The sequence below is a fragment of the Electrona antarctica genome (assembly GCF_951216825.1).
Source record: "Electrona antarctica genome assembly, chromosome: 13".
NCBI lineage: Eukaryota > Metazoa > Chordata > Actinopteri > Myctophiformes > Myctophidae > Electrona > Electrona antarctica.
Genome location: NC_136794.1, coordinates 40,374,581 through 40,446,669, shown reverse-complemented (window position 1 = coordinate 40,446,669; position 72,089 = coordinate 40,374,581). Strand labels below are relative to the sequence as shown.

At 41.7% G+C, this 72,089-nt stretch overlaps 4 protein-coding genes across 5 annotated transcripts in view; all 4 read left to right on the top strand.

Moving 5' to 3' along the window:
• LOC306935431 (heat shock 70 kDa protein 12A-like) overlaps positions 1 to 1,558 on the top strand; it is a 5,574-nt gene extending 4,016 nt beyond the window's left edge. Inside the window, exons 4-5 of one of the 2 annotated variants that reach the window (XM_079518489.1) lie at positions 175 to 1,235; positions 1,439 to 1,558. In XM_079518489.1, the coding sequence (XP_079374615.1) occupies positions 175 to 1,202 (1,028 nt within the window). In that variant the 3' untranslated portion in view covers positions 1,203 to 1,235; positions 1,439 to 1,558. Of the gene's footprint in view, positions 1 to 174; positions 1,236 to 1,430 lie in introns of both variants that reach the window. The other variant, XM_079518490.1, reaches the window with a different exon arrangement.
• Positions 1,559 to 33,849: 32,291 nt separating this feature from the next.
• Positions 33,850 to 34,593, top strand: LOC306934974 (heat shock 70 kDa protein 12A-like; the record flags this gene model as incomplete). The annotated part of the gene is made up of 1 exon (XM_079517796.1): positions 33,850 to 34,593. One exon carries the CDS (start codon positions 33,850 to 33,852, stop codon positions 34,591 to 34,593), a length of 744 nt encoding a protein of 247 aa, XP_079373922.1.
• A 5,028-nt stretch (positions 34,594 to 39,621) lies between these two features.
• On the top strand, positions 39,622 to 40,431 carry LOC306934973 (2-aminoethanethiol dioxygenase-like; the record flags this gene model as incomplete). Its single annotated transcript, XM_079517795.1, has 1 exon — positions 39,622 to 40,431. The coding sequence occupies one exon, from the start codon at positions 39,622 to 39,624 to the stop codon at positions 40,429 to 40,431; it is 810 nt and encodes a 269-aa protein (XP_079373921.1).
• A 7,010-nt stretch (positions 40,432 to 47,441) lies between these two features.
• LOC306934972 (heat shock 70 kDa protein 12A-like) lies at positions 47,442 to 60,050 on the top strand (the record flags this gene model as incomplete). Its single annotated transcript, XM_079517794.1, has 5 exons — positions 47,442 to 47,714; positions 49,253 to 49,477; positions 49,586 to 49,757; positions 50,680 to 51,372; positions 59,953 to 60,050. Exons 1-5 carry the CDS (start codon positions 47,448 to 47,450, stop codon positions 60,048 to 60,050), a joined length of 1,455 nt encoding a protein of 484 aa, XP_079373920.1. The 5' UTR covers positions 47,442 to 47,447.
• Between the last annotated feature and the right edge of the window lie 12,039 nt (positions 60,051 to 72,089).

Here is a 72,089-nt window from a genome sequence, read left to right as displayed (position 1 = left end):
TATAATACAGAATCAAATGTTTTATGGTCATGATTAACGTGGAGACTGGGTGACAATTGGTTCCAAGCTTAAAATAACCATAAACATTTGGCCGCCACTGCTATGCCCTATATAATTTATTCTGTTGTCCATTCTTGCGCTCATTTTTTAAAGCCTAACATTGTTGTCTTACAGGTGGTACCATTGACATCACGGTGCATGAAGTATTGGATGGAGGAAAACTGAAAGAGCTGCATAAGGCCTCTGGTAATGCTATGGGAGGGGAGAATGTTAACAAAATGTTCAAATGTTGTCTCAAGGAAATATTCTCTGATGATCTCTGGAATGAGTATGAAACAACATATCCCAGTGAGCTTCAAAAGCTGATGTATTACTTCTCTGTTCTTAAATGTGTGGATGATGATGTGGAGATCTCCTGCCCATTTAACTTGGCAGTATTAGCCCAGAAAAGGCAACCAATGGAGAATTACTTTAAGGCAGCACAAGGTGTGTTTTGGGATGAGGGTTCGATCAAAATCTCAAAGGAGAGGCTGAGATCTTTCTTTCATGAAAGTCTGACTGGCTTCACTAAAAATCTCAGAGACATCTTGAAAAAGGATCTCAGCATTGAGTATCTTTTGCTAGTGGGGGGTTATGCCTCTAGTCAGATTCTGCGTACACACATTACCAAGCAGTTTGGTGATCAGTGCAAAGTACTTTGCCCTGTGTTTGCACAGCAGGCAATTATGAAGGGAGCTGTCATGTTTGGAAGAAACCCTGCGGTAGTGGCATCACGAAAAAGTCCTTTTACTTATGGCACTAGTGTCTCTTTGAGGTTTGATGCGTCAAAGCATAAGGCTGAAAAGAAGTTCTCCAACGAGGACGGTGACTGGTGTCGTGATTGTTTCAGAACACTGGTGACAGTAGATGAAGATGTGGGTTGGGATGAAACCAGAGACCACATCTTCCAGCTAACAGATAGAAACCAGACATCATGTAATTTTGGCTTTTATCGCACAGAAAAGAAAAATCCTCAATATGTAGATGAGTGGGGAATAGAAAAACTTAACTCATTTGACATTGAGATGCCAAATACTACACGTGGGCTGGATCGTAAAATCCAGTTGCAAATCAAATTTGGCTTCACAGAAATCACAGCCACGGCCACTGATGTGGATTCCAAGTCAACAAACTCAGTGAAAATTGACTTTTTGACAAAATAAGACTGTAGACAAATAAGAGTAAGAGTATCGCAGGTAGTTTTTTTTTTTTGCTTTCGCCTTTATTTTATATGTTTTATGGAGGGACAGACAGTAGGCCGACAGGAAATGGGGAGAGAGATGGGGGGGAAGACATGCAGTAAAGGCCATCGGGATCGGGAGTCGAACCCACGGCACACTGCCAGACTGGATTACCAGCCAAGGTGCCTGGACCACTGAGCCATGGCCCAGTATTGCAGGTAGTTTTAACCAGAGTGACTTGCAATGTAATTGGCATAAAACCTATTAAGAAATGACAGGAAAAATATTGCAAAGAAAAAGTATTTAATCCCAAGTGATTTATTCTTTCTTCATTATCATTCAAGAGATTGTCGCATTTACTATGAAAACGTGCATTTCCCGTCAGTCAGTCAGTCCATCACCCCACGTCTCCATATATGGTCATGCCTCGTCGTGACATCCCGTGACATCATCAGGGATGGAGATCCCTGATGTCATCAATATTAAGCCCATATATGGAGTCCCCTGATGTCATCAATATTGGCCAGCAACTCTACATCTGACTTCAAACCTCAAACCCTTAGATCTCCATATATGGAGCTGACCTGTTCTGACATTCCATACTGTATGTTGATCCAAAATGTGGTGATTTGATTGGATAATGGGGGCACTCCCTTAATAAAGTACAAACTTTTGTGTATGTTCACATGACCTGATGAAGATCAAATAGATTGTCAACGTTGTCAGATTTCTCAATAAAGAAAGTATTTTTGTACCTGTGGTGTGTGGGCTCCATCAATCATCTGCTGATCCTTCCCCATCAGTTCAATAAGTATCAATTCTATACCTCAATAAACTTTTGTAATAGAAACCCTTTGTTGGCACTTCGCCATAGTCCATCATAATAATCATCTAGAAATGTATTTTTTACAATATCAACCCATAGGCTACATTGTGTTCCCCAAAATGGTTGAACGTTATATTTTACATTACTTATTTAAATTGTGTGTTAAAGAATAATTGCAATATTTAAAAATAAAACATGCACTTTGATTTGGAATATTAGAAAATACATTTACAACGCTGTGAGTCCTGCTGATTGTCTTATCCATGTAATTTAAAAGCTACAGAAGTGTTTCTAACTTTCTATACACATTTGTAAATGATAGCACACAGCATATAGTCTATATCTTAATCACCTTATTTGACCTTAATTCTAAATATATTAAAACAAAGAAAATCCATCAGGATTTCCTCTGTAACTGACCATTTAATATTTGTCTTGATTCTGGTTGCAACATTTTTATTTGAGAGTGGATCGACAGCTGCTTGCTCACAAATTGAACAGGGCTTCTTTTGCTTGGCAAAGTGTACACTTCAGTGTTGCTTGTTCCCTTTGAATGTCTAGTATATCAGAGACTATATATATATATATATATAGTTTTTTTTTGTTGCTTTTCTGCCTTTATTGATAATATCAAGTGAAGATGGACAGGAAAGAGGGAGAGAGTGAAGGGGAGAGACATGCAGCAAAGGTCGTCATGAACGGGACTCAAACATGCGACGCGCTGTCAGGCCAAAGCCTATATGTGGCATGCGCCTGCAGGACCACTTGGCCAGCGGGCGCCCCATCAGAGACAATATTAATACGAAGCACCACAATCACTTGTTCCACCTGGACTCAAAATATCTTTATCTATAACCCTTAAAGGGATAGTTCAGATTATTTTTAACTTAAAGGAGAATTCCATGCTAGAAGGCTTTCTTACCTTTATTTGTAGTTGTTACGTCCCCACCAAAGAGGTCCAGGTGTTATTTTGAGCAAAAGCGCATTATTGGCTATTTCCCCTACCATAAGCCCTCAATGAATTGCATTGAATCACTCACTCCCAATCTTCCGCCGTAGTCTGAAAACCCACCTCTTCAGACTCCACCATGGCCCGTAACACTTGCCCTAGCCTAGCCCCTTAGATAGCACATTATGTAGACTTAGATAGTATTTTAAACAGACTTATAGCTTGTTACGTAGACAGCTCTAGAATTGCACTTTATGTAGTCATAGCACTTTATAGTACTCATGTATAATATATTATATAGTATAGTATGTATAGTTAACATAGATACTCCACTGTTACGTTCTTAGTTTACGCATGATTCATGATAACTACTTTTTATATATGTGATGTATGCCATGCTTTTGTTATTGCTTAATGTAAATCGCTCTGGATTAAGAGCGTCTGCTAAATGCCTAAATTGTAAATTGTAAATTGTAATCAATATTTTTTGTATATATCCTCTCTTCTTAATGTAAATAGTATCCCAAGCGGCACACTTTACTACTTATTTCGATGGAAATAAGCGAATTAGCAACCCAACCCCATTGAGGGCTTATATTAGGGGAAATAGCCAATAATGCACGTTTGCACAAAATAACACCTGGACCTCTTTGGTGGGGACGTAACAACTACAAATAAAGGTAAGAAAGCCTTCTAGCATGGAATTCTCCTTTAAGCTGTATGAAATACTTGCTATTCATATAGTGGTTGCAACTGTATTAATTGATTGCCCGAGTCCCGTGGTGGGAGTTCTGCTCTGGTTTTGGTGAAATATTAAGTAGTTCCGGTCATTTTGTGGGGGTCACAGGGGGCCACGCATTAAAAGTAAAGGAATTCATAAAACTAACGTAATTTGTATTGTTTACCTATTTCTAAAATATTAGTGCAACTTTCATTCATTTTTGACCCCTCTATCTTTTTGTGTCCATATCACTACGCCAAAAAATTGTTCCATGTGATAGAGGGGTCAAAGTTGAACGAAAGTTTCGCTAATATTTTAGAAATAGGTCAACAATAAAGTTAGTTTTGTGAATTAATTTACTTTTACTGTGTGGCCCCAGTGCCCCCCACAAAATGATCAATCAATTAATACAGTTGCAACCACTATTTGGCCCTGGACTTTTTGGCTCATCCCGGCCCACCATAACTTTCAACATAAACGATGGAAATCCGACTGGTATTATTTTACACTATGGTAATAATACCAATCAGAGAATCCTTTATACCAGAGTTGCGTATTATGCGTAAGGTTTTGGAATTGTTGTTTTGGAAATGTTCTCATATATTGTAAGTTCTACGACCAGCTTTTGTTGTGGCACTTGTATTGCAGGTGGTGGGCTTCCGTCATGATGACCTGTATTCTATATAGACTTGAGTTTTGTGCAGACTTTTGTGTTGAGCAGTGGAAGAGACAGCAGAGCTGCAGAGAATGAGAAATAAAAATAAAACCGAAGTGAACTACATGTGTGTGATATTTTCTCTGTATGTATGGCTGGGGAAGCTGGACACCTAACAGTTATGGGCCCAGGCGTGATGGAGGAGGAAGGTGGCAAAGATTAGTCTTTGACGGAAATGAAGGGTAACTCGTGGCCTCGAACTTAGGAGGCCTTGCTATGTTTCACCAGTTTCAATTGAAACGGGCCTCCACCGCCAGGCGTTATTTATGTGAGTGCGAGAGGGAGATGGACAACTCACCGCCCGATGCAAAGTCAGTCAACGTGCCTCTGTAATGCCCAAGGTAAACCAGCCGACACAAAGGCAGGGAGTGAATTAAGCAATATTAGACGAGAGGGGGTGGTTTAACATCATTAATGCACGCTTGCGGTGCTGCAGATTAAGCACACTTTAACCGGCAACTCATGAAAACATTCCAGTGCTTGAAACCCTGCAGCAGTAGAGGACGTGGTCCTCTTCCAGAGGGGACAAATAGTTCTTGCTTCTGGTTGCAGCTTACTTTTTTGTATTAACTTTGTCACTAAACTAAAGCAATGTTGGCACCAGGGAGATCTCCTATTCCTTCACCTGTTCACACTAGTACACAGGATGTTTGTTCTACCCTCCCCCCTGCACCACACCCACTATTTGTAAAGTAGAGTGCAGGCATCAATCACTCAATTAACCTGGCAATCAGACAGATTACCTCTCACATGAACTGGAAATGTTCATATTGACTTCGCAGTCATCTCACAGGGATTCACATGTACGTATATCACTCGTATACAATAACAGGCATAGGCCAAGCAGATAAATATTATAACATAATGTGCATTTGTCACAGTAGGACAGTAGATCTGACATCCCTAGCAGATTATGGAAACCATGATAAGAACAGAATGAGCAGGAATACGCTTGTATCTCATATCATATTGTACATACAGTCAGTCCCTCTGATGCAGTAGTAGTAGACAATCATCATGTCATGTTATCAATATGCTTATGCAGCTATATCACAACAAATCACAACAGCCGTTCATACCAATAACAATTGAATGCCACAGACGAAAAACAGTCTAAGTCCACACTATTTATCCATAATGTATAAATGATAGATAAGGGGTCAGGACAACGAGGCCTTTTCGTGGAGGGGTCAGAATGAAATTTGGACTTAGACTGTTTTTCGTCTGTGGTACTCAATTTTTATAGCGGTGCAGACTTTGTCATCCACTTGAGTTAGCGATTTAATAGTATCCTTTTAATCTTTATAGAGTTTGGTGAATGACGACATTCATTGATTATTAAATTATGCAAGACCATAAAAAGGAACATTAGATCAAAGCTTGTACTGCGCAAACACTATCAAAGCATATAAAGCAGTGCACAAGGTCCATTTCTGGAGGACGAAAAAACACTATCCTACTTTTATCATCTGTCAGACTTTTATCCCACGATTTTGTAACCCATATTTTTCACCCGGGCTCTACACTCCCTCTGCCAACCTGGGGAGAGCAACAAATTGACCTCATGCTTCCTTCAATGCATGAGGAGTTCAAGCCTGACCTTTATAACAGTCAATGACCTGAAATTATGATATTCCTTGCCAACCTCAGGTCATTGACTGTTATAAAGGTCATAGGTCTATTCACAGTTTGAAGTAGGACAATTAATATAATTATACGTTATTACAGTATTCCATAATAAGTCTGTTGTGGCCTTGCATGTTAACATGAACTTGAATCACCTCACTGAGTCGCTGGACAGACTGACAATTCACACACACCTATTTATATATTTTTAAATCAGTCCTAAATAGCTTTACATTCCTACATTCCGGTAATCATTGCAAGCATAACGTGTTTATTTCAGTAGCAGTTTCTCCACCTTTTTAGTAAAACAGACAATACATTTTACAACCCTTATACATGTTACACTTTACAGGATAAACATGTACCAGAAATTCTTTGTGGGGTTTTGAGGGGTGCTATAGCCCCTCCAATGCATGCCTTTTGAAGATTACGTCATATGGCAGGCAAGCCTATGGAATTATTTATGTTTGTTTAGAGCACTTAATGTATTAAAGAGCACTTATAATTAAGGTCTATGGACTTTAATGTTTCTTTTGGACACTAAATGACGATGTAAGACGTCATGTGTACGGTAAGGATGGGACTCTGCTGACTTCAAATGAGGAGGTCGTAGGGCGCTGGAAGGAACACTTTGAGGAACTACTAAACCCAATAACATCAGACCCACCCTCCCTGACAGGAGCAGAGCCTGAGGATGATGGGGGAAGGAAGTCACTGAGGTAGTTAATTGGTTGATGAGATTCGTCCAGAAATGCTGAAGGCCCTGGGTGTTGAGGGGCTGTCTTGGTTGATACAACTTTTCAACATTGCGTGGAAGTCTGGGGCAGTGCCGAGGGAGTGGCAGACCGGGGTGGTGGTCCCACTGTTTAAAAAGGGGGATCAGAGGGTGTGTGCCAATTACAGAGGTGTCACATTACTCAGCCTCCCAGGGAAAGTCTACGCCAATGTGCTCGAAAGGAGGGTCCGGCCGATAGTCGAACCTCAGATTCAGGAGGAGCAATGTGGATTCCGTCCTGGCCGTGGAACAACTGACCAGATCTATACTCTTGCAGGAATCCTGGAGAAGGCCTGGGAGTATGCATATCCGGTCTACATGTGTTTTGTGGATTTGGAGAAGGTATATGACCGGGTCCCCCGGGAGGTCCTGTGGGAGGTGCTGCGGGAGTATGGGGTGAGGGGGACCTTATTGAGGTCCATCCAATCTCTGTACACCCAAAGCGAGAGCTGTGTCTGTGTGCTCAGCAGTAAGTCGGATTCGTTTCCGGTGGGGGTTGGCCTTCGCCAGGGCTGCGCATTGTCACCTATCCTGTTTGTGATTTTCATGGACAGGATCTCGAGGCGAAGTCGTGGTGGAGAGGGTATTCGGCTCGGTGACCTAAGGGTTGCATCACTGCTTTTTGCAGATGATGTGGTCCTGATGGCACCATCGGTCCAAGACCTTCAGCTCTCACTGGACCGTTTCGCAGCCGAGTGTACGGCGGCTGGGATGAGGATCAGCATATCCAAATCTGAGGCCATGCATGGTTCTCAGCAGGAAACCGGTGGATTGTGCAGTCCGGGTAGGGAATGAGGCATTACCCCAGGTGAAGTACCCCAGGTGAAGGAGTTCAAGTATCTCGGGGTCTTGTTCACGAGTGAGGGGAGGACGGAGAAGGAGATCAGCCGGAGAATCGGAGCGGCAGGGGCGGTATTGCAGTCGCTGTACCGCACTGTTGTGACGAAAAGAGAGTTGAGCCAGAAGGCAAAGCTCTCTGTCTACCGAGCAATCTTCGTTCCTACTCTCACCTATGGTCATGAAGTGTGGGTCATGACCGAAAGAAGAAGGTCGCGAATACAAGCGGCCGAAATGAGTTTTCTTCGACGGGTGGCTGGCATCTCCCTTAGAGATAGGGTGAGAAGTTTAGTCAGTTTAGACGAGAGAGACTCAGAGTAGAACCGCTGCTCCTTCGCCTGGAAAGGAGTCAGCTGAGGTGGTTCGGGCATCTGGTTAGGATGCCTCTCGGGCGCCTCCCTAGGGAGGTCCTCGACGCACGTCCCACTGGGAGGAGACCCCGGGGCAGACCAAGGCGCAGTTGGAGGAAATACATCGACTCACTGGCCTTGGAACGTCTCGGAATCCCCCAGGAGGAAGTCACTTATGTTACTCTGGACTCAGTACTCTGTCTGGAGCACTCTGGTGGAGCTGTTGCCCCCGCGACCCGACTACGGATAAGCGGTTGAAGATGGATGGATGGATGGACGTCATGTGACCGATAATACAGTGGGCGCCACTCACTTCACACAAGTGTGATTTATTCTCCTCTGAAAATTTTTTGCTGCATTTAATACAACCATATGGCATGTCACTATGCCTTCACACTGTCATCCGCAGCAATTGGAAACGCAGCAGGGGGGACCTTTATCAATGTGTTCCATTCATAAACTAGCCTACACAGTGAAATCTATGGTGATACAATTATACTCATAACGTGAATGTGTCGTGCCGTCTGGGACTCTCTCTCTCTCTCTCCCCGCACGCAGCCACGCACTGTTAACAGACAGCAGCGCAAAATGTTTACAAGTTTATCGAGATGTAAGTCCCTACTCCCCACACAGTGACAGCACTCCATGTTTACGGCACGCACAGACAGACAGACAGAATATTCTCTAGGCTATAATACACTGCAGTGTTTTTATGTGTTTCCTTAAGCAATTGATTAATGTACTCGTCCTCATTTCGATCAGGGCTTCAGTCTCCTCATTCGACCACGTCTATCCACGGTAACGGGACATCTTTGCGCTGCGTAAAATATGCCTTCTCCGTCTCCAACTGTGTTCAGCTCCTCACCCGCCACATTGTTTGCTTCATTTCCTTTATTTACTGCGGATTGCATTCACACCTGCACAGAATCGTAATCTAGTGCGATTGGAAGCGAAGCGAAACCCCCGTTTTTGCTCGGAGTAGAATGCGGTTCTTTGATACGCATTAGATTTCGAATGAGCTTTCACACCTGCCAAACGAAGTGCACTTTCTGACAATGCGCAGCAGGATTCGTTTTAATCGCAGCAAAGCTCTCTGGTGTGAATGTCACCTATAACTCAAAAATGGATGCTAAGCCCTCAAAATTGACCATTTAAAGATGGCGGCCACCACTATAGGCTACTGAAATATATTACATAGCATCTTTTTGACCAGGTTTTCATATATGGGGAATCCAATTAAATATTCAGATTTCAAATAAAGTGTGAGTAAATTAAAAACTCATATATGTTGTTAAAATTGTCATTTATTGGTGAATATCTTTCAACATTATCCGATAACTTATATGTTCCCAATTATTGTATACATAAATGTGTCATTATATAAAGGTAACCAACTCCATAATACTTGCTCAAAAAGCATATAGCAAGCATGTGGTATTTAACAGATGGCCTAATTCAAATATCAGCCACTAACACACCGGCCGCGTTTTTCGGAAAACCGATGGAGAAACGCCGCTTAAAAATCCGAATTCGCGCCCGGTGTGTGGAGACCTTAACACCTTGCTGCTTCTCTCAGAAGGAGCTGAACCTCACAGAAAGGCTGCTCAGCTGCAGAAAAAAGAACACACACACACACACACACACACACACACACACACACACACACACACACACACACACACACACACACACACACACACACACACACACACACACACACACACACACACACACACACACACACACACACACACACACACACACCCCTGTAATTGCATATCAACCAAACCTCGTAGATATGGGAAGACCATGGTGTGTGGGGGGGGGGGGGGGGGGGTTGTCGCATAACGTTAACCTCTGTTGTACTTTCACAATTAGATCTGATAATCTGATATCATCATGATGTGTGACTGAGTGCCATAATTTACTCCACTGTTTTATTACTGTTAGTTGTGTAAAGAGATAAGAAAGTGGGTGGATGATTTCCATGAAACCATGTGGTTTCAAGAGAATAACCGTCCGATACACAGCTCATCATATTTCCTGTCAGTAGGCTGGGGTGCAAAACCCAAACTCAACTGTACTACACCATGCTATACATATTAGGGATATTAGTGATACCAGTGGTCCTTGAGGGGGTTCCAGGTGGTCCCCAGCTAAATGATAACCAAATGGACCCTTATAGATCTTTAACTCTTGAGAGCATAAAATGAAAAGAATTCTAAGAATTCCTGCCAAATCGCATGGAACTTGCTTGAATTATCCATCATAACATAACACATTTTCTCCTAATATACAAGTCAGTTCAGATAACCAAGCCTGGTTGGAGTGAGGTCTGTTATTTCTGAAATACTAGGACTGGATGTGAGGTCTGTTATTTCTGAAATACTAGGACTGGATGCAGTGGCGTGCACAGACATTTTGAGGGGCAGGTGCTCAAGTGAAAAAAGGGCACCTTGTGCAGCGTGTGGAACCGGCCGGTTGCCTTAAACACATTTCCCGCCAGAGGTCTGTCAAAAGAATGTCCATGGATGCCAGGGACAGATCCTCAGATCCTCTACTTTTTAGAATTTATAGAATATTCTCTGGTGGGGCTATAAGGACACGAAATGTCTCAAAAGAAGAAGTAGAATGTCTGCTTTCATGGAAAAAATAAACTGAGTTGATAACTAACTCTGTTATGTAGATGTCAACACTTGAATACATTGTGTTTCACGTTTCTAGCATGTACCATTGTGAAAATATAAGCGGATAAGCAGCGGATAAGCAGATCGGTGTCACAAATCCACAAAGACAGTGCTGCTTTCACAGCCTAATATTTTCACAATGGTACATACTAGAACCTTTATATATGGCATGGATATGTAGCCCGAGTAGAAGAAAAATAAAAAGCTGTTTCTTTCAAAGAAATGCATATATGTGACCAGATTTGCCATATCTCCAAAACTGGTGGGTCAAACTGAACAACCACTATGTCAATTTGAAGCTATGACAATTTAAGGACTTGTAAGACTTCAGAGTTCACAACGAGCTTGTAGATCGGTTATTCTCACAAGATTTATTTGTGGAACCATTCTGTTGCTTGTCTGGGTGGGGGGTCCCCAGTTCAAATATGATTACTTTGGGGGGTCACAGCCTGAAAAGGTTGAGAACCACTGATATAGACTACCTGAATATTCCTAAAATTCCTAGCCTACCACCTTGATATAAAATAAAAATGTTGTAACTTGTAGTGTGTAACCTTATGTAACTATTCATTGATTCACTCGTATACCAAAATCCATTTGGACAAAAGAAAAAATCACACCTGTGTGTGAAGTGAGGGGCGCACACGCTCACAGCCTCACACGCATTATCTAACGTGTGGATAGTTGATGTCAAGGTGACATATGTTTGCTCAGTAGTTGCTGATGTCTGCTCAGGAGGTTTGAGTGTTTGCTCAGACCGAAAAATGATAGTGTGATGTCACTATATTATTGTTTATTTCATTAGCCCGTTTGACTGTCAAGGGTTCAGCCTCCAGGAAGAAACCCTAAATACAAAGTTAATACACCATTGCACATAAAAACGACTCCAGGGTGTCTAATGAAGTACTGTCACCTCATAGACACATGCAAAACTGGAAAAATACAAAATCTTGTGGCACTCTTTAAACATGTAGCTAGGTGTAATGTTAGAGTCCACAGAAGACATGTAAATATGAAATAAATGCTTAAACATGTAGCTAGGTGTAATGTTAGAGACCACAGAAGACATGTAAATATGAAATAAATGCTTAAACATGTAGCTAGGTGTAATGTTAGAGTCCACACAAATGAACCTTTCAAGCCTGTTTTCTCAACTCGCTGTTTCTCTGCAAGACATTACTCTATAAGCCATATCTCCAAAACTGGTGGGTCAAACTGAACAACCAATGTAAATTTGAAGCTAGGATTCCCTGCTTTCACATGACATGAAGAAACGGAAATTAAAAAAAGGATTAACCCTAACCCAGACACCACCACTGCAATAGAGACACACGGGGACTACAAATTCCACACCCCCAAATGAGACAGCGCCCCCACTTCTGGTCCTTTAGAACGGTGTTCTGCAGCTGCCAATGCAATCCCTATGAGAGGCATCATAAAATACCCTAATTTCACTGGTTCATTACTGAGGCTGTCCCATATGTTTTATTTGTCCCTTTCAATGTCACATACCTGCCATCTCAATATACAACCCACAATGTACTATAATATACTCCCATCAGTTTGTGAAAAGTGAAAACTGTGTGTGTGTGCACACCTACCTGTGTGTGTGTGTCCTGTAGAGGTTGCTTGGCCAGAGAATATGAAGCGAGTTGAACTGTGTTCACGTGCACGAGCCCCGCGCGCACGCACGCACGCACACACGCACACACACACACAGGGTTAAATACATTTCGCTCCTATGCCACTAAAATGTGTAACGCCCTACCAACAGTCATTAAGACATGCAAATCCCTAGACTCCTTCAAAACTGCTCTCAAAGGGCACCTACGGACGGCTGCATTTCAAAACTGTCTCCCGTTAATTCTAAACCCCCACCCACCCCTTTTCCCCCTCACTGTATATTTTCATTTTACCTCCTTTTATGATGAATTCCTGTTCTTTTATATATAGAAGTGTCTATTTGAACACTCTAAATGTTTTGATGAATTGAACAAGGTGGACCCTCTTGTAAACAAGTGTAATGCTTCATTGGGTCGTCCACTCACATTTAACAGTCTTTGTGTTGAGTTGTGCTTGAAATGTACTGTAATTCTGCAAACTGTTAATAAATACTTCAATCAATCAATACATGGCAATACCCCAGGTATTATTGTATGAATAAAAGAGTGATTCATTTAATTAACCCGTTCAGGGCGGGAACCCCTTTTGGTGTTTTAAGCATTGTGCTTTAGCTACTGAAAAATAGCAGATCTACAAGCTGGCTACGAGCTTGTAGATCTGCTATTTTTGGAATGTGGCGCAAATCTTTGAAGATATATTCTTTCAGAACGAAGTTTTTAACTCATTCTTCTGGGGGGGAGGACACGTAGGGGGGGACATGTATGGCCCTGTTATAGTGATGTCATTAAGCTGAGGGGGTGTGGCCAGACTGTTATAGTGATGTCATTATGCCGTAGCCTGGCAGCCATGACTAACATCAATGTGTAGATATTACTCTGGAACTTCACCTAATGTCATGAAGTGTTCCTACTCTCACATATGGTCATGAAGTGTTCCTACTCTCACATATGGTCATGAAGTGTTCCTACTCTCACCTATGGTCATGAAGTGTTCCTTCTCACCTATGGTCATGAAGTGTTCCTACTCTCACCTATGGTCATGAAGTGTTCCTACTCTCACCTATGGTCATGAAGTGTTCCTACTCTCACCTATGGTCATGAAGTGTTCCTACTCTCACCTATGGTCATGAAGTGTGGGTCAAGACCGAAAGAATAAGGTCGCGAATACAAGTGGCCGAAATGAGTTTTCTTCGACGGGTGGCTGGCATCTCCCTTAGAGATAGGGTGAGAAGTTCAGTCACACGAGAGAGACTCGCTGCTCCTTCGCCTGGAAAGGAGCCAGCTGAGGTGGTTCGGGCATCTGGTTAGGATGCCTCTCGGGCGTCTCCGTAGGGAGGTCCTCGACGCACGTCCCACTCGGAGGAGACCCCGGGGCAGACCAAGGACCACGTCCCACTGGGAGGAGACCCCGGGGCAGACCAAGGACCACGTCCCACTGGGAGGAGACCCCGGGGCAGACCAAGGACCAGATGGATTATATCTCCACTGGGAGGAGACCCCGGGGCAGACCAAGGATCACGTCCCACTGGGAGGAGACCCCGGGGCAGACCAAGGACCAGATGGATTATATCTCCACTGGGAGGAGACCCCGGGGCAGACAAAGGACCAGATGGATTATATCTCCACTGGGAGGAGACCCCGGGGCAGACCAAGGATCACGTCCCACTGGGTGGAGACCCCGGGGCAGACCAAGGATCACGTCCCACTGGGAGGAGACCCCGGGGCAGACCAAGGATCACGTCCCACTGGGTGGAGACCCCGGGGCAGACCAAGGATCACGTCCCACTGGGAGGAGACCCCGGGGCAGACCAAGGATCACGTCCCACTGGGTGGAGACACCGGGGCAGACCAAGGATCACGTCCCACTGGGAGGAGACCCCGGGGCAGACCAAGGATCACGTCCCACTGGGTGGAGACCCCGGGGCAGACCAAGGATCACGTCCCACTGGGAGGAGACCCCGGGGCAGACCAAGGACCACGTCCCACTGGGAGGAGACCCCGGGGCAGACCAAGGACCACGTCCCACTGGGAGGAGACCCCGGGGCAGACCAAGGACCACGTCCCACTGGGTGGAGACACCGGGGCAGACCAAGGATCACGTCCCACTGGGAGGAGACCCCGGGGCAGACCAAGGATCACGTCCCACTGGGTGGAGACCCCGGGGCAGACCAAGGACCACGTCCCACTGGGAGGAGACCCCGGGGCAGACCAAGGACCACGTCCCACTGGGAGGAGACCCCGGGGCAGACCAAGGACCACGTCCCACTGGGAGGAGACCCCGGGGCAGACCAAGGACCACGTCCCACTGGGAGGAGACCCCGGGGCAGACCAAGGACCACGTCCCACTGGGAGGAGACCCCGGGGCAGACCAAGGATCACGTCCCACTGGGAGGAGACCCCGGGGCAGACCAAGGATCACGTCCCACTGGGAGGAGACCCCGGGGCAGACCAAGGATCACGTCCCACTGGGTGGAGACCCCGGGGCAGACCAAGGATCACGTCCCACTGGGTGGAGACCCCGGGGCAGACCAAGGATCACGTCCCACTGGGAGGAGACCCCGGGGCAGACCAAGGACCACGTCCCACTGGGAGGAGACCCCGGGGCAGACAAAGGACCAGATGGATTATATCTCCACTGGGAGGAGACCCCGGGGCAGACCAAGGATCACGTCCCACTGGGAGGAGACCCCGGGGCAGACCAAGGACCAGATGGATTATATCTCCACTGGGAGGAGACCCCGGGGCAGACAAAGGACCAGATGGATTATATCTCCACTGGGAGGAGACCCCGGGGCAGACCAAGGATCACGTCCCACTGGGTGGAGACCCCGGGGCAGACCAAGGATCACGTCCCACTGGGAGGAGACCCCGGGGCAGACCAAGGATCACGTCCCACTGGGAGGAGACCCCGGGGCAGACCACGGATCACGTCCCACTGGGAGGAGACCCCGGGGCAGACCAAGGATCACGTCCCACTGGGAGGAGACCCCGGGGCAGACCAAGGATCACGTCCCAGATGGATTATATCTCCACTGGGAGGAGACCCCAGGGCAGACAAAGGACCAGATGGATTATATCTCCACTGGGAGGAGACCCCGGGGCAGACCAAGGATCACGTCCCACTGGGTGGAGACCCCGGGGCAGACCAAGGATCACGTCCCACTGGGTGGAGACCCCGGGGCAGACCAAGGATCACGTCCCACTGGGAGGAGACCCCGGGGCAGACCAAGGATCACGTCCCACTGGGAGGAGACCCCGGGGCAGACCAAGGATCACGTCCCACTGGGTGGAGACCCCGGGGCAGACCAAGGATCACGTCCCACTGGGTGGAGACCCCGGGGCAGACCAAGGATCACGTCCCACTGGGAGGAGACCCCGGGGCAGACCAAGGATCACGTCCCACTGGGTGGAGACCCCGGGGCAGACCAAGGATCACGTCCCACTGGGAGGAGACCCCGGGGCAGACCAAGGATCACGTCCCACTGGGTGGAGACCCCGGGGCAGACCAAGGATCACGTCCCACTGGGAGGAGACCCCGGGGCAGACCAAGGATCACGTCCCACTGGGTGGAGACCCCGGGGCAGACCAAGGATCACGTCCCACTGGGAGGAGACCCCGGGGCAGACCAAGGACCACGTCCCACTGGGAGGAGACCCCGGGGCAGACCAAGGACCACGTCCCACTGGGAGGAGACCCCGGGGCAGACCAAGGACCACGTCCCACTGGGAGGAGACCCCGGGGCAGACCAAGGATCACGTCCCACTGGGTGGAGACCCCGGGGCAGACCAAGGATCACGTCCCACTGGGAGGAGACCCCGGGGCAGACCAAGGACCACGTCCCACTGGGAGGAGACCCCGGGGCAGACCAAGGATCACGTCCCACTGGGAGGAGACCCCGGGGCAGACCAAGGATCACGTCCCACTGGGAGGAGACCCCGGGGCAGACCAAGGATCACGTCCCAGATGGATTATATCTCCACTGGGAGGAGACCCCCGTGGCAGACCAAGGCGCAGTTGGAGGAAATACATCGACTCACATCGACTCAGCAGATCTACAAGCTCAACGCGTTGCGCTGCGACGCATTGTAGCTTGTAGATTGGTTATTTGCAGCATGAAACCAAGTGTAAAATGACTTGTGTCTTATTCTCTTGTCCACTAGTCCCTTCCTAACATTTTAGTCTAGTTTTTATTTGTTGACGAAATTGTCAATATATTTAGTCTAAGTTTTAGTCATCATAGCTTACTTTTCATTTCGTTTCCATGTAGTTTTCGCCAGTGAAAAAAGGTAGTCGACGAACATTTTTCGTCTTAGTTTTAGTCGAGGAAAACAACACTGGTTCTTCTTACCTTCTGGAGTGTCTACTGATGCTACACGATGTGTGGGTGCTCTGTTTATCCTGAGGTCCGGGGGCAAATACACACACAGAGATTACCCACTACCCAAAGCTTTGATCTTCTAAATCATTCCACCGTACAATGAAAGGCAGAACTCAGTGTTACCGATTAGCTCTAGACTGGCGTATATTTATTGATTACACGGGGGCATTCCCCTGAAATGAATAAGAACAGCATTTGAATATGAGTAACATATATAGGACCTGTTATTTCGCGAATCATATTCGCTCCATATCAGCTCGTCGGTCGGGGCCCCTGGAAGCAGGACAGAAGGCTTGTTCTGTCATGGAGAATTCTGACGTGTCTTCCCTTTCTCAGACACTATATAGAAAATCTCCCTGTCCCTCTGTGACCTTGCTTGAGCACAGCTAGTGTGTACACTCTTGTAAGTAACGGTACTTACTGATAAAGGTCACTTTTATCCCACCGGCCTCGCTTGGTCATGAGTAAATCAATGACCACACCAATTAATAAAAGTTTAACCTGCTAAGGTAACATCATTCAAAAGGACACGCCGCATGAGTAACATAATATATTTCAAACTTAAGCTGAGTTTGCATGGGGTGGGGGGAGATTCTGGAATCTTATCCAACCACTGGTCTGTGTCCATTCAATCTCAGGGCCAGCGGACCAGTGGTCAGGCACTCCAGGGGGAACAGCTCATGGCCAAACATTAAAGTCAAGAGATCAACACTTATAACAACTACTAATTACTTGATTAGAAATCCTGTAACATAAGTATAATCTCTATGTAATTAATTATGTAACTCAAAATCTCCCACAAGGGGATGAAATCATACTAAATCAGTGTGATTACTAAGATCGCTCTAAAATTGGATGACATCATAAAAGAAAGATTATTTGAATAATGTGAAACACATATATGACATTCTAAATATCTTGCTGATTACTTGAATCACTTCAATGTACTAAACATATACGACATTGTAAATAACCTGCTGATTATTTGAATCACTTCAATGTACTACACATATATGACATTGTAAATAACATGTGGATTAAGCTACTCCAGTCAGTTCCCGCGAGCGATGATGAATCCAAGTAGACAGGGAAAACCACACCCCATTTGTTATTTGTTTGTATTCTTGTTTAGGGATGTGGAAAGCCTGGCACTATGGGTGGGGCAAATCCCACACCATACCATTCGGCCATGTTTCACCTTTGAACTCGGGCTGACTTTCGTAGGACAATATGGAAATTTTGGGTTCCATAACCCACACACTGTACTGTGTGTAACATTCCCCCCCTGGGGTATCGTATGCTTGCTTAAGTCCCAGAATTGTGCGCAGACTGGGGCTAGTCGCTCTGCATCCTGTATAGCAATAGTGCCTGCTGTATTTTCAAAGGTGTTGAGCCATGCCGTGCCCTTGATACGAGCTAGAATGGCACGAAGGTCTTTCACGGCCAAGTCTTCATGTGCTGTCAGGCGGTTCAACTCAGTTATCCATACATTGGCTCCGCTGCTCAGCGTGGGCAGTTTGTTGACATATGCTTCAAGATCCATGAGCGACCAAGGCCTATAAACTTGTTGGCCAGCTTGGTGATCAAAATATACTGGGTACTGGCCACTGGGTGGTTGCACCTGGTCTGAGGCATGTGGAGGGGCGGGGCTGACCCCGGAAATGGTGTTGTTGGTGTTCTGCACATGGTCTGCATTGGCCTCAGGCTGCTTTTGGCCTATGATGTGCAGTGTGCTTGGTGGATCTATCAATGTTGTGGAGCTTGCTTCCTGTATGCGAAACTGTTCCAGGGTTGCCTGATACTGTTTGTATGCATCTCTTCTTGCCCGTATTTTCATCTCCTCCTCATCTTCATTTGCCCTCATATTCGTTTCCATTTTGTACAGTGCCCGTGCCAGATCCCCCCTCACCTTTCCTCTCCTGTTTTGTATGGCCAACAAGGCCTCTCTTATTCCTGTCCCTTCCTCCGGATTCGCTTCACATTGGTGGTCTAGATCGGATGCCTCGCGTAGCAGACGTTTGTCCGCCCCTATGTTTTCATTCCAATTATCTTCTAGATGTCTGTCTTCTTCAGCCCGGGGGTTGGAAGTGCCTCCCTGTGGTTTTGCCTTTGCAGCCTTATCTAGGACAGCTTTCCTTGACATGAGGTCACGGATGTCTGTCTTCAGCATTTCCTCAAAGATCCTAACACAGTCCTCAGCGGGGGACAGTGTCGGGCGTGGAGTGTGTCGGTTAGGGGGATTCCCCTCAAAGGAAATGAGTGTTTGTTGATCACTCAAATGCTGCGATCCGTGTGCCCCTAGTTGAGCAGGTGTTGTTGACGCCTCACTCAAGCACGGTGGTAGTCTGATTTGTATGGGCTCACACGGTACCGGCTGCGATTGCAGCTCTTCAAGCATGTCAGCATGTTGTTGTTGGTTCATTGGTAGAACGAGGCCTCCAATGATGTTGCCTGCGGCGGCGAATCTACGTTGATTTTGATAAACTTCTTGGACCGCCCTAGTGGTCTTCCTTATAGCATCTGATGTACGCTGCAAGAAATCTTGCTGTTGTAGCATTTGCTTATCAAGCTCTGGGATGTGCATAGTGACCTTCGCGTGGCTGCTGTGTGCAGCATCACCCCGAAGGACTGCTTCATTGGTGAGTTTGACAGGGTTCGTAAGAGTGATGCCATCACAGTGTAAGTTGGTCAATGTGGCTTCGAATGGAGCCATAAGTGTGGGTGAGTCATATGGGGGAGGTACAGGGTTGTGGTGTGTCATCTGAGCCTGAGCGGCTCGCCGACGTTCGCCTTCAAGGACGTAAAGCTGATGTATCTGATCACGTGTGATCGGTGCATGATGTTGCATCTCTGTCTCTGGAACATTCGGTGTACACTGTACAGCAACAGCCTTGTGGGTGTGAAGTCAAAGTTAAGACACCCTTATCTCTCCATTCGATCAACAACTCGTTGGTCTGACTGACCAAAGAAGAGGACTTCTTCCCGTGTGTTGATTGGAGATTTTTTTCATATATAGCAAATTGTTGTTCAAATGTGGTGGCCATTTTGAAAATGTCACAAGAGAAAAAGGTGGACTTTTAAATGTGAGAAATGTGTTTTTTTATTTTATTTTTTTATTTATTTCTTTATTTTACTGTGTATCCTTTTACTATGGGCTTGCTATATGTAAATTTCCAGGGGAGTATGCCTCAATTAAAACTCAAGTGTTTTTTATTTAGCCGAAACAAATTTTATTTGGTGTGTTGTGTAGTGTGTGCTAAGCCTTTGTTTCTATGGGTAGGGATCAGTGTTTTTTAGATTTCCTTTATAATACAGAACTGAGCACAGTAACCGTCAGTAGCCTACAACCCCTCCCCAGTCTCCCTTAATTATTTATTTATTTTTCCTCAATTAAATATATACTTGAAGAATGGACTGTCTCTTATAGAGATTGAAGGTCATATATAGAATTGGTTGAGTCACAAACCTATAGTTCTAAGTGGGTGCGCTTGAGTCATTCAGTCCTACACTTCCTCTTGTAACTTACCCCAAGATTTGGGACTATAGGACCGGCTGGCCCGTGGGCTGGTCACAGCAGGCGTAGCACCCCGCGGTCGTGTTACTGGGGACATAAACAATTAGGGGGTAAATAAATATTCCCACTCATGTTGAGGCCTTGACCTTTGTCAAGTCCTAATTCCACAAATTGATATACTCATTGTAATATTATGTGAATTGCTATATAAAAGTGGTTCTCAGTATTATATCTATAGTGTAAATAACTAAGCACCCTCTACTTGTCTTCCCAATATACAAGGACCTCTGTTCCTTTCTATGTTTGTAACTTTGCAAGTGAATCAAGTGGGCCGAGCTATGAAAACAAATACACTTGAACAAATAGCTCATCTACAAGCTCACAGTGACACATTGTGAGGTTGTATACATCCATCATAAAAGAAAGAGAGAAAAAAATAAAGATTAGGTGGAAATATTGTGAGTGTTTTGTAATACATCTGGGTGCACCAGGCTACATGCCTTATTCGCCCAGAGACAGATGCATATTATGAGAGAGATTCCTACATGAAATGTAAACAGCAGATCATAAATGCATTTTAGATTCCTCATCTGACTTAGCTAGTTTGCATTAGTAATGTCGCCATTTACTCTCCGCTCGGACGGTGCAGGCCGGGCGTGGTCAAAGTCATACAGTAAGACAGAGTTATGCCAAATAGGGACGTCCTGGTCCGGAAGTAGGCGTAAATGCACCGGAGCTGGGCCACTTTATGTAACTATGTAGATTTATATCCACTCAATGTCGCAAAACCTCTATGTTTTGACTGTGTTACCATTTGTGCCAACCTTGCATAACATTTGACCACGCTCGCCTAGCAAAGACAAAACAAAGGATGTTTCCCATCGCGGAGCTGTATTCTCCCACAATATTACTGCAGACCAAACATTAGCGCCTGAGTAGTGTTTCCCAATAGACCCGTGCACGCGCACACGCAGTCCCAACACACACCTCGCATGCACATACACGCACACAAACGCATTGGAGCGAGCTGTGAGGTTACATGACTGAATACGGTATTACTTACTACATGTAAGATGGCAATTATAAAGTTTATTAAATGATGATAAATGGCGGAAAACTGAGCCTGACAGATTAAGAAATCAATAGTGAAATTGTCGTCGTGCATTCCTCTAAACCATAATCACACAATAACCAAATGGGGAGAATGGAAGCTATACGCAAATACGTATGTCACACTCTAAAAATAATCAAATGGGAAGTGTTCCACACCTACACAGGGAGAGAGAGAAGGAGACTGACCCAGGGTTCTCTTTACAACAGGCATACTGACACAAACACACAAAATAGGATACACTGAAATTTGTACCTAATGCTACATGTAACATTATGAAAAATATCCAGATGTAATCTTAAGGAAATGATAAGAAATTTAAATGCAGTAAAAACTGTAAAATTAACTATTCCTGATACATTTCTGAAGATATTAAACAAGACAGTATTCCCACACCACACATACACAGAGACTGGGAGGGAGAGACACGCACGCACACACACATGCACTAAGCAGCTTCTCCTCTCCTAGGCACATTCCTGAGATGAGGAAGAATTATAGGGAAGGTCTCTAAATAAAAGGTGTCTCTTAAACCTAGTATGGAGTTTAAACAACAAAAATTCACTTCGTTATCTGACTCCACAGAAAATGGGAAATTGTTCATGGTAGTAAAATGAAAATAAAAATAAAATAAAAATTACTATCTCCTTGTCTGTTACTCCTTAATTACAAATGTTGTATATTTCAATGGCGTTATTTTAGCTCCTCGCTGGGTGCTGGGGCACCACGTGGCAGCCTGAGTACATTTACTTACATACACATGCCCGCGCACATGCACTCTCATGCTCATACACGCACACACATTCAGGGCAGAGACCTAAACACAGAGAAGCAGAAAGGAGAAATAGCTCTCCCCAACTCCCCCACAGATATACATTCCAGGACACAGATAAGACAAGACAAGCAAACAAGCATTAAAAAATAAAAAAGTGACATTTAGACCATAATGGATAGCCGATATTAGCCAAATGTAATCTTTAAAAAAATAAAAAATAAAATCTGGGAATTAAATAGCCAAATTCAATAATGGCATCATTAATGTTACCTTGTTTTGGGGTGATGTAAAAATTATAAATGGTAAGTGTTTTGTAACCATGTTCGCTGCTTGAAACACAAAGCAGTCTTTAACTCAAACTTTATCAAGTAAAATAAATTAAATGTGGTTGTGTCTGAAGTTTTGAAACAAGATGGCGTTGCACTCAGCTACCAGCTAAATTATAGGAGTTTCTGCCCGCGCACTCATTTGCATTCAAAGGGAGACTAGAGGGAAGAGCTGGAGCCACGCGCATTCACACACACACGTGTGGGAATGAATAACAACATTACAGCAAGCGCTAAGCAGCTTGTCTAAAACTAACCTTTTGCCCAAAAAAGCATCATCAACAGAGCTGTATGAGCCCCATTAGTTATGTAAACATAACAGTTGGCAACAAGCAGAGCATAGGCATGTCAGCGTTTTTTTTATGTGTATTGTATTTATTATTATTATTATTTTTTTTTAACTGAATGGCTGGAAACTGGAAATGAAGAGTTTACACTAGTTTACAAAATGTATAATACACATAATACATGCATACAACACAATCACACAGCAGACCTGTCAATCACCCAACAGGTCAATGCATTCAGACCTGTCAATATGGTATCACACCCAACTATCACTATCATTATTTTAGCATTTAGCATAAGCTCTGGCATATTTGTAGTGATTGCCCAAATGAATGGTGGCGCTGCAATATGCATATGAACAGCACGACATAGATATGAGTGTCTCTCCTCTCAGATATCAGAACCTTCTTCTCTGTTCACTTAGCAGTACCACAACTAAGCAGTACCACTCAATTGATGTATAGTGTCTAAAGTTTTGAAACAAGAGGGGAGAGACACGAGGTGGGGGTGGGGTGTATCCGACCAGATGTTATTATGAGAATTGATCTTAACCTGAATTCAAACAACACATTCACCTCTTTATCTGACTCAAAAAAAAAATGAGAATGTGTTCGTAAGGTAATAACTGAAATAAAAGAAAAGAATGGGTGAAGTGAGAAACTTTACTGTCTCCTTGTGCCCTACTGTGAGAGTATTTTTACTTAGTTACAAATCTAGAGTACTTTAATGGCGGTGAGCTGGGGCACCACGTGGCAGTCCGTCTCCTTTCCTGTCGCACATCAACATGCCTGGCTCTCCCCCTCTAGGGGGCCTACCATGAGTAGTCTTCCCCTGACATTAAATATGAATATAATGTTTTTCCTATATAACCCAGAATGTGATATTTTAACCAGAGTCCCTGCAGTGGACTCTACTATAAACTCTATAAACCAGAGTCCCTGTGGACCCTACCATAAACTCTATAAACCAGAGTCCCTGTGGAACTTACCATAAACTCTATAAACCAGAGTCCCTGTGGACCCTACCATAAACTCTATAAACCAGAGTACCTGTGGACTCTACCATAAACTCTATAAACCAGAGTCCCTGTGGACCCTACCATAAACTCTATAAACCAGAGTCCCTGTGGACTCTACCATAAACTCTATAAACCAGAGTCCCTGTGGACTCTACTATAAACTCTATACATTTCAGAGTGTCTCTCTCTATATGGACTCTACTACATTTCAGAGTCTCTATCAGATGCTGTTCAGTACTCAGATCACATAATATGTATATGTTTTATTTACTACCTCATTAATGGTTTTGGCCTAAATTTAGTTTAATTTTGTTCTCATACAAGTAGCTTTAAGGTGGTGCACTCCACCTATAATAAGCATAGAATATATGCATACCTTTTGTTATGGGACCCCAAGTAGTGCAACACCCAAGTTTTTGCAGGAAAACGGCTGTTTGGTCTTTTGGGTTGGTTTATCTCTGTCGTGTGAGAATCCCCGGACGGGAAATGCTCAGCGACGGGGTCACCATCTGATGCTACACGATGTGTAGCACCCAGCTCTGTTTATCCTGAGGTCCGGGGGCAAATACACACACAGAGATTACCCACTACCCAAAGCTTTGATCTTCTAAATCATTCCACCGTACAATGAAAGGCAGAACTCAGTGTTACCGATTAGCCCTAGACTGGCGTATATTTATTGATTACACGGGGGCATTCCCCTGAAATGAATAAGAACAGCATTTGAATATGAGTAACATATATACGACCTGTTATTTCGCGAATCATATTCGCTCCATATCAGCTCGTCGGTCGGGGCCCCTGGAAGCAGGACAGAAGGCTTGTTCTGTCATGGAGAATTCTGACGTGTCTTCCCTTTCTCAGACACTATATAGAAAATCTCCCTGTCCCTCTGTGACCTTGCTTGAGCACAGCTAGTGTGTACACTCTTGTAAGTAACGGTACTTACTGATAAAGGTCACTTTTATCCCACCACTACAAACATCGACACAAGGTCAGACCTTTCGACCTTCACCAGGATGTTGGCCATGATCTGAGATTCTTTCCCTGGAAAGCTTTGTGAGATCAGTTTGACAACATCCACGGTTTCAGCAGTCTCCAGGGCTCCCTGGCGCAGCGGCTGGCAACCGGCAAGGTTCTCTGGCTGTTGCAAGAAGAACTTGAACCTACGGAACTGGTCCCTGTTTAAAGCATCCAGAGCCGTCATGATGCAATCTACAAGAGACGCCATGTTGGATTCCTTCCTGCGAACACATGATGTAAACACAAACTTTGTCTTAACACAGCGAACGCTAACCACGTATCCGTACGTTATTAATTAATCAAACGTCCGGTGCTAACCACGTATCCATATGTTTTAATCACTTTTTTATAGCATACTTTCATTCATCTTTTTACCCACCCGGACAATGAAGAACCATCCCCTTGTCATTGCTGCTTAGTCCCGCTAACGTGATCAAAAAAAAAAAAAAAAAAAACCCTCCCCTCCTGAAAACAGGAGGGCGGGCCGCTTTACGTGTAGAAGCCAGTGTAAAATGGACGCGCCCATGCCATGATCTAGTCGGTGTGTGAAAATAATCAAATTTCACCTAACCTCGCCTCACCAGGCTTTCCTCCACGGACATTTCACCCAACACTATAATACTCGATTCCCCCCTCCCCTCCTGTTTCTCCAGGAGGAGGATCTTGCGAGATGGGGGCTCTGTCTCTCGGAAAAAAACATGATGAACGGAACGCTGCCTAAACACATATGCACCGGATCGGCATTGCATAACGTCTGCAACACACATGGACAGATGCATGTTTCCTTCTTCATACTGTAGCGACCAAACGATCCCCGAGCCTACAATACTACGAACTAACAAACGAACCACCACAGTATCGAGGGGCCGCCACGACAACAGACAGTGTTCCGTTGGTGGATCACGTATCGCCATGCAGAGCCGTCATAATCGGAGATCGCTCGGACGTGTGATTGTAACGCTTTTTTATTCATTATAATTGTAGTGATAAGACCGCAATGAACGCGTCGGGGACGTAATCGACCCGGGTGTAATGTATAACGAACTTTTCCGCGTCCTAAACCGTGGTGTTGTGATCTGTGGAAGTCATTTTTTCCTTGTCGTCGACATCACAGCCGGGCTTAGCACCTCTCTGGACACTCCCGGTGAAGCTTTTTTTTTTCTCCATCGCCCCCAAGCTGCATGCCCAGGCATGTTCCCCTATACTAGCTTGAAAAACAAAATCAGCTGATGATGACAACGCGTCTCACCGTTATACTATAGTTCTGAACCAAACGGTGGAATGGGACTTTTTATAGCCGTACGGATCAAGACTTTTGCTGCCCAATGTGCCCATGACCCCCCCCCCCCCCCCCCCCCCCCCCCAATGTTACTGCGATCAAGACAATGAAAGCAGTGAGATAGATTAGGCGAGGCGAGGCAATCATCATCATCATCCTCATCTAAAGAAAGCAGAGTTATGGAGGTTTATAGTCAGACATTGACAGGCAGATATAACAATAAACACAATAAATATGCTATACATCCTATACACCGAATGAAAGCCCTGAATGTGTACTTTTACGAGGAAAAGAGTAAACATTGATCCCATGTACAGTTTGTCATAAATTGGTTACTGGATGCACATTGCGCCCACCAGATATAACTGCAGAGAAGACATGGACCCGAACTCAAGATTCACAAAATAAGGCCTATTGCGACATAAATACTCGCAATAGGTATAAATACTATATACCGTATGAAACAGAAGACTCTCTGCTTTCATAAGAAAAAAACTTCTACTGTAGTAATAATAAAAATCACACCCCTGTGAAGTGAGTGGTGCAACTCTGCCCCATATTCTGTTCTCTGCTTATTCAATACAGCTCGCTATATACGGACTGAGGCAGAAAGTCATGTAAACCTTTTATTTACAGTTTGGTCTGTAAACTTCTACTGTAATAATAAAAATCACACCCCTGTGAAGTGAGCGGTTTACATGACTTTCTGTCTCAGTCCGTATATAGCGAGCTGTAGTGAACAAGTAGAGAAGTAGAGTTGCACCGCTCACTTCACAGGGGTGTGATTTTTTATTATTACAGTAGAATTTTTTTCCTTATGAAAGCAGAGAGTCTTCTGTTTCATACGGTATATAGTATTTATATGTCGCTATAGGCCTTATTTTGTGAATATTGAGGAGTTCACGTCCATGTCTTCTCTGAAGTTATCTGGTGGGCACAAGCTGCATTCAATAACCAATTACTGTCTAACTGTAGATGGGATCAATGTGTACTGTTTTCCTCGTAAAAGTACACATTCAGGGCTTTCATTCGGTGTATAGGATATTTATTGGGTTCAATTTTATATCTGCCTGTCAATGTCTCTGACTTTAAACCATCCATAACTCTGCTCGCTGTTCAAGATAACCACTTCCAGGCAAATGCAGGTGTTGCAAAAAGGTCAAAATCTCCAGAATGGAACATGGTAAAATCAAAATGTATTTGAAGTGGACAAGTTCAGCTTTCTTTTGATGTATGCGTGTGATTCTCGCTATAAGAGAACATTTTGCTGTGGGCCCCCGAACAAGGCCTTTGTGCAATGTTAGACGGTAGCAACATCAAAATAGGCCTGGGGAGATTCTGTAGCAATCAAAGTGTTAATAGAGGAAATGTATGTAAAATTACATTATCTTTTTTCAGAATCATTTTACATACCTGCTTTTGAATGATTTGAATTCTTCCTTACATTGTGCCAGTGCGGTTCTGAGGGAGGAAAATTATTCATGTGAAAATGTATGCTTATAACTCCCCGATCAACAATTTCATCAATTACTGTATTATCCTTGTATGTCTTAGTGTTCAAGGTGATCTGATAGAATGTATTTTTCAGAAAATAATTAGACATCAATTAAAATAGATGACACCAAGGTGTAAAGTAATTTTCACATCTTGAAATCATAGTGTACTTAGTATAATATATAGAGTAACATATTTGGGAAAATATTTACCTTTCCTTGTTTAGTTTCTCTGTGTAATGTTGCTCCATCTGATCCATACTGTATTGCAAACATATTGGAAATAATTATAAAACACTTCAGAACAGAATTAATCAATTCTTACAATGAGTACTGCATATTAATGATAACAAAATATATACAATATATTTGTAAAATGTAAAAAAACAAATATATGATTTTGAGCTCACCTTTCTTTAAATTCTCGCACAGTGTGTTCACACTTGCCACATCTAATTTGGTAAATGCATAACAGAGATAAAGACTTCAGTTAATATGGAATAGTAAGAAATATACCAGTCTGTATTGTGCATCTTACAAGTGTGACAAATAGGGTAACCAATATCATGGGTAGAGGCTCTAAACATGAGTACATACATACATCCTTTGCACTAAAACTGAAAAAAGCAATACAACTTTGAATCATAAAAAAGTACAGTAGCTACCTTGGATTACGTCCGTCATAATTTGGTGGCCGATAATCACTGTTCAAATTTGTAATAATGTAGTAGCCTCTTGTTTGAATGGAAATATGGTAATATATTTAACTCCTTTCATCACTTTAAGCATTTTGTTCTTTTATTTGGTCAGACAGCATAATGTTTTTGATAAATAATAGGCTACTTAAAATATATATGTTTACACCTACAGGCTGCTTCCTCTGGCCGTGGTATGCGCAAGCAACCTACACCGTAAGTAATATTGTGTGATCTTATATTGAGTTATTGCTCGCAAATCGGAGCTTGCACATTTCTTTATTTGATGTCATGATGAGACTGTTGTCAATCATGTTTACCAACTGCCTCCAAACGTTCTTCCGTCATTAAAAAAAGATTAGATTTTCATGTTGTACAACAATCTTTTCATTTATTTGTAGTTGCGTTTGTGCACAAGAGTCTTAATAGAGGAAATGTATGTAAAATTACATTATCTTTTTTCAGAATAATTTTACATACATGCTTTTGAATGATTTGAATTCTTCCTTACATTGTGCCAGTGCGGTTCTGAGGGAGGAAAATTATTCATGTGAAAATGTATGATTATAACTCCCCAATCAACAATTTCATTAATAACTGTATTATCCTTTTATGTCTTAGTGTTCAAGGTGATCTGATAGAATGTATTTTTCAGAAAATAATTAGACATCAATTAAAATAGATGACACCAAGGTGTAAAGTAATTTTCACATCTTGAAATCATAGTGTACTTAGTATAATAATATAGAGTAACATATTTGGAAAAATATTTACCTTTCCTTCCTTTCCTTCTCTTTGTAATGTTGCTCCATCTGATCCATACTGTATTGCAAACATATTGGAAATAATTATAAAACACTTCAGAACAGAATTAATCAATTCTTACAATGAGTACTGCATATTAATGATAACAAAATATATACAATATATTTGTAAAAATGTAAAAAAACAAACAAACAAAAAACTCACCTTTCTTTACATTCTTGCACAGTGTGTTCACAGTTGCCACATCTAATTTGGTAAATGCATAACAGAGATAAAGACTTCAGTTAATATGGAATAGTAAGAAATATACCAGTCTGTATTGTGTATCTTACAAGTGTGACAAATAGGGTAACCAATATCATGGGTAGAGGCTCTAAACATGAGTACATACATATTACATACATCCTTTGCGCTAAAACTGAAAAAAGCAATACAACTTTGAATCATAGAAAAGTACAGTAGCTACCTTGCTTTACGTGTGGCATCTTGGTTGGTATAATGTTTATTTGGTGGCCCATAATCACTGTTAAAAGCGTGAATCAGTTTGCATTATTAACACTTTGATTGCTGGAAGATCTCAACAGGCCTATTTGGATGTTGCTGCCGTTTAACATTGCACAAAGGCCTTGTTCGGGGGCCCACAGTAAAATGTTCTCTTATAGCGAGAATCACACGCCTACATCAAAAGAAAGCTGAACTTGTCCACTTCAATTAAAAAAATACGTTTTGATTTTACCATGTTCCATTCTGGAGATATTGACCTTTTTGCAACACCTGCATTTGCCTGGAAGTGGTTATCTTGAACAGCGAGCAGAGTTATGGATGGTTTAAAGTCAGAGACATTGACAGGCAGATATAAAATTGAACCCAATAAATATCCTATACATCCTATACACCGAATGAAAGCCCTGAATGTGTACTTTTACGAGGAAAACAGTAAACATTGATCCCATCTACAGTTAGACAGTAATTGGTTATTGAATGCAGCTTGTGCCCACCAGATAACTTCAGAGAAGACATGGACGTGAACTCCTCAATATTCACAAAATAAGGCCTATAGCGACATATAAATACTATATACCGTATGAAACAGAAGACTCTCTGCTTTCATAAGGAAAAGAATTGTACTGTAATAATAAAAAAATCACACCCCTGTGAAGTGAGCAGTGCAACTCTACTTCTCTACTTATTCACTACAGCTCGCTATATACGGACTGAGGCAGAAAGTCATGTAAACCTTTTATTTACAGTTTGGTCTGTAAACTTCTACTGTAATAATAAAAATCACACCCCTGTGAAGTGAGCGTTGCAACTGTTCTGTACTTATTCACTACAGCTCGCTATATACGGACTGAGACAGAAAGTCATGTAAACCTTTTATTTACAGTTTGGTCTGTAAACTTCTACTGTAATAATAAAAATCACACCCCTGTGAAGTGAGCGGTGCAACTGTTCTTTATAGTTGCGCGGTGCAACTGTAGAGAACAGTTGCACCGCTCACTTCACAGGGGTGTGATTTTTATTATTACAGTAGAAGTTTACAGACCAAACTGTAAATAAAAGGTTTACATGACTTTCTGTCTCAGTCCGTATATAGCGAGCTGTAGTGAATAAGTACAGAACAGTTGCAACGCTCACTTCACAGGGGTGTGATTTTTATTATTACAGTAGAAGTTTACAGACCAAACTGTAAATAAAAGGTTTACATGACTTTCTGCCTCAGTCCGTATATAGCGAGCTGTAGTGAATAAGTAGAGAAGTAGAGTTGCACTGCTCACTTCACAGGGGTGTGATTTTTTTATTATTACAGTACAATTTTTTTCCTTATGAAAGCAGAGAGTCTTCTGTTTCATACGGTATATAGTATTTATATGTCGCTATAGGCCTTATTTTGTGAATATTGAGTTCGGGTCCATGTCTTCTCTGCAGTTATATCTGGTGGGCGCAATGTGCATCCACCCAGTATCCAATTTATGACAAACTGTACATGGGATCAATGTTTACTCTTTTCCTCGTAAAAGTACACATTCAGGGCTTTCATTCGATGTATAGGATGTATAGCATATTTATTGTGTTTATTGTTATATCTGCCTGTCAATGTCTGACTATAAACCTTCATAACTATGCTTTCTTTTTGATGATGATTGCCGCCTCGCCTAATCTATCTCACTGCTTTCATTGTTTTGATCGCAGTAACATTGGGGGGGGGGGTCATGGGCACATTGGGCAGCAAAAGTCTTGATCCGTACGGCTATAAAAAGTCCCATTCCACCGTTCGGTTCAGAACTATAGTATAACGGTGAGACGCGTTGTCATCAGCTGATTTTGTTTTTCAAGCTAGTGTAGGGGAACATGCCTGGGCATGCTAGCCTGGCACGGCCAGACTCATAGCGAGGGTTCACTGATGTTTCCTCCGGGGAAGAATCTTCAGTGAATCCCCGCTATGAGGCTGGCCAAGCCAGGCTATGGGCATGCAGCTTGGGGGCGATGGAGGGGGAAAAAAGCGTCACCCGGCTGTGATGTCGACGAGAAGGAAAAAATGACTTCCACAGATGACAACACCACGGTTTAGGTCACGGAAAAGTTCGTTATACATTACACCCGGGTCGATTACGTCCCCGACGCGTTCATTGCGGTCTTATCACTACAATTATAATGAATAAAAAAGCGTTACAATCACACGTCTGAGCGATCTCCGATTATGACGGCTCTGCATGGCGATACGTGATCCACCAACGGTAGACTGTCTGTTGTCATGGCGGCCCCCCTCGATACTGTGGTTCGTTTGTTAGTTCGTAGTATTGTAGGCTCGGGGATCGTTTGGTCGCTACAGTATGAAGAAGTAAACATGCATCTGTCCATGTGTGTTGCCGATCTGGTGCAGAATCTGCAGATCATGTGTTAGGCAGCGTAACAGCGTTCCGTATGTTTTTTTCCGAGACATGAGCCCCCGTCTCGCAAGGCTCTCCTCCTGCAGGAGAAACAGGAGGGGAGGGGGGAATCGAGTATAAAAGCCAATAGGTGGAGGAAAGCCTGGTGAGGCGAGGTTAGGTGAAATATGATTCTTTTCACACACGGGCTACATCGGCATGGGCACAGCCATTCTACACTGGTTTATACACGTAAAGCGGTCCGCCCTCCTGTTTTCCGGAGGGGAGGGGTTTTTTTTTTTTTGGTTTTTTTTTCTGATCACGTGAGCGGGACTAAGCAGCAATGATAGGGCGATGGTTCTTCATTGTCCGGGTGGGTAAAAAGATGAATGAAAGTATGCTATAAAAAAGTGATTGAAACGTATTGATACGTGATCCGCACCCGACGTTTGATTAATTGATAACGTATTGATACGCGATCCGCGTTGGGAGTGTTAAAACATTTAAATTGGTAGTACCACTCCCATAAGTTGCATTCTCACTCATATACTAACATTCCATCTGTGTGCAAATAATCTTGCTTTCAAAACAAATTGCAAATAACATGCTTAGTTGCTCAAGTCATACATTTGCAGATTTGAGAACCCTACAGTATGTGAAAATGTTAGGCTTATGGAATAGAAAGAGAGCCAATAAAGTGAAACGTTAGCCCAGGTGAAGACAACTTAAAAGGTTGTATCCACCACCCATGGCATCAGTTCACATGCGTCATTATCCTTTAGTTTTTTTATGTAATGTTGTGAAGTAACAGAGAAATGTTGCAAAACAACAAAGCTCTACCTTCGATAGGTTGAAAGGTATGTTCTGAATTCAGTGAAGTTGGGATAAAGAGAGGATATTTTGGTATCAAACATTTGAGTCAATTTTAAAATGAGAAACAAGGTTCCTGTATTCACAGTAGGCTATGCTGCTGTGCCTGATGAACTAAGATTACTTAAATGTTCTGTGTTTAGGATTCAAATCAATAGGTTTGACGGAAGAACGTTTGGAGGCAGTTGGTAAACGTGATTGACAACAGTCTCATCATGAGATCAAATAAAGAAATGTGCATGCTCCGATTTGCGGGCAATAACTCAATATAAGATCACTCAGTATTACTTACTTGTAGGTTGTAGGTTGCTTGTCCTTCCCACGACCAGAGGAAGCAGCCTGTAGGTGTAAACATATATATTTTAAGTAGCCTATTATTTATCAAAAACATTATGCTGTCTGACCAAATAAAAGAACAAAATGCTTAGTGATGAAAGGAGTTATATAGGAGTTAATATATTACCATATTTCCATTCAAACAAGAGGCTACTACATTATCAACATTTTTAAAGGGAAGTACATATTTGTTCATCATGTTGCTTGGACTACATTTTACTTTTATTTCCTAGTCATGAATAAACAACATAGCCTATTATTTTATTCTTTTTCAACCAACTTGCCTATCACATCCTCCATAAAATAAACATGAATAAAAAGTTACCATTTTCACTGCTTACCGGTTTGCCGGTCTTCTCGTCTGTCTTGCCCCACATCCGATTTGTGTCGACACTTGAAGCTGGTCTGTCACCTGCACCAATGTACACTGTACAAATAGGCCGTCCAAAGGGTGGGGCTTAGTGACATACCACGGGGTGCTCATGTTATAAAAACTAGGATATTTGCCATCCGTTTTCATTTCAGTATACTTTCTTCTGGTTTCCAATATGGGGGATATGTTTATAATAGCAATAGACTTCGGTACAGCTTACAGTGGATACGCCTTTAGTATCAAAGGTAGAGAAGCTAACATAGATCCCATTGTTCCACAATGGGGAAGAGAACATGATTTAAGCACCCCGAAGACACCTACATGTATTCTATTTGACGAAAATGAGGAATTCCTCAAATTCCTCCTGCCCATTTAACTTGGCAGCATTAGCCCAGAAAAGGCAACCAATGGAGAATTACTTTAAGGCAGCACAAGGTGTGTTTTGGGATGAGGGTTTGATCAAAATCTCAAAGGAGAGGCTGAGATCTTTCTTTGATGAAAGTCTGACTGGCATCACTAAAAGTATCAATGAAATCTTGAAAAAGGATTTCAGCATCGAGTACCTTGTGTTAGTGGGGGGTTATGCCTCTAGTAAGATTCTGCGTACACGCATTAACAAACGGTTTGGTGCTCAGTGCAAAGTACTTTGCCCTTTGATGGCCCAGCAGGCCATTATGAAGGGAGCTGTCATGTTTGGAAGAAGCCCTGCGGTAGTGGCATCACGAAAAAGTGCCTTTACTTATGGCACTCGTGTCTCTATGAGGTTTGATGCATCAAAGCATAAGGCTGATAAATTGTACTCCAACGAGGAGGGTGACTGGTGTCGTGGTTGTTTCTCGACACTGGTGACAATAGATGAAGATGTGGGTTGGGATGAAACCAGAGACCACATCTTCACCCCAGTAAGAAGAAACCAGACATCAGGACATTTTGGCTTTTATCGCACAGAAAGGAAGAATCCTCAATATGTAGATGAGTGGGGAATAGAAGAACTCAACTCATTTGACATTGAGATGCCAGATACTACACGTGGGCTGGATCGTAAAATCCAGTTGCAAATCAAATTTGGCTTCACAGAAATCACAGCCACAGCCACTGATGTGGATTCCAAGTCAACAAACTCAGTGAAAATTGACTTTTTGAGCAAATAAAACTACTAGTTATCCAGAGCGACTAAGTGCAATTGGCATAAACGATGGTCAAAGGATAGAGTAAATATAGTATAGCAGATTACAAAGAAATAGTATTCAGTCCCAACTTCTCTTTTTCTTTCTTCATGATCATAATAATTAAGAGATTAATACACTATCAGGTTGTCTACAATTAGCCACGGTATAATGGGAAAATTGTGTTTTTGGTTTACCTTAAAATATGTTTTATTCATCTGATTTTGAATTGGTTCATAAGGTTGAGTTGTACATGGGAATATACCTATAATTTTTACATCATAATGTAACTTTGTAATTAATGTTAATAGCAAACATACTAAAATTGTTCTATTTTCTAAATTGTATGACTTATTATTCATTATTATTACACTTAATTATTGTATTATTTATAATTTTACATATTGATGGCCCGAGGCTCCATGAAGCAGACAGGTCCACAAATACATTTGGTTTATTATATTTACCTAAAACAAATCAACAGTCGGTTGTTCACAAATATTAGCCACAGTATGGGAAAATTGTGTTTTTTGGTTTACCTTAAAATGTGTTATATTCATCTGATATACTTTAATGTTTTAAGGGTTGAATTGGTTTATAAGGGGAATATACCTATCATTTTTACATTATAATATAACTTTGTATTTAATGTTAATATCAAACATACTAAAGCTGTTCTATTGTATGACTTATTATTCATTAGTATTACACTTATGCAGACTTTTCTTGGTAATTTTTGGGGTATTTATTTTCATGGTTCTTTGTATTTGACTTGCAGCCTACTGTAACTGATAAATAAATACTGATTGGTTTCACATATGAGTCGCTGTTTATGTAAGTGAACTTAACACTAATTAGAGTGATGTAACATCTGACAAACCACAGTCCTATGTGAACTATTAGTACAATATTTTGGGCCAATATGCTTTTGTAATACAAACTTTGTGTTGGCAATTCACCATCCATTATACTACAATTCCAGAGAGAGACCAATACTAGCTTGAGACCATTGTATTTATAAAATGTAGCCTAAATACAGCTTTGAGAAATGCTGTGGTCATGATCTCTATTCTACCTTTACAGTCTATGATGCTACTCACTGTGAACTGTAGTCTAACTGGGATGGGCCCATTTGGGGCATTTTATTTACCGCAAAGAAATCAACAAGTACAAGCCAGCGACAAATACAGAACATAACAATAGTGGCCAAAAACAATGTTCCAAAAATATGGAACAGAAATGAGCACTTAAGCTACACTTAAGAAAACAACAAGCATGAACAATAAGAATACTGCTAACAGGCTATGCCTTCCATGAGGCCCGGGCAGCATGGCAGCTCCCCCCTGATGTTCTTCCTGGCTAGCCTCAAGTCAAACTGAACGTACTACAACCTTCACCTGCAGCTTGCCTGCTGTTAAACAGGTGGGCCAAATCAAGCACAATCACAGTAATTGGTAATGGCATCAATAACTCATACAACAGGCAAATCAAGGACACTCAGCTGATCTACATACTGCTTTTCAAAATGATTTTTCAATAAATACAATTCAATAAATATCGCAGGCGCCAAACAACAATAAACATGCAAAATAACATGAACAAACACCCATCCTCTACAGTTCTTTAGCCCCTTCCAATCAACAGGATTAGATTGCCAGCACTGCAGAGGAGAGACAGGTGACAATACAGAAAGTCTTTCAATCCTTGTGAGTTACTTTAAAATGTCAGATGTATATACAATTATACACATGTCTTTGATTGTGCATGTATTAAATTGTATAGGGCACGGGCTGCCCCATAACATATTATATTGTGTCAGTCAATGAATCAATCAATCAATCAATCAAGGTAGGGCCAGTGTTCCAACTCTTGTATTTTCTCTGTGACTATGACATGACTCATACAGGATAGGCTTACGGGGACAAAAAAGTGAAATTGGAAGTGATGGGGAAAAAGTACATTGGTGACCCTAATGTGCCTGAAAAGTGCAATGTTGTCTTTTACTATTTTCTTTAGTCACATTGCAGGGAAACCTGCTCACTTGTGGTGCAACGCTGACACCGTGTGGCCATTAATGGACAATAGCCATTATTTGTGATGGGTTGTTTATACTACTTTAATTGGCACTGGTGCTGTTGAGCAATGGGTCACCCAAGTGCACTTGGTCATTCCGCATAGTTTGAATTGGGACAGTGGGACACTGTTGTTGAGACAACAGACTGCCTTTTATGTGAGTTTTCTCTGTTTTATTTCCACACAGCTCGTAAGCTACAGTATGTCAGCAGCATCTGTAATAAGCAGACTGATGAAATTCAATCCACGTTTTGTATTATATCGTCAAACGAAAGCCACTGCTGCTGCTGCTGTGTCACATTGCTGTGTCACATCGCACTGTTGGCGACGTTGCCACATGTTGGAAACAAAGTCCTCTTCAGCACTGTATATGTTTCTTTTCCCTTTTTACCTCCATTATGATGAATTCCTGTTCTGTTCTTTGTCTATATAGAAGTATCTTATTTGTACGTCTCTAAATGTGTTGATGAATTGAACATGGTGGACCCTCTTGTAAACAAGTGTAATTAGGGATGCACCGAATATTCGGCCGCAGAAAATATTCGGCAGAAAATGGCTAAAAATGCATTTTCGGCCTATTCGGTTTCGGCCCGAATAGGCAGAAAATATATCACCGAATAGTGTATGCAATTAATGCATTCAAAAAAGCTGAATAAATGTTTTATGGACCCATAATAGTGATTATTATTTAAGTTAAGTTTTGCCATAACCATTTATTTTGCCATAAATCAGGTAGCTTTAAAGGTACGGCCATGACAGCAATGGTAGGAAAAAAGATATATAATATTAATATATTCGGATATTCAGTATTCGGTTTTCGGCCAACTGTTTTCTATATTCGGTTTCGGCCAAGAATTTCCCTTTCGGTGCATCCCTAAGTGTAATGCTTAATTGGGTCGTCCACTCACAGTTAACAGTCTTTGTATTGAGTTTGTGCTTGAAATGTACTGTAATTCTGCAAACTGTTAATACATATTTCAATCAATCAATCAAAAAAGCAGCTGTCCTCAGCCTCTCAGGTATGAAACCACTTCACAAAACATTTGTGAAAGTAGCCACAGTAGCCTCTATAAGCTATTACTTCTATGTTTTTAATATTCTTTAGCCCATGTTTCTATATACTGACTATGATATCTATTTTGAATTGTAGGTGTTTCACTTTACGTTCAATCAATGAAGCTATTTAAGGCCACAGGGGAACATTCTTAACTTTCTTTGTTGGATCCTTGAGCTGTTTTCTTTTTCTCTAAAAGCAATATACAAGCTTTTGAGACTAATCTAGAGCAATGGTTCTCAAAACGTTTTTGTTCAGGGCCCCCCTGTAAATAACTGTTTCATCCACAGCACCCCCGAATCATAACGCCTTACATTTACGTCATATTACAGTAGGGAAATAGTAAAATGTTTGTCACAAGGAAAACTCCATTAACCACTTGAGGCCCAGCATCCCAATTCTGGGGGGGACATTCTCCAAAAAATAGCAGATCTACAAGCTCAGTGACACGTTGTGTTGTGAGCTTGTATATCTGCTACTTTTGGAGAAGAGATTTGGTGTAAATTGTGGTTAAACATAATGTGATATTGATAATATTTATCCCAAGGCAGCCCTGGACTTGTGTCACTGCACCCTATGGTGCGACGGTACCCACTTTTGAGAAACCCTGATCATGATCGAGAGATGGCTGGTGTGGGCTTCCTCTGTCTTTTGTCCTCCTGTAACCTGTCATGTCATTTGAATTGTTATTTCATATTTGACAATTTGACATCAACATGCAACTAAGTATGACTGTGGCTGAAATAAATCAAGCTTCATCAGTCTCCCTACTTCTTATCTCTAATGTGGAACTATCAGGGCAAAGGTCAGATTTTACTTCATGGTAGTGTTAATCTGATTCTCACTCTTGAGTTAAATTAACTCCAGATTTGGTCTGTTATGGCAGTCGTTCTCAACCTTTTCAGGCCGGGGTCACCCCCAGATCCACAAGCTTGGCTTCTTTACTTTTTTGAAGGGCGCTAGCCCCTCCTATATACAGCTTTCGTCTCCACACGTCTGAATATTTGCCATTGACAATGAAAGGAGAAATTAGGTCAAATGTCCGCCAAATATGACGTAAATTAAACATTAAACGCCATTGACAATGAAGGGAAAATGTACGTCAAATGTAGACAAGCCTATGGCTGGAATAAGCAACCTATGGTTGGAATAAGACATAAAAAATCATAAAAAAACATAAATTATTTTTTTATATGATGTTTTATGTTTTTGTGATTTCTATATGATTTTTATATGATTTTTATATGATTTTTTATATTATTTTGTATGTGATTTTATATATATATATATATATATATATATATATAGTGGTATATATAGTGGCGCTAGAATGATCCCATGGCCTTCTAGCTCCACCCTCAGCCCAAATGTCAATTTGGTCAAAATGCTAATAATTTACCTTTAATCATTGCTATAGGGATCTCAGGATCCCCATGAGAATGGCATGGCTTGATTGTGGATGTCAGATGTCCTGTGGCCATCCTGTGACGTCATTGATGTCGTCACAGGTCATTACGTCTATGACGTATGACCTGATCTTCCATTGTAAATTAGAGTTAACTATTTCATAAAGTATAAAACTATGTGAAAGGCACCACAGGGGTTATTGCGTGTCTCTCTAGACCTGTGTGATATTTACTTGAAAATGGGGCATCTGAAAGGAAACAACATGAGCTGCTACTGAACCTATTCTATTGAATTCATTTCAATCAATCTGTTTCATTGTGGTTGTTTTGGTCATTAATCCCGACGGGTCGAGATGCGAAAAGGCGCTCTAGACGGAGCCATCAAACCAGTGCATGTACTGGAAAGCATATCTAATATGCTTTTGCAAATATATTAGATATTTGTTTTCACACACACATTTGCAGGTCGATGATTTGGCTATGACGCACCAGGACAACAACAACAACAACATGACATGCATTGTGCAGAGAATCGCCCGTCAGGCACAGATCACCTTCAGAAAGCAGTGTCCTGCCAAGGCCTTCCTGGACAACCAGAGCAAACTGAAGAGCCTGATGACGGAGGTCAGGGCTGCGGACCTGAAGCTCACCGCGAGGGAAGGAGACGGCTCCGCGGCCGCGGTGCCCGGTCCGCCCCGTGGCTCGCCGTCCGTCACCTACATGCACATATGCGAGACGGACGACTTCAGCATGGGCGTGTTCCTGCTGAGGAGGGGGGCCTCCATCCCCCTGCACGACCACCCAGGGATGCACGGCATGCTCAAGGTCATGTACGGCACCGTCCAAATCACCTGCTTCGACAAGATGGATAAAACGCACCCAAGTGCAAGCACCACAGACCCTCATTCGACCCGAGGCGCCCTGCAGTGTGCACGGTTCCGTTCCACCGGGGAGTTCACAGAGGACAGCGGGCCCTGTGTCTTGGGCCCGGACACCAACAACCTGCACCAGATAGACGCCGTGGATGGACCCACGGCATTCCTGGACATCCTGGCTCCGCCTTACGACCCGGACGACGGACGAGACTGTCATTACTACAAAGCTTTACTACCGCCGGCCGGCGCAGAGAGCGAGGCCAGGGACCCGCAGGAGGTCCGGCTCATGGAGATCTCACAGCCTCCAGACTTCTGGTGCGGGACTGAACACTACCCCGGACCCCAAGTGACTGAACACTACCCCGGACCCCAAGTGACTGAACACTACCCCGGACCCCAAGTGACTGAAAAATAGCAGTTCAGTCAGGACAACTCATGAATGGATGAAATATATATTTATTGAATATAAAATGAGCAATACATTATGGTTTGGCGATGAATTGGATCTGCTTTTTAGGTACTCTGATCAAGCGCATCAGTCCCAACCATATATAGGGACTCCGTATCCCCCGTACCTAAACAGCAGATCAACGGCCATGCACCACCACCCACAGAATCAACGGCCATGCACCACCCACAGAATCAACGGCCATGCACCACCCACAGAATGGAGAAAGAGCTGTCAATCTGTCAATCCATTCCTTGTCCGGGCGAGCTTCCCCGTGTTGAATCAAATCAGTATAGTTTGGATTCAGTAATGGTCTTGTTTTCTTATTCATTTTTTTGTTTGATTGTATTTTAAAACCTGTTTAAATTGTCACTTCACTGTCATCTGGGAACCCACCAAAAAGACCCACAGGTTGAGAACCGCTGGTCTAATTCTGTTTAAGGTTATTCAGTCTTCACTATTCATGGAATAATAAGCCAACCAAACTCTTTTCCATGTTCTGGAAATACTAACTGGGGGCAAATATTTGTTTGGAAAATTAGTATTTTCCCACATGTGTGGACAAACCATAAAAAAGCTGATTTTAAAATCACACCCGTGTGAAGTGAGGGGGCTCTTTATCATCATACATCACCATACATCATCTCATTCTGGCCAATCACAATTTGCATCCTCACTTTTGTCTTCAACGTTTGTGTTTACACAATGTTTGTGTTTTCACAAACCCTCAAAGCTGGTCATAGGAGGGGCTATACAGTATAGCACAACCCTCAAAAATGCAGTGATGCGTTTGCTTCTCCGTTAGCTTCCGGACATATTTGGAAGTCCAATAAGCCAGGCACCGTCATTTCTGTCGTGGCTTTAAGGCAGGTGCTATCTAGGAACAGTGTGGATACTGATTTGTCTGAATTGGAATAAACTGCTCCAGAGGATTTCCATTTCTGTTCAGCACCTGTACACACTACACAGCACCTGTACACACTACACAGTAGTAAATTGATACATTTGACACTGCAATTACAGTATGAAACTGGAAATGCACACTGTACTTGCACAGAGCGCGCAAATGCTGCTACTAATGTGTCTGTTAGTAGTCTGTTCTAAATCCTTTAGACCCGTTATTGACCTCATACCAACCTTGAAGCGTACCTTAGTTACGTCACCATCAACAGCCAATAAGGGTCCACCATTCTTACCCCGACATACATACATGTATACATAAGTTACCTTTACCAACATTGAAACATATCTTGAAACATATCTTAATTACGTCAACATCAATAGCCAATTAGAGACATGCATACCATACATACAGTACATAGCACTTTTGGTCCAGCCGACCACAATACTTGCTTGAGCAAGTAATAATATGTATCACTACAAACTTTGTGAAAGCTGAGTCACACTCCACAAAAGCCACAAGAGGGGGGGGAAATACCGCACCTGTACACAGTCAGGATAGTACATTGCTGAATTTGACACTGAAAATGTAGGCCTGCCTGGGCCGTGGCTCAGCGGTCCAGGCACCTTGGCTGGCAATCCAGTCTGGCAGTGTGCCGCGGGTTCGACTCACGATCCCGACGGCCTTTACTGCATGTCATCCCCCCATCTCTCTCCCCATTTCCTGTCAGCCTACTGTCTGTCCCTCCATAAGAAAATATAAAATAAAGGCGAAAGCCACAAAAAAAAACATTAAAAAAAAAAGAGAAAATGTAGGCCTACAGTATGTATCACTACAGACTTTGTGATAGCTGTGTAAACTCCACAAGAAAACCACAAGAGGGCAGCAAAATAACACCTAAAACATTGCTGAGTAGATAGATACTACATTTGTGTCATTCTTTACTTATAGGCTGTTGCCTTCTTGAAGTTCTTAGTGTTCAGATGTTTGCCTTCTTTGACAGGAGTAAATATCATACGCACTTCCCGTTGTTAGTTACTTTACCAGTGCTTACCATTATAGCGTATTTATACCGTACTTGAATATGTTTGCATATGGAGTTGGTCTGCCATTGTTTGTTAGCTGAAGTCTCAGTCTGACCGCTGTTAAACTCTTTGGTATTGATTCAGGTGAAAGTTACAGCAGAAGAAAAAGAGTTTATAGCAGTGGCCTATTTGACCTAATTTCTCCTTTCATTCTCAATGGCAAAATATTGAGACGTGTGGGGACCAAAGCTGAGGGCTAGCGCTCCTCAAAAACATGCCTACCAGTGACATAATCAGAAGGTAAATTGTGTCAATTCAACTCGTTTTTGTTTTTATGAATGCAAGAACAATGGCTAACCTTTTCAGGAAGAAAAAGGCTGTTTCGAGACCAAACTTTTACCATATCATACAGTAATGAGCTCTAGTGAGGACCAATTATATGAAGATAAGGTTGAAAATGGGTTGAGTGCTCCTTGAACCACCTTAGACCCTATATTATATTTAGACCCTATATTATATTTAGTAGTAGTAGTTGACATACAGTAGGGTGTCCCCCAGGGCTCTATATAGGACTACACTTTATAACTTTGCCAAAGATATCTAGTGCCATGTTGCAGCGCGTTGTGAGCTTGTAGATCTGCTATATGCTCAATGTTCGTCCCCAAGATATATAGGAATGCTAGGATTCAAGGCATGCACTGGCCCTTGCACATGGAATGATTTTTGCGTGCGTGCGTGCGTGCGTGCGAGAGGGGTAATAGCTTCTGCACTGTATCCACTTATTGACTCCCATTCTAGTCACCTGATGTACGTATGTCTACTGTATGTGGTCATGTACATTTGTAACATTAGTGATTTGTACTGCAAACCGTGTGCAAACCAAGTTTCTCTTAAGGGACAGACACTAAACAGAAATGAATTGGAGTCCATTCCCTGTAACTATTGTTCATGCATGTTCGTGCAATTGCCTCGTCTTAGTTGTTCATTTCATTCTACAAGGTAACTACAAACATTAGTGGGGACAGTCGTCAAATCTTCCCAAAAAAAAGAGCCTATGAAATACATTTGGCTTGAGGCAAACCACAACGCGCATTATATACACACAGTCCACCTTGTAAAAGTCATTCCTCGCCACTGGTGTAGTGGTTAAAAAAAGTGTTTTTCAATTTGAAGTTTATACGGTTGTACTCTACTAAAAGATTTCTGGTGGGGCGTCCTGGCAATTCACCTAGTTATTTTCTTTTCAACATCCAAAAGATTATTTCTGTTCATCTTTAATAATGTTTTGGTCGTTAAGGAGGAGACATGACTTATCGTTAATGTCTTAAAGATAAATAAAAAGCTCCTAAGGCAACAGAGAAACCTATCTTTCATATCTGATAGCCATCTTTTCCGTATATTAGGCAGAGGCAGCTCGTCTTGTAAAAGTCATTTATGGGAGCTGTGTGTTTGGACGTTGAGTTCTGGCACTGCAGCAAAGCCAACTCAGGCTCCGGGTCCTCAATACACACACAGCGCTTGGCTTTCTCGGCAGGATGACGTTATGTTGTTTACCAATGTTCTGCTGTGTAGTGCAGTGGTTCCCAAAGTGGGGTCCGGGGACCCCCAGGGGTCCTTGGGGGAGTTCCACTGGGTCCCCAGCTAAATGATAGTTTGTAACCAAATGGACCCTTAAGGGTCTGTAACTCTGAGAGTGTACAAATGGAACTAACAGTGATTTTACAATATAAATTACGATTTGCCAATTGAAATATCTTCATTCAACTGGAAAGCACTCTGTGCTCCTCCAGGCCGTATGATGAGCACTGTATATGAAGTGATGCTTTCAATTATTATGGTTTAGTGAGATTATTACTGTTGTTGACATTATTTTATTCTGGGATGTTTTCCATTGGCCAAGCAATGAAAGCTGTAACCGTTGTGACTAAGTGTTTCCAGTCTGATCAAGATTTTAACTGGCATGTTTACCACACAGGGCCGTCTCTACACCAGTGATTATCAATATTTTTCATTTCAAGTAACCCCATTTTGATACGCATTGAGCCACGGACTGTCATTTCAGCCTTATTTCCATCTTTCCATCAAAAATAAATGGTGCATTTATATAGCGCCTTTACATAGATTTACATAGATTGTGCATTACATTCACCCATTCACACACACATTCATACACTGATGGCAGCGGAAACCATGCAAGGCACCAACTAGCACATCGGGAGCAATTAGGGGTTCAGTGTCTTGCTCAAGGACACTTCGACAGTAACTCTGGGGGAGCCTGGGTTCGAGCTGGCAACCTTGCGGTTCCCATCCAGGCACTCTACCCCTGAGCCACCGCCGCCCCATGCTACACATGCATTTGGAACTAGAGGCAGGTGTTAAGGAGCTGCCCTCAAAAAGTAAGTAAAACAACTGCATTAAAATGCTGTATACACATTAGTTAGTTGCCTTACAACATTTTACTCATACTGCAGTGCAAAATCTTTAAATATATTTGCAAACTCACTTAGCCTAAGATTTAGACTCTCGTAGATGTATTTATCGATTCTGACATCTTCACTCTACCAGAGTCTAAGCGACCTTGCCCCATGGCTTGTGAGTGTGAAACCCAGCTCAAAGTAACTCTTAACTTGTACAAATGCAAAATGCATTCGTCAGGTCATGACCTGACGAAGATGTAACTTACACATCGAAAGGTTGTCACTTTTTACTTGCACCCTGTTATAATAAACTAAGGGCCTAAATCGTCTGAGCTGCTCCAGTGCCTTCTTGTTCGCATGTTATCTGTCCTGCTCCTGAGATGCACCAGACTGGCCTGCTATAGGCTAGAGGCTCCTGAGATGCACCAGACTGGCCTGCTATAGGCTAGAGGCTCCTGAGATGCACCAGACTGGCCTGCTATAGGCTAGAGGCGCGGCTGGAACTCCCTTCTGCCTGATATTGTTTAATTGGAAAAGGGCAGCACCGCCATCTCACAAACGCTGGGTGGAGGATGTTATGTCACATCTCAAACTAGAAGAACTTAAATATACAATCAAGGGCTCCAAGTATTTACTACTTAGCCATTGGCCACCCCCCCTCAGTTATAGTTGATTTTATCATCTATTCTACAATTTTGAGTACTGGTGTTTTGTATATTAATTAATTACAATAACAATAACAATAATAATAATACTACTACTTTTTTTCTTTTCTTTTTTTAATTTACCCAGGGAAGTAGCTGAGCACAGGTGCGCATTTTCAGCAACGCCCTGCACATAGAAACACACAGACAGACACACACGCACACACACACACACACATTAAAACCTGGGAGCTGATTGTCTTATACTGTTGGCCACTAAGCAGCTCCAGGGGGAGCAGTTGGGGGTTCAGTGCCTTGCTCAAGGGCACTTCAGCGGTGTTGGGTGGAGTGATGACAATCACTTCCCCACCCAGATTTTTCCTGCCCGTTCGGGGAATCGAACCGGCAACCTTTCGGCAACAAGGGCGCTCCTCTAACCCTTAGGCCACCGCTGCCCAAAACTACTATGCGGTCATACGGGCTCAGGGAAGAGGACACCCCTGCCATATAGTCCAACATGGATGTGCGACAACAGGAAGGCCATCCCTTTGTAAAATAAAGTTGTGCTCCCCAAAATGGTAGATAGTGATATTGAAACCCATGTTTGTTTTTAAGCATAGTTTGTACCTAATGTTACATTAAATAACTCTTACACTCTGTACAGTACAGTACATTAATATGGAATTTACTTAAGACAAAAAGGAAATAATTTTGTACCAGGAAAGATCATGCTGGAATGTGAACCTGGTTGTCTAATTTGGTATAGATCTAAAAACATTTTTCATGTATAGCTACTAAACATACATTAGGACTGTAAAATAAAATACAGTTTATAGTAACATATGAATACTGTATACAGTAGACTACCTATAACGTACTGTTGTAAAATTATCTGTAATATTGTTAATTGACAATAATTATCATGAATTATATTGGAGCTCAGCAAAATGTAACCTTTAGCTTTATAGCAAATACCCTCTTTGTAGTTGCTTGATTTTCTGTGTAGTTTTAAGGCAGCAATCTGTAATGTTATGTACATTGTCTCCCTCTCTTGGCAGAGACAGGTAATTGTAACAATAGTCAAACTACAGCAAAGGGCCGAGGACCTCTACAGAGCACAGTATCTGCAAACATTTTAGTAAATATTTTATTTTATAATATTTAATAGGTTTGAATGTGAAGCTGAAAAATCTACGTGATGACTGATGGCTGCATTCAATCATTGTTTTCTAGGGAATATCTCAAAAAGGTCTACATGCAAGACAAATAAAAGCGTGACAGCGGAAACATGTCAACCCTCCTAGGGTCTAGGACTATTTGTCTATTTGTTTTTGCTCCTGTACAGACACATACCAAGGGTCTGTTTTTGCTCCTGTACAGACACATACCAAGGGTCTGTTTTTGCTCCTGTACAGACACATACCAAGGGTCTTGGTGACATACTACACTACAGGGCAGTGGGCACTGGTGGAAAATGTATTACTTTTGTACTTGAGTAAAACTGTAATGTAGAAATAGGCCTACTCGATCTGTTACAAGTAAAAGTCCAGAATTCAAAATGTACTTGACTACAAAAGTACTAGTAGAAAGTACTCTTTATTATGCAGAATGTCTCATTTCAAGTTTTCAAATGTATACAAATCTTTTGAAAATAGCCGTTCTACAAGCTCACAATGCGCATTCAGTTTTTGTAGATCGGCTATTTTACAAATGGCCGAAATTTAAAGATCCTGTATGGATGCTGTAATCATGTTCCTCGTTTTGTCGCGTTAATATCACATTCTTCTTTGCGACCAACATGCCTTTCGAAGATCTTTTTGTCAGGTAGTAGCCACTACACCTCCATCACCTGCACCAATGAACTGTGCCGGTTGCAACAGAAGGGTGGGGCTTAGTGACATACTACAGGATGCTCATGCTATAAAACACTGGTACAGTATGTGGTGTGTTCATTTCAGTCGTGTTGACTTGGGCTAGCTTTACTCTGGTTTCTAATATGGGTGATGCATTTATAGTAGCAATAGACTTCGGTACTGCTTACAGTGGGTACGCCTTTCTTATCAACGGCACAGATCCCTTTGTTCCAATATGGGGAAGAGAAGAGGGACTGACCACCCCAAAGACGCCTACATGTATTCTATTTGATGAAAACGAGAAATTCATGAAGTTTGGTTATGAAGCTAAAAGGGAATACACTAAGGGAAATGAAAAGGCAAAGAACACACTTCTCTTTGAAAACTTTAAGATGGAACTCTACGGAAAAGTAAGTCTATGATATTGATTTGTAATTTGTAAAATTATATATATATATATATATATATATATATACACATACACACACACACAGCTCCATCTCAATGAATTAGAATATTTTGTAAAAGTTAATTTTCTTCTGTAATATAATTCAAAAAGTGAAACTTTCATATATTCTCAATTCATTGTGCATAAAGTGAAGTATTTAAAACCTTTTTTGTTTTAATCTTGATGATTATGGCGTACAGCTCATGAAAATCAAAAAATCCTATCTCAATGAATTAGAATATTTAGAAAGAGAAATGTCGACCATCTGAAAAGTATATTAATGTATGCAGTCAATACTTGGTCTGAGCTACTTTTGAAGAAATTATTTCATCAATGGGGCGTGGCATGGAGGTGTTCAGCCTGTGGTACTGTTGAGGTGTTATGGAAGCCCAGGTTTGTTTGATAACAGCCGTAAATGAATTTGAATTGTTCAGTCTTATGTCTCACACCTTCCTCTTGACAATGCAACCTAGATTCTCTGTGGGGTGCAGGTCAGGCCAGTTGGCTGGTCAGTTAAGCACAGTAATACCATGGTCAGTGCACCAATTACTAGTAGTTTTGGCTCTGTGGGCAGGTGCCAAGTGATGCTGGAAAAGTAAAATCAGCATCAACATAAAGCTTGTCAATGTACGGAGGCACACAGTGCTGTAAAATATCATAATAGACTGTGTTGAATAGAGGTTGTGTTGAGACTCTGGACATGACAAAACACAGTGATGATTTAGGCCATGTTATCTGCTGGTGTGTTGATCCACTGACAGTGAAAACTTAACAATGGTTTCAACACAGCCATCTTTTTAGTGTACATTGTGCTTCAGTATATTATTGACAAGCTTCATGGAGATGCTAATTTTCCTTTCCAGCTCGATTTGGCACCTGCCCACCGAGCCAAAACTACTAGTAACTGGTGTACTGACCATGGTATTACTGTGCTTAACTGACCAGCCAACTGGCCTGACCTGAACCCCACAGAGAATCTAGGTTGTATTGTCAAGAGGAAGGTGTGAGACATGAGACTGAAAAATACAAATTAATTTATGGATGTTATCAAAGCAAACATGGGCTTCCATAACACTTCAACAGTGCCACAGGCTGATCACCTCCATGCCACGCCCCATTGAAGAAATAATTTGTTCAAAAGTAGCCCAGACCAAGTATTAACTGCATACATTAATATACTTTTCAGATGGTCGACATTTCTCGTTTAAAAAAACATTTTTTTAGTGGTCTCGTAAAATATTCTAATTCATTGAGATAGGATTTTTTGATTTTCATGAGCTGTACGCCATAATCATCAAGATTAAAACAAAAAAAAGGTTTTAAATACTTCACTTTATGCACAATGAATTGAGAAAATATGAAAGTTTCACTTTTTTAATTATATTACGGAAGAAAATGAATGAATGAATGTGTGTGTGTATTCACTACATTGTGTGTGTGTGTGTGTGTGTGTGTGTGTGTGTATATTCACTACATTCACTTCATTCATTTTTTCTACAGAAACTCAACAAGGATCTAATGATTACAGCCATAACTGGCAAAAAGATGAGAGCCCTAAAAGTCATCACAGAAAGTCTACGCTACCTGAAGGACCATGCACTGAACTACATTGCTGAAAACACAACTGGACGAACCTTCATTGCGTCTGACTTCACCTGGGTTCTCACTGTTCCTGCTATTTGGGATGCTTCCGCAAAACAGTTCATGAGAAAAGCAGCAACTGAGGTTATTACATACATGACATTATCAAAATTATATACAGGATATCTTCTACACATGTAAATGTGTGAAATTAAATATTATTTTTCTTTCTTTCTTTCTCTTTCTTTCTAGGCTGGCATTGTGAGAGAAAGTCAATCGGACAAGTTGGTCATCACATTGGAGCCAGAAGCAGCCTCCATCTGGTGTAAGCAGCTGCCCTCAGATGGTTTTGCTGATGAGAACTCAACAAAGGCCACCCTACAACAACAACCTGGAACACGATACATTGTTGTTGACTGTGGAGGTACAGTATGTTGTGCTGTGATATTGATGCAGACTTATTCAATGATTCACAAGTGTTTCTGTGTGTGTGTGTGTGTGTGTGTGTGTGTGTGTGTGTGTGTGTGTGTGTGTGTTCAATCATTTTTGTCTCAGGTCGCCCCTGCAAATAACATTTTAATTCACGACACCCCTGAATTTAATTGATACTTTATAGAACCTTACATTTCTCATATTACGGCATGTAAATATGTGAATCCTTCCCCCTAAGATGCAGACAGTATGTCCCACGGACATTTAACCAACTGCATCGCTATTCTGGGGGAACATTCACCAAAAATAGCAGATCTACAAGCTCTCAACGCGTCACGTTGTGATGCTTTGTGAGCTTGTAGATCGGACATTTTTGGGGAGGAGGTGTGGTGGTCATAGGTCGCAGTTAACTATGTAATCTAGCATTTAACAGGCCCCACTACCACCCTTAGATCTCCATGGTATGGAGCTGAACTGTTCTGACATTCCATATGTTGATCGGACCTCATCAAACCCTGTACACTCAAGACATGCTCCTTAATTGGCCAGTACAGAATTCATTCCATGTTGGTCTGACCTCCCATGCCAAAGCGCCAGCGCTCGCCCAGCAGTCTGCCGTCAACGAGGCGGATGCGTGCACACGACCTCACCCTTTAGGGGGATCAATGTTTTATGAAACATTTGATTCTGTGTCAATGGATATTTGAAAACTGCAAAAAAAGGGAATTTATTAAATATAGTATAATACAGAATCAAATGTTTTATGGTCATGATTAACGTGGAGACTGGGTGGCAATTGGTTCCAAGCTTAAAATAACCATAAACATTTGGCCGCCACTGCTATGCCCTATATAATTTATTCTGTTGTCCATTCTTGCGCTCATTTTTTAAAGCCTAACATTGTTGTCTTTCAGGTGGTACCATTGACATCATGGTGCATGAGGTATTGGATGGCGGAGTCCTGAAAGAGCTGCATAAGGCCTCTGGTAACGGTCTGGGAGGGGAGAATGTTAACAAAATGTTCAAATGTTTCCTCAAGGATATATTCTCTGATGATCTCTGGAATGAGTATGAAACAACATATCCCAGTGAGCTTCAAACGCTGATGTATAACTTCTCTGTTCTTAAATGTGTGGATGATGATGTGGCGATCTCCTGCCCATTTAACTTGGGAGCATTAGCCCAGAAAAGGCAACCAATGGAGAATTACTTTAAGACAGCGCAAGGTGTGTTTTGGGATGAGGGTTTGATCAAAATCTCAAAGGAGAAGCTGAGATCTTTCTTTGATGAAAGTCTGACTGGCATCACTAAAAGTCTCAGAGACATCTTGAAAAAGGATCTCAGCATTGAGTATCTTTTGCTAGTGGGGGGTTATGCCTCTAGTAAGATTCTGCGTACACACATTACCAAGCAGTTCAGTTCAGATCAGTGCAAAGTACTGTGCCCTCTATTGGCCCAGCAAGCAATTTTGAAGGGAGCTGTCATGTTTGGAAGAAACCCTGCGATAGTAGCATCACGAAAAAGTCCTTTTACTTATGGCATTGAGGTCAGCAGAGACTTTGATGCATCAAAGCATAAGGCTGAGAAGAAGTATTCCAATGAGGAGGGTGACTTGTGTATTGGTCTTTTCTTAACACTGGTGACAATCGATGAAGATGTTGGTTGGGATGAGACCAGAGACCACATTTTAGTACCACCATCTAGAAACACGACAAAAGTGTGCATGCGTTTCTTTCGCACAGAAAGGAAGAATCCTCAATATGTAGATGAGTGGGGAATAGAAAAACTCAACTCATTTTGCGTTGAGATGCCAGATACTACACGAGGGATGGATCGTAAAGTCCAGTTTCAAGTCAAATTTGGCTTCACGGAAATAACAGCCACAGCCACTGATGTGGATTCCAAGTCAACAAACTCAGTCAAAATTGACTTTTTGAGAAAATAAGACTACAGATAAATAAGAGTAAGACTATTGCAGTTAAGATAGTCTTAAGCAGAGCAAATTGCAATGTAGGCCTAATTGGCATAAAAACCTATGTATTCTTTCTTCATTATCATTTATGAGAATAATATACTGTAACAGGCTGTCCACAAATATTAGCTATAGGCAGGGTGGGGAAATGGTGATTTTGGTTTACCATTACATATTGTATATTTGTGTGATACTTCAAACGAGGGCTGCATTTGGTTTATTAGGTTGAGTTGTAATATGAATACCTAATTCTTACATCATGTGATGTCACTTTGTACTTGATGTTAAAGAGCAATCATACTAATCTTGTAGACAATGTGCTAAATCAAGTTCTATTGCTAAATTGTATTATTAATTATTATTGCAATACATCAATGACCAAATTATGTACACTTTCGTCGCAGACATTTATTTCTCCTTTTTTCTTGGTTTGGATTAAACATTTATCTTTTGTGTATTTGACTTGTAGCCTTCTGTAACTGATACATACATGAATGTGGTTGGCTTCGTTTGAAAATGAGTCGCTGTTTATGAGTGAACTTTATGTAACTCTAAATGGTAATGTAACATCTAGGAATTGAATATGAAGGACCCCAATGGAAACAAGCCATAGGCTTTCTTGGGTCTTGAAATGTACTTTCCTGTGCTTTGTGTTCCTGCAAACTGTTAAAGTATTCAATGTTATATTGTACATTGATTTGGAATATTAGAAAATACCTGCTGTGAGTCCTGCTGATTGTGTCTTATCCATATTTAAAAGCTACAGAAGTGTTTCTATACACATTTGTAAATGATAGCACACATCATATAGTCTATATCTTAATCACCTTATTTGACCTTAATTCTAAATATATTAAAACAAAGAAAATCCACCAGGATTTCCTCTGTAACTGACCATTTAATATTTGTCTTGATTCTGGTTGCAACATTTTTATTTGAGAGTGGATCGACAGCTGCTTGCTCACAAATTGAACAGGGCTTCTTTTGCTTGGCAAAGTGTACACTTCAGTGTTGCTTGTTCCCTTTGAATGTCTAGTATATCAGAGACTATATATATATATATATATATATATATATATATATATATATATATATATAGTATTTTCTTTTTTGCTTTTCTGCCTTTATTGATAATATCAAGTGAAGATGGACAGGAAAGAGGGAGAGAGTGAAGAGGAGAGACATGCAGCAAAGGTCGTCATGAACGGGACTCGAACATGCAACACGATGTCAGGCCAAAGCCTATATGTGGCATGCGCCTGCAGGACCACTTGGCCAGTGGGCGCCCCATCAGAGACAATATTAATACGAACTAGAAAAAGTGCCCCTCGGGGCACAGGTCTCCACCAGGGCAGGTCAGGTTGTGGCCTCCTGGTGGCGCTATAATAGGCCAATGTGAAAAGGGTGCCATTTCTTCATACGCCTTTGATGGCAATTGGATGATTTGAGGCATTTTGTTCCAAAAATGTGTTTTGCAAAAATCAACCTGTTGGTGGCGCTATAACAGGCCAATGTGAAAAGGGTGGGTTATATTCCTCAGCCTAGTAAGAAAATGTCTGAAAGATTTCACGTAAATTGCACGCTGCGTTCATGATTTGAGGCTTTTGTTCAAAACGGGGCAATCTTGCAAACTGTGAAAGCCAATTATAGCCAATTAGGATGGAATATGAAATATGAAAGATTTTTGGACAGAATCTGGAGGAGTAATATCAAAAAATTTGTTTTACAAAAGTCGGCCTCCTGGTGGCACTATAAAAGGCAGATGCGGAAAATGCAGGTCAAAGGTTTGTCCTTGGCCTCTAAGGAGTGTGCATGCAACGTTTCACGCAGATCGGTGCAGTTTTAGGTAAAACATGTGAAAAGCTGCCTCATGGTGGCGCTATAACAGGCCGTTCTGGAAAATGTGGGGCAGAGGTTCATCGTTGGCATCCAGGGAGTGTGTGTGCAAAGTTTGGCATCGACCGGGTTAACGGTGCCGGAGATTAGCTGGTAACAGACGGACGGAAGGACGGACACACACACACACACACGGACACACACACGGACGGAGTGCAAAACATACTCTCTCCCCATGCTTTCGGCCTGGTGGAGACAACAATAGTAAAAGGTACTCAGAGGAGAATACTGCAATGCAGACATACTCCGTTACAAGTAAAAGTCTGGAATTCAAAACGTCCTTGAGTAAAAGTACATATTGGTATTAAAATATATTTAACCTACAAAAGTAAAAGTAATCAAGTTTTCAAATTCTGCTGAGGACCTCAACGATGCCTGGGGGTCCATGGACCCCAGTTTGAGATGCAGTGGTCTTACAGAACTGTTTGCCAAACACTGGGTCAGGACTCAGGGCCCATTGTGGGTCGCAGACACATCTTTTATTCTTTATGGGTCTCTTCAGTTTTGGTTAACTACAGTTTGTTTTTAATTCATTTCAAAACATTTTCAAAAAGCGTATCCAAAATAAGCAATTTCTTTCCAAAATTAGAAAACAATAAGTAGGGAAAATAGCCGATCTATAAGCTGGCTAAAAGGCCACAGCACTGCAAAGCGATGTGTTGTGAGCTTGTAGATCTGCTATTTTCACTGGTTTGGGAGCCACTGCATGGTTTACAGTATACGAGTATGTGTGTCAGGTTTGAATTGAACAGCAGTGATGTTGTGAATGGAACAAAGTCTAAACCACACAGATGAACATCTGACTGACATGAATCCACTGACACGTCATGGACACACACCTGTTACACACCTCATCTGAGTGCTATATGGGTCGATGGTGTTGGGGGGGATCTACGTATATACTGTATGAGCTAAATATTTTTGTCAAAACAAAGAAAAAATACATAATTTATTATCTTTCTAAACCAGTACCAAAGACGAACATAAATTCTGGATTATGTCAAGAAGACACGATTGAAAGATAGTCAGGATTTAACAGCATCATTTATACCTCTTTCAGTCATAACCTGCAATCTTTCATCTGCTTTATTTTCATAAATGTCACAGCATGGCTCATTGTCATGAAGAGATACATCATTTACAAGTGTAGTAACTGCTGTGTGTGTGTTAGGATGTAGGTCACGTGGAACAGGGTTGAATGTATGATTTCCATAGGATGTGGTTTCTGGTTGAAAGAACTCGATAAGGCTGCCTGCGTCACCACTGATGTTTCCATGTCGAACCTTTCCATCTCGAACAGGATGTGTGTGTGTGTGTGTGTGTGTGTGTGTGTGTGTGTGTGTGTGTGTGTGTGTGTGTGTGTGTGTCTGTGTGTGTGTGTGTGTGTGTGTGTGTGTGTGTGTGTGTGCTGCAACTGCAAGGTGCAGAATAGAAGTGGTGTCACAAGGTTTCTGTGCAGAAGTGTGAGAAACTAGACCACAAACATGGAGCACTGTATTTTATACACGCAATAAATATTGTGATCTTTATTTAAGACATAGTTATAAACAATACAAGTAGTATATTGTCACTGTCAGACAATAACCTTGTAGGTCTGTGTCCAAAACCATTTGGTTTGTATTATTCTTTTAAAAACATAAATGCTGTAGATCTGTGTGAGCTTGTAGGATGGCTATTTTCACTATACTTATGTGCGACACTCTTTGGACTGTGACTTAAAGCATAGGTCAGCGGCAGCAGTGGCTCAGGGGTAGAGTGGCTGGATGGTAACCGCAGGTTGCCAGTTTGAACCCGGGCTCCCCCAAAGTTAGTGTCGAGGTGTCCTTGAGCAAGACTCTGTTGCTCCTGATGTGCTGGTTGGTGCCTTGCATGGTTTCTGCCGCCATCGGTGTATGAATGTGTGTGTGAATGGCTGAATGTAATGCACAATCTATGTAAAGCGCCTTGGATAAAGGCGCTATATAAATGCACCATTTACCATTTCAGGTCAGGAAATACTTGCCATTAATATAGTGGTTGCAAAGGCATTTATTGATTGCCTGAGTCCCGTGGTGGGAGTTCTGGTCTGATTTTGTTCCAGTCATTTGGGGGTCTAGAGAGGTCACACGTATGATCATTAAAAATAAATGAATCCACAAAACTATAGCATCATTTGTATTGTTGACCATATAGAGCAACTTTGGTTCAACTTTGAGCCCTCTGTCACATGGGGACAAACATTGTCCAGTATCACTACGTCAGCAGCAGCACAAAAATAGTTCCATTTGATAGAGGGTCAAAGACCGTATAGTAGGCTACCATTTAATGAAAAGTACATTCATAGATGAAGGCTGCATTTATCTCGAATAGTCAACAAAATGAACACTTAATTTAAGTGACCAGTACATGTTCTTAACTGGGGAGATGTGAAGTAACCAGTACATGTCCTTAACTGGGGATAGTCATTTTCAGAGTCACTTGTCTTTGTATTATGGAAAAGACTGCATCCACCTCTTCAGCTTTATCCAATGGCAAACGGGCAGATTTCTTTATTTTTCTTTTTTTTTTACAGAAAAACTGTAAAAATAGAGGAAACTAGAAAAAGTGCCCTTCTGGGCACAGGTCTCCACCAGGAGGATAGGACTGTGTGAGATGTTTGGCAAAATGTTTAGGAGTAATATAAACATGTTTGCCTTTGATGGCAATTGGATGATTTGAGGCATTTTGTTCCAAAAATGTGTTTTGCAAAAATCAACCTGTTGGTGGCGCTATAACAGGCCAATGTGAAAAGGGTGGGATATATTCCTCAGCCTAGTAAGAAAATGTGTGAAAGATTTCACGTAAATTGCATGCTGTGTTCATGATTTGAAGCTTTTGTTCAAAACGGGGCAATCTTGCAAACTGTGAAAGCCAATTATAGCCAATTAGGATGGAATATGAAATATCGGACAGATCCGACTTGAGCACATGACCATAGAGATACTGTGTAACGATTTGTGAGATTTTTGGACAGAATCTGGAGGAGTAATATCAAGAAAATGTGTTTTACAAAAGTCGGCCTCCTGGTGGCGCTATAACAGGCCGTTCTGGAAAATGCGGGGCAGAGGTTCATCGTTGGCATCCAGGGAGTGTGTGTGCAAAGTTTGGCATCGACCGGGTTAACGGTGCCGGAGATTAGCTGGTAACGGACGGACGGAAGGACACACACACGGACGGACACACACACGGACGGACACACACACACACACACACACGGACGGAGTCATGGCTGAGGGAAGTAGGGGTGCTGGAGGGGCTGGAGCACCTCCTCCCCCCAGGCACAGCCCCCCCTCCCCCCATCGGACAGGAGGGGAAGATGAATAATCTTAGAAAAAATCATTTTATGTATATGTTCAAAACAGATTTGTTACTATGCCTAATAAGTATGCTGTATGTATCACAGTATCGGCGCCTAATTCTGGTTAATTGCATGTGTCTGTTTGTTCCAGGGGTCATCAACATGTCCGTACAAGACTGGCAAGACTTGTCCATGTCTGTGACATTTTTTTATGTTGGTTATAATGTCTACAATATATCAAAATATTTAAATAATTAGTTTGAATTATTTTGGTGACTGGTGAAGTGTCGGGATGACATGCTCATTAATGTCAGGTGAGGATGCAAGACAAGACAGACAGCTAGAAGTAATGTTTGCTAATAGCTGGCTTTCATTGTTGCCCTTTCATTGTTCCACTGGCATAATTCCTTACATCACACCACCTACCGGTGCGCATGTTCTAAGACTTTCTCATCAACATTGAATACTTGTTCACCTTAACGGAAACCACTACTACTCTTGAAACTAACAAATGAGTGGGATAGAGTGAATTAACACAGGATTGACCTGTTTATTATTAGCTACTACTAATGAGACAAGACATCAGTTAAATGAGTTTGGGAACAGACGGCATGACACAAAAGACATATTGTACAACTATATGCAGTGATAGTGAATAAAGGGAACTTGGTGGCAAACCACAAATCATTTCACAAGAACTTTCCAGCAAACAGAGAACTGAGAACAAGAAATAAAGAACTGAAATCTCAGCCATATGTATTTGTGTACCATACATGGAACTGGATAGAGCTCTCTCATCATTATTCTACTGTAATTATTTGTCTCATCAGCAAGAACTGAACAGTGATGGTGAAGAAAGAGAACTTGGAAAGACGTTTGCGGACAAACCACAAATCATTTGACTAGAACTTTCCAGCAAACAGAGAACTGAGAACAAGAAATAAAGAACTGAATCTCAGCCATATGTATTTGTGTACATGGAAGAATTTCAACCATTTTGCCTTATCAAGTCAGGTGCAATCATCAGTATGTTAATCATAAATAATGTTATTATTGTTAGATTTTTTTCATAATTATAGCCTACACATTTGAATTAGTGGTCTATAATAAGATGAAAAGGCAAGGGCTAAATAGATGTCATGCCCACAATGAGACTGTTGGGCCCTTCTGTTCTTCTTGAATTAGCCCCCCTTTAAAATGTGTAGCACACAGGCATAGTCACTATGGCACATTATGAGGCCATTTGTATACATTTAGGGCTAGCTATTTGGGTTTCTGGTAAAATTATTGACCATTTATTTTGTATGTCCGTGACAAAAATCAAGCGTAGCGTTAGTTCACTGCGGCACAGGAGGCAGATGGTTATTATAGTATATATAGGAAAGTAAAAGCCACTTTTCCGTGTGAAAATGCACAAATGTGCGTGCACGAGGTGTGTGCACGCGCATTTTGCGGCGCACGCTTACACGTGCGCACCCCCTCCTAAACGTTCAGCACCTCCTACTGTAAATACCTTCCCGCGGCCCTGGACGGAGTGCAAAACATACTCTCTCCCCATGCCTTCGGCCTGGTGGAGACAATCACCACAATCACTTGTTCCACCTGGACTCAAAATAACCCTTAAAGGGATAGTTCAGATTATTTTTATTTTAAAGGAGAATTCCATGCTAGAAGGCTTTATTACCTTTATTTGTAGTTGTTACGTCCCCACCAAAGAGGTCCAGGTGTTATTTTGTGCTATTTTGTGTTATTTCCATCGCTCAAAAATCTATATTTTTTGTATACTGTATATCCTCTCTTCATAATGTAAATAGTATCCCAAGCGGCACACTTTACTTTTTTCGATGGAAATAAGCGAATTAGCACAACAACCCAACCCCATTGAGGGCTTATATTAGGGGAAATAGCCAATAATGCACGTTTGCACAAAATAACACCTGGACCTCTTTGGTGGGGACGTAACAACTACAAATAAAAGGTAAGAAAGCCTTCTAGCATGGAATTCTTCTTTAAGCTGTATGAAATACTTGCCATTAATATAGTGGTTGCAACTGTATTAATTGATTGCCCGAGTCCCGTGGTGGGAGTTCTGCTCTGGTTTTGGTGAAATATTAAGTAGTTCCGGTCATTTTGTGGGGGTCACAGGGGGCCACGCATTAAAAGTAAATTAATTCACAAAACTAACGTCATTTGTATTGTTTACCTATTTCTAAAATATTAGTGCAACTTTGGTTCATTTTTGACCCCTCTATCACACGGAACTATGTTTTTTGTGTCCATATCACTACGCCCAAAAAATAGTTCCATGTGATAGAGGGGTCAAAGTTGAACGAAAGTTGCGCTAATATTTTAGAAATAGGTCAACAATAAAGTTAGTTTTGTGAATTAATTTACTTTTACTGTGTGGCCTCAGTGCCCCCCACAAAATGTTCAATCAATTAATACAGTTGCAACCACTATTTGGCCCTGGACTTTTTGGCTCATACCGGCCCACCATAACTTTCAACATAAACGATGGAAATCCGACTGGTATTATTTTACACTATGGTAATAATACCAATCAGAGAATCCTTTATACCAGAGTTGCGTATTATGCGTAAGGTTTTGGAATTGTTGTTTTGGAAATGTTCTCATATATTGTAAGTTCTACGACCAGCTTTTGTTGTGGCACTTGTATTGCAGGTGGTGGGCTTCCGTCATGATGACCTGTATTCTATATAGACTTGAGTTTTGTGCAGACTTTTGTGTTGAGCAGTGGAAGAGACAGCAGAGCTGCAGAGAATGAGAAATAAAAATAAAACCGAAGTGAACTACATGTGTGTGATATTTTCTCTGTATGGCTGGGGAAGCTGGAAACCTAACAGTTATGGGCCCAGGCATGTGATGGAGGAGGAAGGTGGCAAAGATTAGTCTTTGACGGAAATTAAGGGTAACTCGTGGCCTCGAACTTAAAGGCCTTGCTATGTTTCACCAGTTTCAATTGAAACGGGCCTCCACTCTCAGGGGGGCCTCCGAGCTCCGCCAGGTGTTATTTCTGTGAGTGCGAGAGGGAGATGGACAACTCACCGCCCGATGCAAAGTCAGTCAACGTGCCTCTGTAATGCCCAAGGTAAACCAGCCGACACAAAGGCAGGGAGTGAATTAAGCAATATTAGACGAGAGGGGGTGGTTTAACGTCATTAATGCACGCTTGCGGTGCTGCAGATTAAGCACACTTTAACCGGCAACTCATGAAAACATCCAGTGCTTGAAACCCTGCAGCAGTAGAGGACGTGGTCCTCTTCCACAGGGGACAAATAGTTCTTGCTTCTGGTTGCAGCTTACTTTTTTGTATTAACTTTGTCACTAAACTAAAGCAATGTTGGCACCAGGGAGATCTCCTATTCCTTCACCTGTTCACACTAGTACACAGGATGTTTGTTCTACCCTCCCCCCTGCACCACACCCACTATTTGTAAAGTAGAGTGCAGGCATCAATCACTCAATTAACCTGGCAATCAGACAGATTACCTCTCACATGAACTGGAAATGTTCATACTGACTTTGCAGTCATCTCACAGGGATTCACATGTACTTATATCACTCGTATACAATAACAGGCATAGGCCAAGCAGATAAATATTATAACATAATGTGCATTTGTCACAGTAGGACAGTAGATCTATGACATCCCTAGCAGATTATGGAAACCATGATAAGAACAGAATGAGCAGGAATACGCTTGTATCTCATATCATATTATTGTACATACAGTCAGTCCCTCTGATGCAGTAGTAGTAGACAATCATCATGTCATGGTTATCAATATGCTTATGCAGCTATATCACAACAAATCACAACAGCCGTTCATACCAATAACAATTTTTATAGCGGTGCAGACTTTGTCATCCACTTGAGTTAGCGATTTAATTGTATCCTTTTAATCTTTATAGAGTTTGGTGAATGACGACATTCATTGATTATTAAATTATGCAAGACCATAAAAAGGAACATTAGATCAAAGCTTTTACTGCGCAAACACTATCAAAGCATATAAAGCAGTGCACAAGGTCCATTTCTGGAGGACGAAAAAACACTATCCTACTTTTATCATCTGTCAGACTCAGACTACAGTAATACAATACAGTAAATTATGCAAGACCATAAAAAGGAACATTAGATCAAAGCTTTTACTGCACAAACACTATCAAAGCATATAAAGCAATGCTTTATAAAAAAAGAAAACACTATCCTACTTTTATCATCTGTCAGACTCAGACTACAGTAATACAATACAGTACGACCTCGCCCTTTAGGCCAAGTTCGCTACTCGCCCTCAGGGCGTCTTACTAGTTATATTGATTGTCCTACGTCAAACTGTGAAGTGAATAGACTATGACCTTTATTTTTTCATTTTTTTATCCCACGATTTTGTAACCCATATTTTTCACCCGGGCTCTACACTCCCTCTGCCAACCTGGGGAGAGCAACAAATTGACCTCATGCTTCCTTCAATGCATGAGGAGTTCAAGCCTGACCTTTATAACAGTCAATGACCTGAAATTATGATATTCCTTGCCAACTTCAGGTCATTGACTGTTATAAAGGTCATAGGTCTATTCACAGTTTGAAGTAGGACAATTAATATAATTATACGTGATTACAGTATTCCATAATAAGTCTGTTGTGGCCTTGCATGTTAACATGAACTTTAATCACCTCACTGAGTCGCTGGACAGACTGACAATTCACACACACCTATTTATATATTTTTAAATCAGTCCTAAATAGCTTTACATTCCAACATTCCGGTAATCATTGCAAGCATAACGTGTTTATTTCAGTAGTAGTTTCTCCACCTTTTTAGTAAAACAGACAATACATTTTACAACCCTTATACATGTTACACTTTACAGGATAAACATGTACCAGAAATTCTTTGTGGGGTGCTATAGCCCCTCCAATGCATGCCTTTTGAAGATTACGTCATATGGCAGGCAAGCCTATGGAATTCTTTATGTTTGTTTAGAGCACTTAACGTATTAAAGAGCACTTATAATTAAGGTCTATGGACTTTAATGTTTCTTTTGGACACTAAGTGACGATGTAAGACGTCATGTGTACGGTAAGGATGGGACTCTGCTGACTTCAAATGAGGAGGTCGTAGGGAGCTGGAAGGAACACTTTGAGGAACTACTAAACCCAATAACATCAGACCCACCCTCCCTGACAGGAGCAGAGCCTGAGGATGATGGGGGAAGGAAGTCACTGAGGTAGTTAATTGGTTGATGAGATTCGTCCAGAAATGCTGAAGGCCCTGGGTGTTGAGGGGCTGTCTTGGTTGATACAACTTTTCAACATTGCGTGGAAGTCTGGGGCAGTGCCGAGGGAGTGGCAGACCGGGGTGGTGGTCCCACTGTTTAAAAAGGGGGATCAGAGGGTGTGTGCCAATTACAGAAGTGTCACATTACTCAGCCTCCCAGGGAAAGTCTACGCCAATGTGCTCGAAAGGAGGGTCCGGCCGATAGTCGAACCTCAGATTCAGGAGGAGCAATGTGGATTCCGTCCTGGCCGTGGAACAACTGACCAGATCTATACTCTTGCAGGAATCCTGGAGAAGGCCTGGGAGTATGCATATCCGGTCTACATGTGTTTTGTGGATTTGGAGAAGGTATATGACCGGGTCCCCCGGGAGGTCCTGTGGGAGGTGCTGCGGGAGTATGGGGTGAGGGGGACCTTATTGAGGTCCATCCAATCTCTGTACACCCAAAGCGAGAGCTGTGTCCGTGTGCTCAGCAGTAAGTCGGATTCGTTTCCGGTGGGGGTTGGCCTTCGCCAGGGCTGCGCATTGTCACCTATCCTGTTTGTGATTTTCATGGACAGGATCTCGAGGCGAAGTCGTGGCGGAGAGGGTATTCGGCTCGGTGACCTAAGGGTTGCATCACTGCTTTTTGCAGATGATGTGGTCCTGATGGCACCATCGGTCCAAGACCTTCAGCTCTCACTGGACCGGTTCGCAGCCGAGTGTACGGCGGCTGTGATGAGGATCAGCATCTCCAAATCTGAAGCCATGGTTCTCAGCAGGAAACCGGTGGATTGTGCAGTCCGGGTAGGGAATGAGGCATTACCCCAGGTGAAGGAGTTCAAGTATCTCGGGGTCTTGTTCACGAGTGAGGGGAGGACGGAGAAGGAGATCAGCCGGAGAATCGGAGTGGCAGGGGCGGTATTGCAGTCGCTGTACCGCAGTGTTGTGACGAAAAGAGAGTTGAGCCAGAAGGCAAAGCTCTCTGTCTACCGAGCAATCTTCGTTCCTACTCTCACCTATGGTCATGAAGTGTTCCTACTCTCACCTATGGTCATGAAGTGTGGGTCATGACCGAAAGAAGAAGGTTCGCGAATACAAGCGGCCGAAATGAGTTTTCTTCGACGGGTGGCTGGCATCTCCCTTAGAGATAGGGTGAGAAGTTTAGTCAGTTTAGACGAGAGAGACTCAGAGTAGAACCGCTGCTCCTTCGCCTGGAAAGGAGTCAGCTGAGGTGGTTCGGGCATCTGGTTAGGATGCCTCTCGGGCGCCTCCCTAGGGAGGTCCTCGACGCACGTCCCACTGGGAGGAGACCCCGGGGCAGACCAAGGCGCAGTTGGAGGAAATACATCGACTCACTGGCCTTGGAACGTCTCGGAATCCCCCAGGAGGAAGTCACTTATGTTACTCTGGACTCAGTACTCTGTCTGGAGCACTCTGGTGGAGCTGTTGCCCCTGCGACCCGACTACGGATAAGCGGTTGAAGATGGATGGATGGATGGACGTCATGTGACCGATAATACAGTGGGCGCCACTCACTTCACACAAGTGTGATTTATTCTCCTCTGAAAAAATGTTGCTGCATTTAATACAACCATATGGCATGTCACTATGACCAACTTGACCAAGATAAGACATAAAAACAGACCAGATATTCCCATACAGTGTAGAAAATCCGGTTGTCCAGAGCTACAGATATGCCAATATTATGGTAATGTGCATATATTAAGTTATTTTCCACCACTAAAGAGGAGATCTTTGTGTTGTTGTGCAGACTATTGATGATCATGGTATGTTTGAATAGGAAAATTAAACAACCTAAACCATAGTATTTATTGTAGAATACATGTGTGCTTATTTATGTTCTCTACATAAAGATCAACTAATCTCAAGTTCTCAACCACCGTTATGGCCTTTCAGTAATGGTACTATGGTAGCCCAGTGCTGAGTAGAACTAATTTATGTGAATTTTTGGGTTGAGGAATTCCTAATTGATGTTGATTTAATGATTTTACCCTGTGTTTAAACTTTGCTCTGAAAGGTATTATTTCCCCCAACATTGTCGTAGAACCTTTATACAGTATTACGCTCTAATGAAAGCTCTGCTCAAGCTAATGCCAGTAGCCCATATTTCAATCAATAAATATTTCAATCAATCAATCAAAAAACCTCTAAGATTATCCTTTTGAAACTTCTCAAGGGAACTTTCAAAGCCAATTTTAGTCTGGACTGTAGATCGTTCCACGACCAAGGGCCAAAGAAGGCCAGACATTTTTTACCCCCCTCGGATTTGAATGCTGGTACTACAGCATTTGACCTGAGGTTGAAGCCATTTTGGACCAAGTTGAATTTGGATGAAATGTAAGATGGCAGGTCACCCAGAATGGCTTTATAAAGGAAAATATGCCAATGCTGCAGCCTGCGAGATGCCAATGAGAACCAACCGACTGCAGCATACAGACTAGGCTTGATTTCAGAAAATGTGCTTATTTAAAGTGCTGAAGGCAAATCGTGTTAATTTATTACATACATGTTGTCTAGGGGTATTAAGGGCTGCTGAATCCAAATCTGCTGTATGTATAACAAAAAAATGGATGCCAAGCCCTCAAAATTGACCATTTAAAGATGGCGGCCACCACTATAGGCTACTGAAATATATTACATAGCATCTTTTTGACCAAAAACATATAGAAACTTATTGTTTTTTAGGTTTTCATATATGGGGAATCCAATTAAATATTCAGATTTCAAATAAAGTGTGAGTAAATTAAAAACTCATGTTGTTAAAATTGTCATTTATTGGTGAATATTTTTCAACATTATCCGATAACTTATATGTTCCCAATTATTGTATACATAAATGTGTCATTATATAAAGGTAACCAACTCCATAATACTTGCTCAAAAAGCATATAGCAAGCATGTGGTATTTAACAGATGGCCTAACTCAAATATCAGCCACTAACACACCGGCCGCGTTTTTCGGAAAACCTATGGAGAAAAGCCGCTTAAAAATCCACACACACACACGTGTCACCATGGTCCACATACTGTAGTCCGTACTGTACAAAAAAAAGCTTTTTATGCTTGTCCTCCAACAGCATATCGTTAGGCTCATTAAAGGTGTAATTCACAGTCATACATAGACTCCATTATTCCAAATTAAAATTACATAACATATACCCAGATATTTCTTCGCACTGTGACAAATGTAATGCAATAGATGCAAATCTTCTTCACAGCTTCGCCCTTTGCCCTCGGATACAAAGATATTGGATTAAGATATTTGAGACACTCTCTGATATTTTGAGTATTCATATTGACCCCGATCCTGTACTAATTATTCTGGGTTTGTCAGACTCCATGCCTAGGTTGACGAGAGCACAGAAACAACTCTTCTCATATGGTCTGATTACAGCAAAAAAACTAATTTTGACGCACTGGAAAAAAGAGGAGGCTCCTGCATTTAAGCATTGGCTAAATTAAATGACTAGTACGCTTCATCTTGAGAGAATAAGGTATTTCCTGAGAAACAGGGAGAAACAATTTGATAAGGTTTGGCTGCCCCTTGTCCATTACTTGAGTAGAAACAATTCATACTAGACAGGATACCACTGATGTGGTTGACTGTACGACATTTTCTTTCAGATGTTTTCCATTTTTCAAATTACTATTTTATTCTTTAGTGTCTTTTTTTGTCCTTGTTTTTTTTCTTTCATTTTTTGTTTTTTATATCACAATGTTTTATCTACAACAATTTATAATCTGTTCTCAATAAAAACCTATTTGACAAAAAAAAAGTGTAATTCACTGTCATGCACTTTAATGTCTAGACTTTGAGCTTCCTCCTTTTAAGGCAGGTCACACACACACACACACACACACACACACACACACACACACACACACACACACACACACACACACACACACACACACACACACACACACACACACACACACACACACACACACACACACACACACACACACACACACACACACACACACACACACACACACACACTAGTGGTCCATGGCCTAATAGGCCTGCAGGTGGTCCATGAGAAAATGTTTTAAAATATAAATAAAATGTCTTTGTTAGATGTATTAAAATGTTTAAATAATACAGTATTTCAAAAGTCCATCAAATGTAAGAAAATATTTGAATTGATAGCTAATAAAAAGATTGAAATTAAATCATGACTGTTAAGGGCTTGATTTAATTAATTGCACGATACTACGTGCAACAAATTATATCAAGCCACGGCATTATTTAACTGAAATATACGAGTGGTCCGGAGCAAAAAGATAGCCTATATATCTTTTGAGAACCACTGATCTATTCCTATCCCACGGTTACACTTCTCTTACTTTATCCATCCTCCCATTAAACTCAGGTTAACTGATACAGTACTGATAGAGCAGACATATGGGCACATTTAGTAACTAGAAAGGTCGCAATTTTCAAAAATTGCAAAGTGTGGTTGCCGCAGTCGCTTACATAGTCCAACTCAAAAATACTTGAGTTGGACTTTTAGATCTTCCCATGTTAAGTGAATGGGGAAAATGAATTCACTAATTAATTAATATCAATTCAACTATACAACATTTCTCTTAGCAATGAGCAAGCACACCATTCCCGATGAAGTCGTCGATTTGACATGGCTCAAGTGCCTACAGTCAAAACTGTGGGAGTAGCGTTTCAAAAAAAGTCTTACTCCAGTAAAAATAAAGTGTTACAATTACAATAGTCTGGCAACCACACTAATAATAAATAAAGTGTTACATTACAATAGTCTGGTTGCCCACACTAACGAATGAAAAGAAAAGGTAAGGGGAACAATAGTATGGTTGCCCATAGGCAACCACACTAATAAAGTGTTACAATTACAATAGACTGGTTGCACTAACTAGCTTTGGGGATGCGTCAGAGCTGGATTCCTGAATGGGAAATTCTGGGCACAAGCCCTGCAGGGCCCAAAGAGCAGGGTGGCACTGTAGAAAATTAGGCCAATTAAGTCAGAGGCATTCACCCTGGAAATCTTAATTATAGCGGCTCTCATATAATGTTATGTATTGTTACATATACACATAATAAAGTGGTGAAAGAACATAACCAGCTGATCAGTCAGTCTATCATATGATTCTAAAGTAAATGCTGGGTGTATGACTTGACTACCGCGGCCTGAATGATTCAGCCCTGCAGCCCTGGTGTGAGATATGATCTGGACAACAGATGTCAATATGAAGTTGAGGATAACATTGACCACTTCTGTGTCTTCTGTCTCTCTCCTTTCTTTCGTAATCTTTTTTGTCATCAGACGAAGTATATTGGTCATATACTTCTCTCTTTGTTGACGTTTTGTTAACTCATCCTCCTGCCGTTAACCCAGTGGTGGAAAGTAACTAAGTACATTTACTCAAATACTTTCTCATATAATGTTATGTATTGTTACATATACACATAATAAAGTGGTGAAAGAACATAACCAGCTGATCAGTCAGTCTATCATATGATTCTAAAGTAAAGGGCCCCAGCACGAAAAGCTACTATACCCGCATACGGCCTGTTTTGAAACCGAATATACAAAAGATATTTTGACAATACTTTTCTTTCACTTAAAGGAGGAAACTGATGACAAAAAAGATACAAAAAGAGAGAACTATGACTCATTTCGACTTCATGTTGACATATCCGTGGTGCAGTAGATCATATCATGGAGATGCGGTCCGGTACGCTCTTAACCCATTTAGACCTGAAGACGTTTCTGCAAATGTCTTCTAAATCCTGACAGTTTTCTGAAAAGCCTATGTTTCTATGTCAGTCGTTCTTAAAGTTTTTCATGTCAAGGACCCCAAAAATATATGTAATTGGCCGCCGACCCCCATCTGAAAATATGTTGTTCCAGGGATCCCCCATGAAGCAAAGATTGAGTTAAAAACGATCGCTCTGACAGAATATATATTCAAAGATTTGCACCACATTTTCTCGATTTTTCAAAAATAGCAGACCTACAAGCTCGTAGCGCGGCACTCGGTGCCGCACTATGAGCTTGTAGATCTGCTATTTTTCAATAGCTAAAGTATAACATAATTCTTAAAACACCAAAAGGGGTTCCCGCCCGTCACTACACCATTGGTTCTAAAAGTTGGGGTCTCAGCTAGTCCTTAGAAGGGTAGAAACTAAAATCAGCCAGAGAATGTATCATTCATTCTGTACAGTACTATGCTGCGTGAATAAACATACAATTTGATAGCATACAGTAGATCACCCAGGTTTTATGGTTTTTCAATCCCCACACGTGTATGTATAAGTGTTGCAACACTTAAAATGCAGAATATGAAATGCTGGGTGTATGACTTGACTACCGCGGCCTGAATGATTCAGCCCTGCAGCCCTGGTGTGAGATATGATCTGGACAACAGATGTCAATATGAAGTTGAGGATAACATTGACCACTTCTGTGTCTTCTGTCTCTCTCCTTTCTTTCGTAATCTTTTTTGTCATCAGACGGACAGCTTGGTCATATACTTCTCTCTTTGTTGACGTTTTGTTAACTCATCCTCCTGCCGTTAACCCAGTGGTGGAAAGTAACTAAGTACATTTACTCAAATACTGTACTTAAGTACAATTTTGAGGTATTTGTACTTTACTTGACTGTATTCCAATTTCCAATACATTTACATCTACTCCACTACATCTCAGAGCCAACATTTGTACTTTTACTCCACTACAATTATTTGAAAACTTTAGTTACTAGTTACTTTGGAGATTTACATTTTGATTAGAAAAACATACATTACTGTAACCACTTCAACCCTATACATTTCGACCATTTGAAAATAGCTGGTCTACAAGCTCACAATGCGTCGCGATGCGATGCATTGTGTGCGACCTCTCTTTTCTATTCAAATATGAATATAAACTGGAAAGGTCGAAATTTTAAAAAATTGCAAAGTGTGGTTGCCGCAGTGGCTTACATATGCCCCTCCCACTAATATTGCCAGCCAATTACAATGTCACGTCACCCCTGCGATCATGCGTAAGTAATTCGGAGGGGAATTATCCCCCAAAAATCATGTTTTTGCGACAAACGGTTACATTTCTCGCATTTGCGGCGCCCCCTATGGATGAAAATAGAATTGCTATTGGTACTTGGTTGATTCAACCACCCGCGACATGTGATTCAAATTTGGGATGGATTGGACATTCCGTTCGTGATTTATGGCATTTTTTGTGATATAGGCCCCTCCTACTAACTTCGGACGAGGATTACGGCCGAACGATACGCATTACCAAAATTCTGCCGATGGTGTTTTAATCGGATAGGTCGAGAGATCATGTGTGCTGATTTTTGTGAGATTTGGACAAAATCTGTAGGAGGAGGAGCCAACAGTGTGTTTTGGAGAAAATTCAAAATGGCGGAAAATCTATCATGACGCAAATGGGCGTGGCCTATATGGGGAGATGCGTCATAACCCAAGAAATCCAGGGAAAAAAATATTTTGATTTTACGACCTATGGTTCAAGAGTTATAAGCCAAAACGTAAAGTGGGCTGTTATAGCGCCACCATGAGGCCGACCGATAACATTATAAGTTAATTAATTTTAGTAAGTATTACGAATTATCCCTCCAAGTTTTGTAACTATAGCCCTTATAGTCTCTGAGGAAAAAATACTTGAATGTGATTTTTCGCACTTTCCCATTCATGTCAATGGGGAAATTTAAATCACTAATAAATTCATATCAATTAAACTATAGAACATTTCTCTTAACAAAGTACAAGCTATCGATTTTTCCGGTCAATTTGACATATGGCTCAAGTGCGTACAGTCAAAACTGTGGGAGGAGTAGTAGTTTGAAATTTAGGGTTACTCTAGAAATAATAATAATAATAATAAAGTGTTCCAATTACAATAGTCTGGTTGCCCTGTTAGGGCAACCACACTAATAATGACTCAATCAGGTAAGCTGGTAGACTGCACCCTTCTTGAGAACTCCCTTTTCTGTGGAATTTCTTAACCTCAGACTTCCCAATAACTGATAACATTTATGGTAACACTTGCAGATAAGGTTCATGAAATAATGATTAACTAATACATTAGTTAAGCATTAGTTAATCATTATTTCAGAACCTTATCTGCAAGTGTTACCCATTTATGCACTTCCACGTCCGCCAAAAGTAGTGCATTGTTCCGTGGAAGAAAATACAAAATCTTCACTTTGCTACATTACTAAATGCATGGTCAGGGACCACATGCAATACCTTCACGGACCACCAGTGGTCCACGGACCACCTGTTGAAAACCCCTGCTCTAGATAACTTACAAAGGGTCATTGGGATAAACTTTGACCTTATTTACCTTATACTTACTGTGTAAAAATGAAACTAATAAAACTGCTTTTCATTCATGTGATTAAAATGATAAAACAAGATATAGATAAGGTTTCACCCTGCTATCAGTTCAGAGTGATACAGAGAGAGGTGGGAGGTCAGGAGACTCAGGACACCACATCATGAAACTGAAAGTGTTTGCTATCTTTTATGAAGTGATAACAGGTAGACACAGCAATGCTACTGAAGACCTTTCTGTCTGCCGTTAACCCAATTCACCCCTTATTGTCTTTTAATATATGTTTTTTTCTTTTCTTATGTTTTAAACAGTACTAAAATGTCCTTTTATAATTTGTCCTGCCTCCCAATGTGTTCATGCTTAATGTGTTAATGTAAAGAACTTTGAATTGGTGTTGCATAACGTTAACCTCTGTTGTACTTTCACAATTAGATCTGATAATCTGATATCATCATGATGTGTGACTGAGTGCCATAATTTACTCCCCTGTTTTATTACTGTTAGTTGTGTAAAGAGATAAGAAATGTGGGTGGATGATTTCCATGAAACCATGTGGTTTCAAGAGAATAACCTACACAATTAGAGAATGTAGAAGAATTGTAGAAGAATGTAGAAGAATTGTCTTTCCTGTTCTCTCCTAATGGCACCAACATCAAATACAGCATGGAATTGTGGACAAGATCTTACATTTTGGTACTGAGAGGCTCAATCTCATCAAATTGTGGTGGCTCAATTGCCGAAGAAATAATGGGCCTTGACATGAAAAAGGTTGAAAACCACTGCCCTATAGTACAGCGAGACTATGGAGAATATACCATCAGCATCAACAGATTTGACTCATATGTGTGTCATGTCCAAACCTGGTGGATTACTGCAGGTCTGTTATTTATGTATTTAATATTTGTATTAGGTTTTTGCAAAAAAAAGAACAGACAAAGGAATTGAAAACAAAAAGAGAAAAAAAAACGCATAAACAACAAAAAAAGAACAGGGCATGATTTAAAATCAATGAGTTACACTGCTAGAGACTAGAATATATCATATGGAAAGTGGAGGACACACAGATGCTGCATGCAGACTAAATGCTAAGTGGGATCAGTGAGACATTTGAGCAATGTGTTCTAAGAATTGCTGCCAAATCGCATGGAACTTGCTTGAATTATCCATCATAACATAACACATTTTCTCCATGTCTAATATACAAGTCAGTTCAGATAACCAAGCCTGGTTGGAGTGAGGTCTGTTATTTCTGAAATACTAGGACTGGATGTATAATTTGTCCTGCCTCCCAATGTGTTCATGCTTAATGTGTTAATGTAAAGAACTTTGAATTGGTGTTGCATAACGTTAACCTCTGTTGTACTTTCACAATTAGAAAGTGGGTGGATGATTTCCATGAAACCATGTGGTTTCAAGAGAATAACCGTCCGACACAGCTCAGCATAACGTTAACCTCTGTTGTACTTTCACAATAAGAAAGTGGGTGGATGATTTCCATGA